Genomic DNA, 72,089 nt, shown 5'->3' with positions numbered 1-72,089 from the left:
ATTGACCACTGCTTTATTCTATGCCGTGATGCTGTGTTTTTCTGGTATAGATTGTAGCGGACGCTAAAGAATGACATCGAAATCCCACCATACATTAGTCGTTTCCTGCAAGAAATATGATGTGCCTTATGATTTGTTTATGTTGACTGGGCTATTTAGCTTATGGAAAAGCCGAATGATGAACTGTCATCCTTAACCACCACGATAAACAAAGTCTATTTCTTTTGTTTTGTTTTTTTTTTTTTCTTCGAGAGTAGTGCGCTTTGGTGCGGGGAGTGTATACGCTGCCCTGGAAGAGCCGTCTTGTTGGCTACCGCATCTCGATGCTTCTGTGTGCCTCACTGAATTTTGACATCTGTCATAATGGGGAATTAATGGATTTTGGCGGGCTTGCATTATTCAGCTCAGTCATTTAAGGCATGAGGGGTTTTAGTTTCAGCTCCACGGAAGTTTTTCCATGCAATAAAGAGAGAAAAAAAAAGGAAAGCCACGGTGGCTCAGCAGCTGAGCAGCTCGGCTACTGAACATGAGTACTTGGCTTCAAAACCAAGTGGATTGAATCTGCTCCGATTATTATTATTATTATTATTATTATTATTATTATTATTATTATTATTATTATTATTATTATTATTATTATTATTATTATTATTATTATTATTATTATTATTATTGTTGTTGTTGTTGTTGTTGTTGTTATTATTAGTATATATATTTTTTTGCAGTGTGAAAGCCTTGCACGCTAAATAGCTAAATCACCATCAAAACGACAAAGTCCTCATTTGACCTTCTGATGCTTTGGATGTCATTCGTCGATACTCGGAAAACTTGGTAGCTACGTGTCGTGCGTGTCGAAGAGTAGACCTCTCGCTTAAAGAGAAGGCGGCGAGATGGAGCTTCGTGAAGAGCTCAAGGTCATCTACCTTGTGGGTATGCGCCACTTTTATGAGGACAACAACAACAACAACAACAACGACAATTCGCCAACTTCCGGTGAACTCGGAAGTTACAGCCCGGAGGATAGGGCTTCCGCTCTAATAATTGACTTTGCTACACAATCCCCTTACAAAAGAAACAAAATATAAGTGCTGGCATAAGATGAAGTTTTGATTGGCTACATGTCTTCAGAAATTGTCTCGCTTCCTGTTTATGGCATGTGGAGTTGACAGAATGCTAATGAAACCACGAACAAGTCCACTGATAATCGTTTTGCTCTGCCATTCATGCGTTTGCTGTTTAACACTTTTCTGCTTACCAGTTCTACTGGGGAAACGCCGCCGCCACGTCTAGGTATACGCTGCTGTGAGCGCCTGGATAATTATATCGATATACTAGATCATTCACAGACACATGGTAAGTATGCTCGAGCAGCAGTAGCGGCGGCATTGTCAAGAATACGCAGGAAGTGCGCTCCAAATTTTCACAGGGTTAGGCGTTCGGAGTCTGATTGTTGAAGCGTGCTCCATTTTATTACGGCCGCGATTGTAAATGTCGTTATCTCTGCTTACACGAACGGGCGTGGTTCACGCGTAGATCCCAGTAAGATAAGCGACTTAGTTAACGCACCACAAGTGTTGCGAAAAAAAAAAAAAAAGAAAAACTGGCGCCGTTCTTTGTACTTTTGCTTAGTGAAAGGGTGCTTACAGTGTTCGTAAATAACTGAAGTTTTATCGCCTTCCGGTTGTGAGAGAAAAAGATTTAAGGTTTTCGAGAATTCAATACCTTAATAAGCGACAAAAAACTGGAGCAGGTTCGCTGTCTTAGGTACTTAACCATTTATTACGATATACCGGGCAAGTGGCGAGCCCACATCTCTTGGATACTAGACGAAGGCTGCTTTTGTTTCTGGGCCGTAGTTTTATTCTGGAGACGGCAGCATGAATTGGGCGTGGGTAGCTCTTGTGCATCAAGACGTTTCTGACTTGCGATGGTTACCGTTCCCGTGTTCTATGTTTTTGCTTGCGGTGTACCTTGAAGGCAAGGTTGAACAACGCCGAACCGACCGAGTGTTAGCGTCTGTCTGGGCGAGTAGGAGAAGTTGAAATATTTTCTGGCGTGCTTGTCGAAATATTTTCTCTTTTGCTTTCTAGATACTTACCTGGTGCTGAGGCATCCTTGGTCAGGATGGAGGAGCCTCCAGGGCGAGGCGCGGGCATTGCACTGCGCCCGTGCTGACCTCTGCCACTTCCTCAATCGAGGCAGATGGGGCATGTAATTTTACGATAGACATTTAATTGTGCATAAGGGGAGATGTGTCAAACTTATTTGCTCATTACAGCATATCCCTCGTGCCCTTTAGAGTGAAGGCGCTGTGGGTTTCTTCGGGGGTGCGCTCGCTGCGCACACGCACGCACACAGACGCACACGCACGCACACGCACAGACTATAGTGGCTCCTTTGTCGCCTGGAATACTTTTTTCACTGCGCGAGTTATGGACGGCCGGTAAAAAAATACTTACGTAAACGCTGGCTTTGTGAAAAATGATCGAACTAGACGTTATTTAGACGATCTACAACTTTTGCTTTTGCAAAATGTTAGGTATTTAGTCGATATTGATTAATTAATTTCGGCGAAGGAAAAATGTTGCAGGCTATACCTGGCGATTCTAAACAACACTCGGGTGGTTTCTCATAGGCCAGGACAAAATATTTGATTCTGTTTAGCTCAGGCAGCTATATATATATGATAAGATCACTTTGGTTTCTGGGGTTTAACATCCTAAAGCAACTGAAGCTATGAGAGACACCGTAGTGGAGGGCTCTGGAAATTTCGACCACCTGGGGTTCTTTAACGTGCGCTGACATCGCACAGCACACGGGCGCCTTGCTTTTCGCCTCCATCGAAAAGTGGCCACCGCGGCTGGGATTAGATTCCGAATTCTTGGGAAAAGCAGTCTAGTGCCACAACTCCTGCCTGCATCAACGCAGCGGGGCTCATATTTAGGAGCTCACGCAATGAATTGCATCTGCCTCTTGGATGTGACTGTACAGTTGTTCAAGCTCAATGGTCCTTCTTTTGGGCCTCATTGTTCCGTAACTCGATCAATCCGGCACAACTGGCTAATAGCAGCTACATATTCCTAGGTTAACGCATTTTCATTTTCATATATTATGGTTGATACGCTCATGCGTCCTCCCTGCAAAAACTTTCGGTGAGATTGGCCCAATATGTAACAAGCCAAGAAAAAAAAAAAAAAGCTAGAAGTAATAGCAGTGCAATTCCTGTGCTCCAATGTTTGAAAAAGAAATGCCGGAAACGATCTCGAGCCACTTAAAAAGACGTCCTTATGAAGTGCTTCGAAGAATAATTTAGCCGAACCGATGAGCAGTAGCAGAGTAGAGCTAAAAATAGAGCTGCCCCGTATCAATATTTTCAACAAAAAGAAAATGAAAGAGAGTCAATACTCCCTAAAACAATAGTTTAGGCCAGCCAACTGATTCAGGCGTATCTCAGAACAGCGTATAAAACTTATTGAACGAATGCATCATCCATGCGTGAAGATATCGAAAACAAGCTAAGCAAAAAAAAAAAAAAAAAAAAGAAAGCGAGACTAAAAAGGCCGAGTTTGTTGCATCAGTATGATCATGCTAGCACGAATAAAAGCGTTTGTCAATGTTCCCTGAAAAGGAGGGGCCTGTCCCACATGCCTCCTTTCCGCATACGCCGCCGATCCTTGAGAGAGCCATTTTCGGATGTCCACGCGCTTGCGAATTCTGCTGGGCTCTAATTGGGGCATTCCGATACAGCGTCACGTTCTCGTTCGGTTCGACCTGCTGGACGTAGCACTATCCACGTGAAGCTGACGGAAATAAGCCTGCCTGCGAAACGGCTGTCTGACGGGCGGTTCGTTTCCCTGGACGCGCCGGAAGCATGAAAGTTGAATGGAAGCGTTGCGTCCCTCTAATGAACTCCATGTTCTGACACGTCATACATAAAGGACGAGAAATTCGATCCTTGGTTGAAATTAGCCACGCCCATTCTGCTATAGATGGTGCTCAATATCAGGTTTTAGAATTTTCGTGAAGAAACGACCAGCAACTCGGGTGACCAGAAGCGCGCGCGAAGAGCGCAATGGTTTTCGCCCCTACACAAACTATTAAAGTTGGATACAACTTGAAAAACAACAGTTGCTAACTATGGGCAGTGGTACGCGGCGCGTGCATTGCTCCGCTAACAGTAAACCGAATCAGATTTTGATATTTTAATAAACAAAACAAACCAGATGCACAGGAATGTTTGCTCTGTAGTGAACTACACGAGGATATACGAAGACGAGGATTAAGTAGGTGAGAATATCACGAAGACGAGGATAAGGACGACGAAGTGCCGCTGCGCTGCTCGTGCTCGCTTGTGGAGACTGAGACTGGCTGTGTTCTTGCGTGGTTCGCCGTGAAACTTCGACAGGGCTATTATCCCTGTTAAAGCACAGTAAAAACCCCCTTTCAGCTCTATTAATTTTCTCTGACGGTAAACATATTATTTAGGTAACCAGAAAAACCTTAACAATTCTGTCGCGGATGAATTGTATGTCTCTGTTACTGCAGGCTTAAATTGTACCCGACTATAAAAGCTAAGATCAATTTTAAACATTCGGTCAGTGCTTTTGGTTTATTTGATTACTTAGTAAGCTTCGAGGAGTGCGCATCTGATGGCGTATTCTTTCTTGTGTTGTGGTTTTTGCGCCGTAGTATTTTCATTAGAAGAGTTCGTATGTTGCCAGACTGTTTAATTTTTGTGGAGTTCAAAATACGCGCCTGTTATGAAAATAATCAGACACCTGCTTCCAATGCCACCGCCGTAATCACGCGCTGAACACGGAAACTGGGCGCTAAATATCGGTTAGGGAGCTGCGCGCGGAGTTTCGTCGACTTTGATAGCCGAAAATAAAAGGAGACCAGTTTTCAGCTTCACGAGCAGCAGTGAGACGTTCAGTCGAGGTTTCTTGGGCAACACTTTTGACTGTGATGTAGTTGTAGAATGTTTAGTACACAGTTATGGAAATACTGAAGGAATGGTTCAATCTTTCAAAGGGCAGACTTCAAAAAATGAGAAGGGTTCAACGCTGCTGAACCGAATGTGGAGCGAAAGCATTAGCTATGGATGACCGAGCGTTCTTCTTCTTCTTCTTCTTGTGTGTGTGTGTGTGTGTGTGTGCGTGCGTGCGTGTGTGTGTGTGTGTGTGCGTGTGTGTGTGTGTGTGTGTGTGTGTGTGCGCGCGCGTGTGTGTGTGTGTGTGTGTGTGTGTGTGTGTGTGTGTGTGTGTGTGTGTGTGTGTGTGTGTGTGTGTGTGTGTGTGTGTGTGTGTGTGTGTGTGTGTGTGTGTGTGTGTGTCGTGCTTTTCTGTGTTCGCCTCCTGCAGCGTCACGTCTGAGTTTTTTTTTTTTTTTTGTCCTAGCCTGTCCCACGGGGAGGACTTCCATAAATTCTAAAGGAGCGCCACTAGTGTACACTGCTTAGAAACACACCCCTGGGCTCTAACCTTTTGGCAAATATAGTACATTCAGCTTTAAGATATAAGCGCCTATTGGAGCTGGGTGAAAAGCATCCCGAATTGGCTGCTTTGCCTGACATCATCATCATCATCATCATCATCATCATCATCATCATCATCATCATCATCATCATCATCATCATCATCATCATCATCATCAGCCTGACTGTACCCACTGCAGGGCGAAGGCCTCTCCTATATTTCTCCAATTAACCCGGTGACAGGCAGCCAAGTAACTTCCAAATTGGTCGTGGTTGATTTCAATCTCGAACTTATTTTAAATTTGGATTTCACTTGTGTCTTGCCGTGTACATATTCCAATAATTAGACGAAATAAGATGTCCTTGCAAGCTTCCGAAACCATAGGTATCCATAAGAGAGAGAAAGGCCATAGAGCTCAAAATGTTTTTCCTACGGCTGCACGCTATTGTGTCTCGGCCTTCGTGAGAGCAGCAATTCCTGTATGTATGTTTTGATTATACTTACCGTATATCGAAAACATGGCTCTTAATTGCACAGGCCGCCGACCTGCCCCCTCATCCTAGCAGGATCAGGCGGGAAAGCCTCGATTCATTCACACGGCCATGTCAGGCCACATTTATCGCTTACGCCCCCTATAGCATATGAGGACAACACTCATATCGGCAAATTTTCAGCGTAGCAGCATTGTTAGTTACGACAGACTGCAGTATAGTGTCCTATAGTTCTCGAAAAGTCTCAAATACTGATGTCATTGTGACGGCATGATATATGCATATGCATACACCAAAAACGTGGTTTTCAAGCTATCACAAACGCGGCCACAGAAAAATGTTCAAGGCTTGTGCATGGTTACAGCTGTGCAATCACTCCCCAAGGGTAGGGCGCATCATATATGCGCCGATATCCCCCCTCGTAAATATTAGCTGTGGCTTAGCTTAAGGTTAAACCTGGAGTTACGCGAAAGCAATGTGTATGGCTACGCTTAGATTTGGCTTCAAAGTAAAGACATGGTTTTTGCGCATTGTAGTTTACTCTATGGTTTCAGCTTTATTAATGCCATATCATCACTTCACATATATGAGCACCCCTTGCGTGTCGTCATTGACCATTCTCATTCGTGTGTAGATGACTTTAGTGTTATGACATCGCTGTTGTTGTTGTTGTCCAAATAACACATGGCACATACCCACAGAATGGGATCGGCCAAGAATTGGATAGAAAAGAAATTTTTTGAAGTATACTTTCATGTAATAAGAACAAAAAAAAAAAAAATGTGATTGAATGGATAGATGAAAGAAAAAAAAAAAGGGAAATAAAAGAAATATAAAATGAAAAGAGGTAACACACACGGGAGATTGACACTAAAATTGTAGAACAAGTGATGTTGAAATATTTAGCAAGGACGATGATTTGATTCCAGTAAAACAATTTGCATGGCGGTAAAAGCAGACCTGTGACTGTGTCCAAGGATGGTGGCGCCAAATGACAACAACATCGGGCTGCTTAAACTGAGGTCAAGCTGTTGAATGTTGTTATTCGCCTCTACCAACTACCGAGTAATATTCTTTTTCTACTCAAGGTTAGTGTGACCACGGCCAAAGTGCAACCAGGACGAAAGTGCGATCACGGTGAAGAGGTGAAGTGGCTGGCGCAGTGTAGCCTACGCTACAAAAAAAAAAAAAAAAAAAAAAAAAAAAAGGAAACGCAAACCTGCGCCATGGACTGAAGAAGAAATAATTTGCACAATCCGAGCGCCTACTGCCAAGTGTGAATGTTCAGCGTCACAGTCAGGATCCGGAGCAGCCGTTTGACTCGATGACTGTGAGCATTATAGATGTTTAGCATACCGAATGCGTAAACGTATACCGGGTTACCGGACCCTTCCTACGCACGCGCAGTGGCAACACCCTTCACTTCCCCTGCCACTGCGCATGCATAGCGGGCGTCCGGTGTATCGGTATACGTCTATGTTCCGCAAAGCTGAACCTCTCTATTGTAACTTCATTTTACTACCCATTTATCTAGAGAGACGATGGACTTGATAAAGGCCGCAGATGAAAACACATATTGATCGTTCTACTCTGTCCATATATGTAGTATACCATCTATACCGTAAGCAACGCGTGCCTCACCAAACTAGCCGGCGTTTTCTTCCTCTAAGCTCCAGTCGTACCGCTACCGCCGACTGGTACGTGGCGTAGCGTGACTCACTGCTAAGAACATAGGAGCTGTAGGGGGCTAACAGAGCAAGACTCGCATTCCTGTCTAACGCCACAAGCGTAGGCGACGCTACAGCCGCATGGCGTGCACGCGGGGCCACCTACTCTTAACGATTGTAGCGAGGACGACTGCCGCCCGTACACGACACAGCGCTAGCACTGCCCTTCCTTTTTTTAGCCGAACGGTCGTGACCTGTTACGTGTAAGCGGCGGCTGCCAGCACGGCCGATGGCACAATCGGCCCACTCGTAAGAGTGGTTCGAGACAGGCAGAAGGTAAAGCAAAAATACAAAGAGCCTGCTCGAGGAAAGTCTGCGACGGGCGTCCTCACCGAGGGGGCCAGGCCTGACGGGATGAACGTTGTGCTACGTTATTAAGGTCAGAGCCCCTGTAATAGCCACCCCATCGCTGTGTGTGTGTGCCGATGCCTACCAGAGCGGGGCAGCACTGCGCGCTTTGTAGAAAAGCGAAGGGCGAAGGGAGGTAGGCTCGTGGCACTAATTTCTTCCGTCGAGGGTAGCCGCTTTCACTTGAGGAAGTAGCCGCAGCCTTCCGCTTGCGTAAAGCCGTAGTGATTTGGGGTAAAACAACGCGGTCTTTCTTGTAGATCTAACATCCTATGGTGAGTGCACTTCATAGCCGTTCGGCGATTTCATTTATTAATCGCTTTGCGAATTACCAGCAATACGTTTTCACCGATGTATTCTCGTCGGAGCACATTTGAACGGCCTTGACAAAGGTTCCTAGTGGGAAACTATCTGTTTGCTATGATGGCTGCTATGGGACTGGTGGCCCTTCGAGGCACTCCAGGGTGTGATAAAGGTCCGGCCACCATGTTGGCTTGCCACCACAGTGCTGAACAAGGCTGTTTCTGTGACAGGTGCAACCGTCTCAAGCGTGTACCGCATGACAGCGCCGGTGCCCTGGTGGAGCCTTCACTGCGAACACAAAAAGCCCATGGCACATATAAAAACGTACTAGCATGTAATGAAATAGTGAGAAAAACAAACAAACAAACAAATACGCAGATCATGGTCATACATAAACATCAGTACATTACAGCATATACGTAAAACACTTTTGTGCTAGGCATCATTGCGCAACATTGGACACAGATAACTGGAACAATGGTAACCGCTCAAAAAAAAAAAAAAAGCCCATATTGGTCAGGGGGCTTAGAGGAAGAAAAGGAAGGAGAGGGTGGGGGGGGGTGGGGGGGATGTACCAGAGGTATTGTACGGATGATGATAGGTTGATAGGTCGATGAGTTATGCGTGATTCCGGGGCAAGACGCTTTTGGACTAAGTCTCCTTCCCATATGACAATGGTTAACAACACAGATTGCTCCTTTCGTATTCCCGTCGGTGTCGAATGTTCGCGATATCGATCGTAAACAGATTGCCACCTATTTATGTAACAACAACGATGACGTATAAATAACTACAGCAACGACAAAAAAAAAAAAACAAAGAAAAAAAACAGGCCAGTATTCCAGTTCAGTAAGCCCGCATAGTGTATACCCCAGTGTGAAGCACTATTTTCAGCCCCCTGCACTCTTTGACCGAAACTCAGGCAAAAGATATCCTCTTGTATGGCCGATGCTCCAGCGGTCGATAACCAATTCGCTCATCACGAATTATTAAGTCGAATATTCTACCGTGTGAATAAAGAAGACTATATTTTTTTCCTGCAAAGAGAAAAATAAGCTGTTCTTAGCATACACGTTATAACGGAGAATACTTTTCCGGTATTTTACCGCGTAGTTGACGCTATCTAATATTCGTATGGTCCCCGGAAACCATGTTTTCTGTTTGTAAAGGTCCAGTAGCGCAGAGAGACGCGGACAATGAAAGAGACGAACGTCTCGTTTTTTGTCCGTCTGTCTGCGCTAGTGTACATTTCTAAATGGATTTACAACCAGCCCAACAAAAGACCATTCTAAACCATGTGTTCCCGTGGTAGCCTTAACGAACACTACCACAGTGGGGTAATAGGCCGTAAGGCCGTGCTGGCTAGAGATTGATTCCGTTCGAAAATGCCTGATATGGCGACGGGAAGCCGGTGTAAGGTGCAATAAGTTTTTATCAGAAGATCAGATTTCGCCACCTGAATTCCTTATTGATATTTATTTATTTTATTTTATTGGTACCCTCAAGGTAAAACATTACAGAGGGGAGTGGGGATTACAACAAAACATTTGGCACATATAAAAACGTACTAGCATGTAATGAAATAGTGAGAAAAACAAACAAACAAACAAATAAGCAGATCATGGTCATACATAAACATCAGTACATTATAGCATATACGTAAAACACTTTTGTGCTAGGCATCATTGCGCAACATTGGACACAGATAACTGGAACAATGGTAACCGCTCAATTGTGGGCACTGACGAAGGAAGGTGGTTCCGGTCCACAGATGTGCGAGGTATAAACGAGTCAGAAAATGCTTTGTTGTTACATGAAATTAGGCCGACTTTGTGTGCATGATCAAGGCGTGAAGATATGTATGTGGGTGGTACGAGCAATTCATCATGTAGTATGTCGTGATAAAATATTTTGTGAAAGAGGTACAGTCGCGCAAGTCTGCGGCGCGTTGCTAGAAGTGGTAAACCTAGGTTTGATTTCATGGCGCTCACGCTAGCGGTGCGATGAAAGTTCGATAAAATGAAACGTGCTGATTTGTTTTGAACTGATTCTATCTGATTTGTAAGAACTTCAACGCCTGGGTCCCATATAGCCGATGCATATTCTACTTGCGAGCGAATTATGGTTTTGTAAAGCACTAGCTTCGTGTTAGTAGGGGCTGAATGGAAGTTACGCTTGAGATACCCGAGCATGCGATTAGCTTTGTTGACGATGTATTCTATGTGCGTTTTCCTAGAAAGGGTGGAAGTGATGTGAATGCCGACGTACTTGTATGACAGGACAGATTCTAATTGGTTACCGCCTAGATGGTACGGAGATAAGTTAGTGGGTGAACGGGACACGCGCATGAATTTACATTTTTTTACGTTTAATGTCATATGCCATTTTCTGCACCATAGGTTAATATTGTCAATGTCAGCCTGTAAAGCGCGTGTGTCAGTATCAGATGTTATTTCACGGAAAAGAACGCAATCATCAGCAAATAGATGGATGGATGAGGAAACACAGTCTGGAAGGTCATTAATATAGATTAGAAAAAGTAAAGGCCCAAGTACGGTACCTTGAGGAACACCGGAGATAACTGGATGTAGGGGAGAGTTAACATCGTTTGTGGTGTGTGTGTGTGTGTGTGTAAAAGGAGACGAACTGTTGGCGAGAGGTTAGAAAGCACTCGAGCCATTTTAGAACATTAGTATCGAGTCCTATGATGCGTAATTTTAAGAGTAGTAGCTGGTGACATACTTTATCAAATGCTTTAGCAAAATCTAAAAATATACAATCGGCAATGGAACGGTGGTCGAGGATGACATGTAACTTGTGGGCGAACGAAAGAAGCTGCGCTTCGCATGAGTAGGTCTTGCGAAAGCCATGTTGAGCCTGGTGAAAAAATGAGTTAGATTCCAGAAATGTGATAATTTGAGAGAAGAGAATGTGTTCTAATATTTTACTAGGTACACTGGTGATCGATATAGGCCTGTAGTTATGAGGAGAATGCTTGGATCCAGATTTGTGCACTGGGACCCCCTTCCCTATCTTCCAGTCTGACGGTAATTCGCAACTTCCCAATGACTGCTGGAATATTTTAGCTAAAATAATTGATGAATACATTTTGGTACTTTTCAAAAACTTTGTGTTAATGTTATCGATGCCGGCCGCTGAAAATACTTTAAGGTTGTCAATAATTTTAGCAACACCGTCAGAGTGGACCACCACGGGATACATTGACAAATATTTGTAACCGCGAAAGATAGGAAGCTCAACGACAGAAGAAGTAGAAAAGCATTTTGAAAACACATCATTTAGGACACTCACGCATTTATTATCAGGTACTGGTTCATCATCAATGTCTGTTAATGTAATACGCGCAGTTTCCTTGGGGTTAATAATCTTCCAATTTTTTTTTTGGATTCTGCAGTAATGTAGTAGGTAGTGTGTTCTCTGCAAAATATTTTTTAGCTCTCCTTACAGCGGAAATATATTCATCGTTTGCTTTATGATACAATTCCCAGCGGGTTTGATTATGAGATGATTTAGCCATACGATAAAAGCGTTTTTTTTCTGTTTGAAAGTCGTCTTATGTGCGAGTTATACCATGGCGCATCCGGGTTATATGATATGGTTCGAGTCGGAATAAAGCGATTAGTAAGCTCTTTAACCTTTGATTTGAATAAATCCCAGTTTGCCTCAACAGAGCGCTCTTGAAAAGTATCTAAGAATGATGTTAAGAAAGAATGCAAGTGCATATTAATTTGGTCGAAATCAGCCCGCTTATAGTTGCGCAATAGTTTTGTTGTCTTGTGTTTTTTTTTTTTTTTTTTTTTTGCACTGGGATAGTGATGATAGAGTTTAATACAACGTGATCACTTAAGTTTGGCAAGTAGGTGAGCTGAGAGCACAGTTCGGGACATGTGCACAAAATCAGGTGTAATATGTTAGCTGTCATTTGTGTGATCCGGGTGGGTTTAGTAACAATCTGGGTAAAGCTGAATGATGAACACAAATCAAGAAATTCGCGACACGTTCGGGAGGAAGAACGTGCAGTTGAGGTCCAGTCGATGCCAGGGTAATTGAAATCACCCAGTAAGAACACGGGGGCAGAGGGATATCGTGATATAATGGTGTTAATATTGTCGTGAAGTTCATTGATAAATGCCGGTGACGCATTGGGGGAGCGGCAGCAAACGCCTATTATAATCTGACGGTGAGCCAGGTTCACAGACACCCAAACGACTTCTATGTTTGTCGTAATATTGAGCGCGAACGATTCCAAATGTTTTTTGATAGCTATGAGAACACCTCCGCCCTGCCTTTCCTCTCTATCAAATCTGTAAAAATGAAATTGCTTAGCTGAGTCGAGGATTTCGCTGTCTCTGATGTTCCCACGCAGCCATGTTTCAGTCAACACAACAATATCAGCGGAGCATGAATCGATAATAGAGGAAAGTTCTGTGCGCTTTTTGACAATGCTTCTAATTTTAGTGAATACGACCGACGCATGCGTCGATTGTTGCGTGTGGCCACATCCCCTCTGGATTCCCTAATCAGATGATACTTCGGTAGTTAGTGCAGGGCCTGGCGGTGTGGAATTATTAATCTGAGGTTGCGGACTGGTAGAGACGACTGCGTAAATGTTGTCAGCAACAGGATCATACATGTAGCATTTATTGGAAATGAAAAGCTTGTTGTACCTGAGTCGGTAACGCGGGGATGCTGGCTGTAGTTTAGCGAAGCCGGTTAGTTTCTTCCGAGCAAGACGAGTGGCTGGTGAAAAGTCTTCTGTCGCACTAATATTCTTTTCTTTTAGTTTTGAGGCGGACTGAAAAATGTTTTCTTTAGTTTTATAACTAGCGAATTTAACTATGACAGGACGACAGCGCGAGAGTAAATACTGACCTAATCTGTGAGCTCGGTCGATATCAGTCGATGACAAATGGGGATCAACACAGGTCGCCAGCAACTTTGAAACTTTGTCTTCAGTTTCCGCCCACGTTTCTATGCCGTCTGGTATTCCATGCAAGATTATGTTATCGCGCCGGCTCCTGTCTTCAAGCTCATCGATACGGGCCTGCAACAACTGGTTTTGTTTGCGAAGTTCGTCGATAGAACGGGTCGAGTCCTGTTTATGGCTTTCAAGCGTTTGCAACCTGGTTTCCACAGCTTCTAGCCTGCTTCCTATATTTGCAAGTGAGGCTTCAATGTTGTGTTGCCCAAGCCGCATTTCACCCATGCCCTTCTTTATTACCTCGTTACTAGCCTGAACTGTGGTAGTCTGAAATTGCAGATCACGAAGTAGGCGTAGAATTTCGAGGTTGTGATCCGTTTGCGTTAATGGTGTTTCAGTGGCGGCTCTGTCGACTGTCTCGTCTTGCTCAGTCGAACGTGTGGGGTTCGACTGTTTATTTTGAGCGGTATGAGAGCGGGTTTCGGGACCGGGAGGACCAGGATTTTCTTCCACATCTCCCGCCCGCAACAAAAGTACACCATTGTGAAAACACTCGTTTACAATGCATACTAAAACCCGTGGGCACGGGAACAGCAGTAAAAAACGATTATCGCTCCTTTTTGCGTACAAGGAAATGCAATTACACACCTGAAGCACGAAGAAAGGGGGCTTGTCAACCGATGCGTACGCCATGCTGCAGCCGTGCCCACTGGAGCGGCTCCGATGCTGCCGGACATTTATAGCTGGCGCTACTGTTGATGTCGATGACCATGGTGATGGCATGAAGACGGGATGCATTTCAGCGATTGGCGGCTCTCCGACGGCATCCGCTCCTTGTGTAGCGTTTGCACGCTGCCAAAGTTGACAGGCCTCTGTACGAAGGTCCCCAATGACGGTGCCGCGCTGGACAACACCGTACGACAGGAACGAAAGCAGGACCTGAAGCACGAAGAAAGGTGGCTTGTCAGCCGATGCGTACGCCATGCTGCACCCGTGCCCACTCAACACTGAGTCCAATTTTCATCTTTATGTACGATGTTTATATGTATGATTTATGTATGATTTATGTATGATGATATTTCAAGGAATATCGGGGTGCCATAATGAATTGCGATACCCACTAATTTATCCCACACCGCCTAAGTAGCAGGGGTGACAAACCGCATCCCACCGGCATTAGGATACGATTTCTAATGGGAACCGAAAGGATCCGACATGCTCCCTCTATAATAGTTTCCGGCATCCCGCAATAGTATCCGCGATTCAAATACATAGGTCAGGTGCGTAATGCTATTAATATTTCACTTGTGTAGTTTGGTTGGGTTTATAGGAGGCAACGCCCCAAAGCGACTCAAGGTATGAGGGGCACCGTAGTGGGGGCTCCGGAAGTTTCGACCACCTGGTGTTCTTTAACGTGCACCCTCGTCTCACATTACACGGGAACCTTGCTTTTTGCCTCCGTCGAAAAGAGGTTGCCACGGCTGGGATTGAACCCATCTCCTTGGGATCAGCTGCTGAGACCCGCAACCACCAAGGCAGCCCGGTGGGTTTCACTTATGCAATACAGGGCTGAACAATTCTGTGGTACTTACTTTGTCAAGTCATTTCCACAAGAGTTCCACAAGTGTTGGGTGCAAAGTAAAAATAGGGCGGACGGGTGTGAGGTTCGCTACTTACTGAATGAAACACTATGCTTCCTTGCGTGCGGTATACATGCTTTTAACAGCTTACATAGTGGTTGTTGAGTGTCATTTCAAATATTTTTGGGCGCGTATCGAAGCACTTATAAATTATTAGGCGAGATTTTACCGAAAGCGAAGCGTCGGGCCGACCTTTGTGCCAAAGGTGCTAATGTTGCGACGGTTATCCGGTAGGCCTTCGCGGACCGAAAGAAAATCGCGTGAATTGGGTCGATTAAGTGATACATAAGTTATAACAGAACGGTGCTCGCAAGGTGCAGTGGCGGGTGGCGCTGACGGTCGCACTGGATCGAGGATCCGCAGTTTGCGCACAGAGACTACGTCTTGCGATATAGTTAAATAAAAATGGCAATTATAAGTAAGATTGGGTACCTCTGTCGAAGCAACTGACCAGCCAGTGAATGATACCTGCAGTGAAGCTGGGCTCCACATTGCAGCTGGCAATTAAGCCCTCGTTTGCAGGTGGCACCTGAAGTGTGACTTCATCAAGTTCTTCCCGGAAACATGAATGTTTTCACTTCTGCACAAGGTAGTCTTTTTACGGCTAGAGTTGCAGGCCACAATAGAAGAAATCAAAAAGATAAAAAAAAAAAATACTGAGAGAAACATCGTTAATCGCTCCCGTCTGCGCTTACCATGTGGACTACCGTTTGTGTACATTCAATTTAATACATGTTTAATCACTAACCCTTAAATTTTTTGCTTTATTATCTCACACTCACTCATGAGCATAGAGTCCTCAGCACTATTTGTGTGTGCGTGTGCGTTTTTGTGCGTGTGTATGTGAAAGATAAAGCTCAAACGAAAAGCAGAGAATTTAGCCGACGCTTAGAATTTGCCGACATGCTATTCTGCGTAGGAAAGTAAATTGGGGAGAGGATAAGTGAGGTGTTGAAAATAAAAGAAATAAAAGTAAGGACCAGGAGGTATATTGTGGCCATTAAATGCGCACTAAGTTGAATAGCCGAGTCAGGTTAAATCATGAAGTGACGAGATTGATATAGTTCGACAAATGGGCTTACAAGGTGAAAAACGCGTGAAGGTGACATGCAACGTGAAACTACAACTTGTCAAGATGTCCAGCGCCTTTTAAATATGCTAACAGAAAATTGATTACATGTCTCTGTTTCCTAGGGCAGGCTAAGGGATCTAAAATGTTGTCCAGTGTTAGAGGCACTGGAGGGGGCTTCTCCATGCAATGTTCATATGTAAGCACTCTCGTCAGTATCGCAGGGCGCTCAATCAAGATGTCTTCGACAGCTTCGACTGGGCCGCAAATGTCACAATGCGGATTGTTCGTTTGAACGAAATGGTGTCGCAAGCCGTTTGTAAACGCAGAGTTTTAGCGAAGTCTCTAATATAGAATTTCCAGATGGCGAGAAAATCTGGAGGGAGTCTTGATCTTAGATGTGGACGGCCTGAGCGAAAAAATTGGTAGTGATGTGTTGGTAAGCTACATAGCCGATACTTTCCCTCAAAATCAATTCCTTTAGGAAGTTAGGATGCATCATATTTGGTGAAAAAAAGTCCGGATGTATCTCTGATTTTATGTGCTAGACCATTTGACATAGATCTAAATCCCCCACTTTGAAAAAGGCCGTACGAGTTTTCCTGCGTGACCTATAGGGTTAGCGTGTCTGGTTCAGGATCCAAGGTTCCCTGGTTCACTTCCCCTCTCATGTGACCTACTCGATGTTTGAGCGCTTACCAACTCGGCCATGCCATGCGGTTTCGTGACGTCACACAGTCCGACCACCAATCATCGCCCTGATATGTCACCTGCCATCTACAACATGCTCACAACATGCATACAACATGCTCACAACTTCGCTCTACGGGTAGCCTTAGTGCTACCGAATTAAGGAAAAAATCAGTTCCACGAAGGCAGGTTATACTTGCAATGACTGATGAGTACCAGGGACCAATCTTCCGAGCGCAATTTTGGAAATCACCGTTAGGCGGCCTTCAGTGTGGCCGCTATGGGGCACGGTGATTTATGTCCCAAAGCGACATCCCTAAGCGACATCGCCTATGAAGGATGCCGCAGTGGAGTACTAGCTGTTGTAATTTTGACCCCCTATGGGTCTTTAAAGTGCACTGACTTCGGTCAGTACACAAGGGCCCATTGTTTCACCTCGACCGAAATGTGGTTGCCGCGGCCGGTATCGATCCCGCGTTCCAGGTTGAGCAGTTGCTCTTCTCAAATACTGATCCACTGCGGCGGTGCGGGATACACTACATTACTGAGGTTAAATAATAAGTGCTGCACCATTTTTTTTATAGGGGGGGGGGGGGGGGGGGGGGAGAAGGGGGGCTATTCCACACAATATACACGCGTATATACGTCAGTCATTTTATTGCGTTCTTAATATCATAAAAAAATTCCTTTTGTCTTACGATTTTCGATAGGAAGTGGAAGCACGAAGTCTATGCCGCTTGTAGTGGCATGATTGTTATTTAGAGGATGAGGTTTTTTTGTTCTTTTTCAGGGCTTTTTGGGGATGGAAAGATGCGGCCTATAACGCAAGTAATTGGCATTTAGCCAGAATAAGCAACTCGATATCTCACGTAGAGCCGCAGCCGTTTGTCTGGCGTTGTAGGAGAAACGTCGCATATCAGAGCAGTGGCCAATCATTTGACTGTGTACTCCAGAACTCCCTGGTGGTCGAGTCGGGATCCCTAGCATCCCCATTCGGCGGCCGGGATGTTCCTGCAGCATGAAAAATATATTCTCACCCTTTGGAGCGTGTTGTTAGTGTAAACTATTATCTAAACAAAGATACAATGTGTGGGTTAGTTTCAAGCGTTATTGTGTATGCTCCTTATTTATATTATTATTTATTATGCCTTTATTATGGACTGCAACACCTGCAAGGCATATTGATAAGATCAAATGAATTTAAAGTTAGGGCTTCACAGTCCAAGCAATAGGCGCGATATCTTTACCTCAGCTCTGAATAAATGTTTTTGGTGGGTTGTGAACTATTTTTATCCAGTTTACATTGGTAAACTTTGCAACTGCATCTGCTAACACATAAAGCCCAGGTGAGCCCCCGCACTGTAAATGACACATTCTGGCAAGAAAGTGCCAATTAAATCGCGAACTGGAAAGCCTTCTTTTGTGAGCACAGCATGCAAGGGTGCCTTGAAGCCTAGTCCTACCTCAGCATTATGAAATTCGCGCCTAAGAGGCCGCTCAGCTCTCCAACGCGCTTAATGCTCGCTGCAGAAGCGTCACCTGGCCGAGAATGAGAAAAACACATCACGCCAAATAATGGCCTCCGAGATCACCGCCCCGCGCGAGTTTTTTCGCGGTCAAACACTGCTTTAAAGGGGCGTCTTCTACACCAAAGCCATCATCATCATCATAGAAGTAATGTAGCATTAGTGCGGAGTCCTACTCAGAGAGGGCGATACAATCCTTTAGCAGGAAAATGATGGATTTGTAGGGTGTGATCATCTAGGAATCAATGTAGTGGCAAGAACGGTCATGCTTCCGTGGGGGGCGCCGAATTCCTTTCGCTACGGGCTGAAGCCCTGAAAAAAAAAAAAAAAAAAAAAAAATAACATAAAAAATTAAGCGGCTGTTTTTGCGAATATACCAATTCACGCGGAACAAGGAGGCGAAGGTAAGCAACAAACTACGGATGCGCAAGTAGCAAACGCCCCTCGCTAGACCAATGGAAACCCGTTGGCACAGCGCTGATTATAAGCCACTAAAAAGAAGAAAAAAATATGATTCACCACAGTTTGGCGGGGCGTGTGAGCGCAGTGGCGTATCGTTTCATAAACTGCCTTCGTGCTCTAGTAATCGGCGCCGGATAATTCGATGCGTTGCCAATCTCCGTACAAAGGGATGGAAACGACGCAGGCAATCATATCCATTTTCCCCACTTTTTGCTGTACAATTTCCTCCTAGGTTTTATACTATGTAAGAAAACTCATATGTGCCGACAATGCGGACGATGTCGTTACGAATATTGATGAGATATAACCGAAGTAGCCAAAGAATCTTACACTGATCAATACAGTAGCCTAAGTTATCAGGATTGCATTGGGAATGGCAATAGTGAAGAGCAACCAGACGTTCAGCAGGTAAAGAACGAAGTAAAGCAAGCTTTAGAAGATATGAAAAGGATAGCAGCTGCATGAAGAGGATTAGGTAAATGCAGATTTGTTGAAGAACGGCACAGAGGTCGTGTTGGGAAAGCTGGTCACTCTGCACAGGTTGGCTGGAGAAGGATTTGTTTCTGAACTAGACAGTAGTTCATTATTCAAGGAAACCACACCCAACAAATGAATTCCACCCAATGAAGAAGACACATACACAAGGCTGGCTAACAACTAAGCTTTACTGGAGCAAAACCACGCGCATTATTGTCCAATGAAGAAAAATGGGTAACAAAAGGGGAAGGTATGCTGAGCAAGAACTAGTGATCAGAAGCAGTCATGTCACGGGGTACACAATCACAAAAAAATAAAAATAAAGAACTAAACCCCCTAAAGTTTGGGAGTTGTAATGAGCACTCTAGAAAAATCAAGATCAAGAAAGCTAAAAATAAGAGATAAGCCAGAAAAATAAAAACAGACGAACGTTGATAGAAAGCTAAAACTCGCCACTGTATGTCAGGCAGATGTCACAGTTAAGGATGGTTAATGATGGCAAAGACCTAAAAATGATAAAAACATACCAAGGTATACCTCAATTACTTATCAGCAAGCGCGATGGACGGGATGCTAATGCAAGCTTTCTTATGATCAGCAATCGCTACTCTCTCCCTGACTTCGCCTGCCAAAACAGTATCTTTCCTGGCTAGGAAAATGTTACCCTGTGGCGTGATTACTCATTACGCCATTACACATCATACCTTCCCCTTTTATGAAGAAAGACTAACCAGCCGAGAAGACGCACACAGGAAAAACCGACACAGAAAGAAAGAGGCTGGGCTACCAACTGATTTATTTGCAAGATCAGGGCTCAAATATATAGAGGAGCTCAGTCACATGACCTTCTCACAATCGCCATCACAACATTCCATCGTGGAAACACAATTCACATTCATCGTAACTCCTTTATCGTACCTTCGTTTACCCAGTAATCGCTACCTACATGTAAAACAACACTATCTATGCAAAGCTGCGGCAGAAAGAACCAAAGTAATACACAATACAAACATTAACAATATCCTTTGCGCATGGGTATTAAACCATAAATCAACGCCATGAGAACGGGCACACGCATTATCTAACAAGGCCTGGTGATTACAAAACAGATTCAATGAACATGATTTCCTTACTTCGTAAGGCAACAGAGCACTACAGCATGTATCTCCTTTCTGTGTTATCATAAAAGCTTCAAGAACTTCACGCGCTATTTTATCGCGACTTCTGCCAAGAATCTTAATGCCGTCAAGCACCGGCTCACATATGCACTCTTTACAATGAAGGGGACAAATTAGACCCGGTTCCATTCTTTAGCGAATTCGAGTACTCCAGTGCTCTGTCGTTAATACAACGACCCGTTTGGCCTATATAGACCTTACCGCAGGTCAGTGGTACTTCGTACACCACACCGACCGCACATTCCACAAAGGGTTGGTCATGCCTCTTTTCGCGCCCCGCTGGGGTGGTACAGTGGTAAGACGTCCGACTACTGTGCCGGAGTTCCCGGGTTCGAACCCGACCACGGCGGCTGCGTTTCGATGGAGGCGAAACGAAGTGGCGTCCGTGTGCTGTGCGATGTCAGCGCACGTTAAAGATCCCCAGGTGGTCGCAATTACTCCGTAGCCCTCCCCTACGGCTCCCCTTTCTCTCTATCCACTTTCACTCCCACCTTCATCCCTTCCCTTACGGTGCGGTTCAGGTGTCCACAGAGTAAGTGTGACAGATACTGCGCCTATCCCTTCCTATGAACCAACCAACCAACCAACCTCTTTTCCCACTGGGGCTTCTTTTTCCGCCCGATGCGTGCGCACAAACCGCTCAGCTTTCTCGGGGCTGAGAAGGCGACAGGCACATCATACCTGGCTGCAACCTTTTTCAGGCTGTGGGCGACACGGTGCGTATAAGGGACCACTTGTGGTCTCCCTTGTCGAGGCTTAGCTGTGGAGCTTTTCTTCCCTTTCATTTTTTGTAACAGGGTCTCTGCTACTGCAGACACAACAGAGCAATGGAAGCCTGCCTTTTGAAGTCTGTTAATCTGATTATTAAAACTAACTTCCATCATGTGAGCGCAGGACTTGATCAGCGCCGATTCCAAGCAACGAGTAGTGATGGCCCTTTTTACTGTCTTAGAATGTGATGAAGCGTAAGGCAGCAATTCTTTCTTAGCTCTGGGGAAATACATCCAACAGGCATGTCCTTCTGAAAAGCTGATGCAGTGTAGCTCATGCAGCACCCACTGCTCTCAGAATCTGGGCCTATGGTCACAGGACAACATCCTGGCGTCGGTGGGTAATTTTCTCAAAGGTAACAATGCAAAGAGCACGTTTGCTGCACCATGTGTTAATTCCCGACAACGGTTGTTTTTGTTGTCCTCCTCTAAATTGATGGCACATACCCACACAGGGGGATCGGCCAAGAATTGGGGTGCCGAGATATTTGTTTTTGAGATGTATAATTACATCGCCAAAATAAAATGATTGCTGGGGAAAAGAGAAGGAAAGTAAAGTATGGAACACCGAAATAAAAAGGAGAAATCATTACGCACGCAGGAGGTGAACACTGTGTGATTAATAGGTACTGATTAAAAAAATAGAACTCATATTAGCAAAGGCAGACGTTTAGATTCTATAAAAGAGTTTTGAATGTCGTCATTATGTTTCACTTAAATGTAGTATATTCCCTAGATTGGTTATTTAAGACATATTTTTAACACAACTGTCAAATTTAAGGCCTAAAAATTAAAGGGAAAGCCTGTTTTTTTATTGTACAACGAATGTGCAACGCAGGCCTTGTTTTACGAAGCTTCCATACATGATACCAACTACGGCAGCGAAAGAACGAAGCCAGCGTGGAAAAAACTAACGCAACATGCGGCTAGCCACACCGCTTCGTTTGGCCGGGCGATTACACTGAAGCCTGAATGACACAGCTGCAGGCACTCCAGCCCTGTAGCTTATCTTTAAATGCGAAGAAAAGCTTTTGGCAAATGTAACAAACATGTTAATAACCGGAATTTTTTTTTCTTTAAATGTTCTTTTCAGCTGTCTTAGTAGAGGTCACGTGGTCGAGGTGCAAAATCGGGAAAAGTGGAATATCAATTTTGCAATGATCTTTTTCTGCCTCTAGGCCTATTTTTGTGAAGCGTGACTTGACATGTTTCGATCGTTACCGCGATCGACACGCAGGTTGATTGCACTGCAGGTAGCATGGCACTGCCACCTGAGAAGAGGAAAATCTAAGAGCACTGGAGAACCTGCACTGGAGAAATGCAAAAGCGTTGTTGCCGTTGTTGCTGCCACACTAGATGCGTTGTTATTTTATATTTTTATTTTGTAAGATTTTTTATTTTTTGAATTTTTATTGATGCATTTTTCAATTTGATTTTTTTTTTCAATTTCATTATTACTTTTTTGTTTTTATTTCCCTCAACACCCTCAGTCGCCCGTATACTCTAGACAAGGCTAAGTATTCATTATGGACAAGTTCGCAGTAACTTTTATTGAGCTAGCTAACCTAAAACTTCTTTGAAACAGTGCAACATTACTTTTCGCTGTTCTTGATAACGTACTTTCAGACTTTTTACCCCGCAGTGCTCCTCATTCTCAACAGGAAATAAAGGAAAAAAATGTCGACGTAGAGTTATAGGACGCGGAAGGATAGTGCTTGGTTCGATTCCTGGCGTGGATATGATTTTTTCTTACCTAAGGGTCAGTTCATGAAGGCACGCTTTGGTGACACGCTCTGATGACGCCATATATGAGACAAGAAAGGATTTCGCATTAAAATCGCTGAGTTGCAACTCCGGTCTTGACTTAGCTCGATGCGTAACTACTGTTCCTTGTTCACATTGTGTACAATATCGAGATTAAGACTCACGTCCACCTAGCTTTGGCTTCCGGCGAAGAACAATATGAATGCAGAAGAGAAGCAAGATATATGAAAGAAATTAGATAGATTTTTTTTTTTAGGCTCTCAAGGACAATCAGAATACAGTCCCTGTCATGCGATGTCAGTGAATCGGGTGGCGCCAACTTCATTTGCTGTGGCCCCATTTGGTCTCGGAGTTATAATTTTCCTCTTGGCCTCCTTCTTTGCGATCGATCGCTGTAGCCTCGACCAGAAGTTTGGCTCTCCCCAGCGGAGGTGGTTCACTGCTCGTGTGTAGAGGCGCAGGTCTCCTTCTAGAGCATCAGAATCCACCTCGTCCACCAGCACGATGACCAGCCTGTTCATGTTGTCCTCCAGCGCCCGTCGATGCGCCAGCCGAAACTCCCAGCGGCACCACTCGCTCTCCACGAAGTTCCTGCAGTGCCGAGAGTGTGCCATTAGCGGTCGTAACCATTTCCTTTCTCGGTACGAAGTGGTCATTATCATCAGTCTACTGCCCTCACTGGCGTGCAAAATCCCCCCCCCCCCCCTTCCCCCCATATTTATCCTGGTCCTGTGCTAGCTGCATCCATTTGATCCGGGCGAACTTCCTAATTTCGTTCGCCCATCTTACTTTCTGTCGTCTTTTGCTACGCTATCTTGACTTTGCATTAGATGATCTGTCCATGCCATTTCTCTTTCGTGATTTTTACTAGAATGTTTTTAACTCCCGTTTGTTCCTTGACCTATCTGGCACATTTCCTTTCACTTAAGGCCGCACCTACCATTTTTCTTTGCAAAACTCTCTCCGCGGTTCTCAACCTCCACTTTCCTTCCGTATAGATGAGTACCGGTAAGATACAGTTGCTACATGTTTTCCTCTTGAAAGATGCTAGCGACCTATCGTTCATGGTATGAAAAAAGAACTTTCCGAACGGGCTTCTTCCGCCTAATTACCCCAAGTTATTTCCTTTTCTTGACCGGATATACCGCTATTACCTTGTTCTAAGTACGCGTACCCCCCTTACCAGTTCCAGCGTCTCGCGGCCCATCGCACACTGCTGTTCTTTCCGAAGCTCTTAACATTACTTTACTTTTCTGCATTAGAGGGGTGCACGGGCTGAAGTTCTGAGCGCAAGCTCGACCCTGGCCCTATGCTGGAGGCCTTATGCTACGGAAAGTTCCCGATGTCTCCCGTGTGGGTGGTGACATGCAAGTCAACGTTGGCCAAAGCTGGTTTGGCTCCCATTTGTAAGATGTATACATCCGTGACGCCTTTCGTGCTTGTGGGAAAGCTACATCCGTCACTGTGTAGCATTGGACAGTTAAGGAAAATGGAGGAGATGCGCACGTTAAATGGAAACATTGCCCCGACTCTTACTGATGGCGTCACTATCAACGATGTGTCCCATTTTTTTATAGTTTGTGGCCTGCAGTGCCTGGTTTTAGTGTCGGGTAAGCCTCCCTTCTGTCATCATTGCCACAAAGTTGGCTATATACGCCGTCACTGCCGTACTCCTTGGTGCTATTGTAGGAGATTCGGCCATACTACAGAAGAGTGCTCAGTGTATTGCGCTGAGAAGTTCCACCAAGGCGGGCATGTCGTGGACAACTCTTTTCAATTACATTTATTAAATGCGAGAAAGGTTTTAGATGATGCTGGTGGCATATTAGCCGTTAAACCTATCGAATCTGCGGCAACCAGCCCATCGCCACGTGAGGAAACTCCAGTGTGTGGTGAAGTTACTGAAGTAGCTTTCACAGTCTGATCCCAGCTTTCACAGTCTGATCAGCTGCCAGCAGAAATAGAGTGTGAGAGCCTAAAGGACCAGACGCCTGTATTTCACTGCATTACTGATGATAATTCTGCGTGTGCTTGTTTTGTGCGCGGGCCGGAAGAAGACAAAGATGGTGTGCCTGCGGTGTCGAGTGACTCATATCTTTTTTTTTTTTGCAATGTAATAATACATCTAAAAAAAATATCTCTGCCCCCCGGCCGATCCCCCGGTGTGGGTATGTGTCATAAATTTAGAGAACAACAACAACAACAACAACGACTGCACTACTGAAATCCTTAATGCCACTGTCAGCTGTTCCATGCAGGCAGCTAGCTGCCAGCCTGGCAGTTCAGTCCATGATAGAGATGGCGGCTTGGATGCTTTGTCCAAGCGCGGTCTCGAAGCGCGGCATGTCAAAGCGTTCTGCTCCTCTTATCAGGACACAGTTTCTGGAAAGCACAAGTCCCGGGGCCGGAAATCAAAGGTCAAGAAATCTACTCGCAGCTACAGACAGAGGAGATAGGTTGTCAGCTTCAGGGAGGTATCGCCTTCCAGTTTGGCGAGAGACATTGCGGAAGCTTGACATGATAGCATGTTGGCCCCATGGGCACCCCTCAACGTGTGTGGGTTGCGCTACAGGCAGGAACAAGTACAGGTGCGCCGGTTGTTTTCGGGTAGTCGGTTAGACTTAGAAGCTGTTCAAGATACTAAGAAAGTATGTTTTACACAGAGGTAACCTTGCGTTCCCTTTTAGCTGATTACAACATTTGTGTGTGCCATTCGGTGGGGCTTTCGGCGGGTTGCTCTCCGTTCTTTAAAAAGAGTCTCCCTATTTCTAACTTTAGGCCAGGTTGACGCAGAAGGCTGTTGACAGGTGCAAAGCGATAATCTCCTCTTTAATCTTATCTAAGCTGGAAGATGCAATTGATCATTTCATTATCAGCACCAGCCAGACTATACCCACTGCAGGGAGGAGGCCTCTCCCGCATTATTTCTATTAACTCAATACCGTGCTAGCTACCCCCCCCCCCCCCCCCCCCCCAAATATGACCTCATCCGCCCACCTAACTTTCTGCCGCGCTTTCCTTCCCTTGGAATATAATTTGTTACCCTCAGATACCATCGGTTATCCTCTCTTCGCACTACATATCATGAAGAGGAAATGGGCATGGGCAATTCTCTGCCCATTTTCTCTTCTTGATTTCCCCTATAATGGCATTAACTCGAGTTATTTCTCTGGCCCCATCAGCACGCTTCCAATCTCCTAACATTACATCTACCAATTTCAGTTCCATAGCTCTTTGAATTGTCCTCAACTTAAGTAGAACCCTTTTCGTTAGCCTCCACGTTTCAGCGCCATAGGTGAGTACAGGTAAGATGCAACTGTTATATACTTTCCTCTTTAGCGATACCGGTAAGCTGCTGCTCATAATCTGCGAGTACTTGCCAAATACGCGCCATTCCAATCTTATTTTCCCAGTTAGTTTAACTTTCATGGCCCGGATCTGCGGTTGTTACCGGTCTTAGGAAGACATATTCGCCTACCACTTCCAGTGCTTCGCTACCTAATGTAAACTACTGTTCATTCCCGAGGCTGTTGAATATAGTTTTCTGCATATTAATGTTTAGGCCTACCTACTGCTTTTCCTTTTTAGGTCATCAATCATTCCTTACAATTCATTCCCTGAGTTACATATTAAGGCAATGTCATCAGCGAATCGCAGATTACTGATGTGTTCTCAATCAGCACTTAACTGCTCTCACTCCAAGTCACTGAATACCTCCTTTAAGCAAGCTGTGAATAATACTGGGTAGATCGTGTCTCCTTGCCTAAACTTTCCCTTATGGGAATATTATTACTTTCTTTACGAAGAACTATGGTTGCTGTGCAGCCACTATAGATATCTTCTAGTACTTTCACATACAGCTCATATACACCTTGATTTCGCATTGCCTGCACGACTGCCGAGGTTTTGACTCAGTGAAATTCTTTTACGTAATCAAAGAATTCTATGTATAAATGCTCGATATATTCCGAGCATTTTTCAATCAACTGGTTGATAGTATAGATATGATCAATAGTAGAGTACCCTTTCCGAAAACCTGCTCGATCTTTTGGTTGATTAAAGACTAAGGTTGACCTTTGCGATTACCCTAGTAGGTACATTCTACGGAGCGGATAGTAAGGTGATTGGTGTGTAACATTTCAAGCCATTTGCGTCCTGTTTCTTATCAACTAAGTTAATGTATGCGTTCTTCCATGATTCCAGTACCATGATTGATCGTTTGCCGCTTCCAGAACACCGGGACCTGATAGTCCTTGAGGCAATTTTTACGAGAAATTTAAACTGTTTTTCCTCTCTCCTACTCCAAGGTATTGAGACTATTTTTGATATGAGGTTTGAGCCACATTCCTTGGAGAAAAAGCCATATTTTAGCAATACCAAAAACTAATGTCACGAAAAAACTGCGATCTGTAAACGGCTACAGGCCTAGCACGCTTTGAATTGTTGACTACATATAAGATTTTTGCTAAAGTCTTCACAAATCGGCTGCAGTTTGCAATGTCTACATTGATTTGAACTCATAAGACTTGTGCCTTGAGGGGCCGGTCAATACAATCTAACCTACACGTGGCGCGTACTGTTCTTCAGTATTGCAGTGATGCTCGCGAGCAGTACGTTAGAGCTGCTGCAAATCGTCCTGGCAAAGTCATTTGATAGGGCGTCTCAATCTATCCTTTTTTCTCTCTTAGATGGTGCAACTCTTGGTTCAGTTGCTTCTTCTTGAATTCGCTTTGCTGCAAAGAATTTTCAGCACGTTTGATTATAAATGGATGCCTCTCACAACCAGTCCCCATCCAGTCCTCTATGAAACGTCTTAAACAAGGGTGTCCACTGTCCCCGCTTTTGTTGCTCTATACTTGGAGCTACGTTGTTCAGCTATTGCTAAACAGTACAGCAGTTGTTTTTTTTTTTTCGTATAATAGGTCAGGAATTGAAGGTATTGCCTTACACAGATGACTGCGTTTTTCTGCGCTGACATGCCAACTATCGATGAGATTATTTGTTTAACGGATGATAGTTTAGCGTCAGTTGCTCATACATTAATCGTTCCAAGTGTAGTGGTCTCTGGTTTGGTACGTGGGGGTCGACACCTGCTGAATGTACTGGTGTGGCATGTACTGTCGGGGACAAACGTTTCCATGACGCATCATCAGGAATCGCAGCCAGTAGCTCTGTTGTTAGCTGGTGTTAACGACCAGACTTAACGATCCGAAAGTCGGACTTTCATGTTGCAACAATAACTAGTGAAATCAAGCGACCGCCAAAGAATGTGGCCCTCAATAGACCTCAAATTTGCTTTTCTCGTGTCGTAGAAACTTTCGTCCTCATCTAAGCCGCCCAAGTATCTTAGAGTCCCTCTGAGCGCCTATAAGCATAGTGCTCTTACTTTTCGTGTACAAACTCTTCAGCGCTCCGCTCACACTTTTGTCCCCCATGGTTTCTGTTTTTGGTGGGGGCGACTGCCTGTAGTCTGCTTTTAACCGCTGAAATTTATTACGTTCTCCGAATAATTGACTGCGCAAGACTTTAGGTCCAGCGCTTTCATAGAGTGTTCGCTACTTTCGTGTGGGACTAGTCTTTTGAACCCTACGAGGTGTGATAACCTTTTCCGGACTGAGAGCACAGCTGGCCCATGGTCTAGTCCATCTATATGTCCGTAAGTTAGTTGCGTGTTTCATGATTTTTGTGTACGCATAATTTTGCAAGCATATTTAATACGTGTTTTTGCAAACCTCATTGTGTTTCTAACGTTTTTGACCTTCCGCGTTTATAGGGTGCAGTGCAAGAGGTGTATTTGGCTGTTCGATTCCTACTTGCTCGTTCCCCCCCCCCCCCCCCCCCCTCCCCCCAAGTTCAAGTTATCGGTGTCGAGGAAAGTTTTTACAGGGTTGTAATTTCCATGCTCTTCCCTCGGCCCATATACAGGTCTCTATACTTGGTTCATATCGGGACGCGACGCACTCCAAATAGCGCGAAAAATGCCTCTCTCGCTGTGTACCGAGAATTTTGTTTGTAATCCACATACTGAGACTCTGAGGGCATTTTTTGTGGCTACAGTAAACTGCCGTCCTATGATTCTCCAGAAACCATGGGCATTGTTTCACTGATTTCAAGGATGCAATACTGTTCTGGGACGTTATGAAAAGAACAGGGAAAAAAAGAATATTGAATTTGACTCCGCGCTCTGTACGGTACCTTACTGTACTACATTGTTTCAATAAGTGTAATAAATGCATGTAATACATGTATCACATGTAAATATGTGATAAATATCATATTGAGAAAACAAAAATCCCGGAGTGAAATAATGGTTTGCGCACTCTGCTGGGGTATCGGAGGGATAGTGGTTTGATTGCCGGCGGAGACAGATTTTTTGTTCATTAAGTCGATTCGCGCGAACATTTGCTGAGAAAATTTTTGCCTACGTCACCCATGAACAAAGAAAGGCTCTCACTTTAAAATTGCACGATTACAGAGCAGGCCCTTTAATATAAGAAGAAATTCTTAACCAACATTTACTTGTATATTATCCCCCTGCGCGTCTGGAACAGGTCTATACAACGATAATCAATGCTGGAGTTTCCGGCGACACGAGCGAATTTAAGCCTACGCTGAGTATGCCAGTGTTAATAAAAGCGGCACTTTTTACGCCCAGAATATTAGATTTTGAAGGATACATTTTTGGGTTGTATGTTGCGAGAATCGGCGGCGGAAAACGGGGAGCTTACTGCGTCAAGAGAAGAAGCGTCCTCCGAGAGCAGGTGATAGCATCTCGAATGATGTCCTGCAGAAGGAAGCCGCCTTTGAAGTTCCGCTCATAGGTGCAGTACGAAACACCCATGGCCTCTAGTCTTGGAAGCAAGTGCTCGTGTACCCAGCCGCCATCTTTGCTGCTGAAGGAGAGAAACACGTCGAAGAGCTTTTCAGCGTCATCATCCTCTTCCGCCATGCAATGCACCCAACTGCGTCCTCCCCACGTAAGCAGCCATATCTTCAGCCGCGCCTTGAAATGCAGATAAGTAGCCGCGAATGCCAGAAAGGCAGCCAGTACCACTGCGGTAGAGATCCACAGTTTTGTTACTAGAGGGATTGCGTGGAATATCTTCGATGAGTTGTCTTCAAAGGGCAGTGCTCAATACTCACGCATAGAGTACACCAGGTAGGTCGCGTATAGCGGAGGAGCTGGAGGGCAGAGGTGCTGTTGCTGTAGGGCAAGGAAATTCTTCCCTGAGACCAGTGGGTTGGAACCTTTTGCACATATTATGCTTCCAGCATCTCGAACCTTTAGCCGATGAATGTGTATGCCGAAAGATAGAAAATAATATCACTAAAGGGAACTTGGGCCAGGAATTTTCACATAAGAACACAACAAAAAGACATTGGCCCGATGCTGGGCCAACGTCGAGAGACACCTTGGCCGGCCTTGGCCTAAGCTAGATCAACAATGTTGGGATTGGTCTTACGCCTGACGACCTTCATCCGCCGGAATAGAGGAAATGGCGGAGGCCAACCTAGCAGACACTGCCCACCCAAGCAACGCAAAACGTTGCCTGAATAGTTTCAAATGTCAGCCTATAACATTGCCCTTAAATGTCACTTTTTAGACCTTCGGGCAAAGGTAACGTAGGTAAACGTTAGTACGATGTTTGGGTAACACGCGACATTATCCCAATGTTGAATTGACAAGAATTCGACAAAATAACGATGCTGCATAATTTGTGTCAGCATTTGGGCAATGCACACAGGCGTTCTACGTGTAAACAATTTGTGACCCTGAAAGTATTCTGAAAATATATTGGTACTTTAATACAGCATATATCAGATCGGTGGTGACATAATTAACAAAACATTTCTAAACGACCTGGTCCAACATGTCCATTGTAGAAGAAAACTACGCTGTAGAAGACACCAACGCCCTGCGCACTCACAGTAACCTTCAGCGAGTTTCTATATCCCAAATGAAACCATTATTCTAGAACAAGGGACCTTCGCAAGTCGAGAGAAGTTACTTCAATATTTTTAGGTTTGCGACGGCAAAAAATAAAGTCAATATAAGGAGGCGCGATTCGTTGCTAACATGTTTTATTCAAAATGTCCGCCCTCCACCTTTGTATGAAAATTATGCAAATGCATTTACTAAAAGCACACACGCTAATTTTCAAGAAGGCGCCCTTCCGAGGCCTATTCTTATGTTGCTTTAATACAGCATGCACCGGTTTCACACAAATCAGCAGGATTGCCTAGATGAAACTTTACCAGTCCAACATACGTATATTAGATTCGTCGCCTTTATGCTCTAAATATGAGTTCGCCTATTGCGCACGGCTTGTGGCTAGCTAAACGTACTTGGCCAACCTCGTGGGCACCCAGCCACGGCCCTACTTTGGGCCATGTTTGGCTACCGAGCGTTGGGCACCGACTAATTCCCTACCATTTACCGATCGTTTGCCGAGCCTCCGGCCAAATGTGGGATTGGCACCCAACCAGGGCTCATTTGAGGGACAGCACTGGCAGGCTGAGAATGCCGTCCGACAATTGTGGGGAAATGTCAGCATGTTGCACCAGACAAGAGAAAATGTTTTGAGAATTTTAGTCTTTCGACAAAAACGATCGATCGAAAGAGACTTACCACATAACGGTGCGTTTCAACCCATTGCCTGAACGGGTAATCCGTGCAGTCACAAAGGAAAGGGTTACCAAAGAGCCAAAGGGAAGTCAAGTTGCGTTCTTCCACAAGGAGGCGCGGGAAATTTGTCAACCGATTGTCACGAAGATCGAGAGATTGTACGTTCTCGGGAAGAGATGAGAGGTTTAACTTGGAAATTCTGTTATTTCTGAGGGAAAGAAATTGAAGCTCAGGGGCGCCTCTCCTGAGAGAGTGGTCGAGCTGCTCGAGCAGATTGTCGCTTAGATCGATCTCAGTCGTGTCTTCAGGAAATACTTTGGGCAGCCTGCTCAGTGACGCTAACGAACAGTTCACGGCAATGTCTCTTTTACCCAAGGACAGATCTCGGCATTGGCATCGACAGCCCGGCGCACACCCGTTCTTCCAAGAAATCAAGTCCTGCTCGGTCAAGTCGTACAGCATGCGTCCTTTCAACCAAGACGGACCCTCACACGTCACTCTCCTTGTTAACCTGACATCGATGTCTCGACGAAGAAGCCACGCTGCTCTACAGTCGCAGGTCAAAGGATTGTCTAAAAAAGAGAAACAGAAAATAAGGTAATTACTCTTTATGGAATGCGATGTCATAAGTTTTTTCATGCTACTTGAGTGGCGCTGGACTTTTGAATAATATGTCGCCTTCATTCTTGTCCGCAGCAATAGAGCAGAATACCCGTGATACGTTTTCACAAGACCGGAGAAAAAAGAAAATTAAAGCTGGTAAATACGATGAAGTGAAAATTGGCAGTTTTGGCAAAATGAACTTATCCTCTTCTATATAGCGCATTAAAAAAAAAAAAAGTGACGTTGCTCTACAGTCGCAGGTCAAAGGATTGTCTAAAAAAAGAAGAGAAAATAAGATAATTACTCTTAATGGAAGGCGATTCTATAAGTTTTTCCATGCTACTTGAGTGGCGCTGGACTTTTGAATAATATGTCGCCTTCATTCTTGTCTGCAGTAATAGAGCAGAATCCCCGTGATACGTTTTCACAAGACCGGAGAAAAAAGAAAATTAAAGCGGGTAAATACGATGAAGTTAAAATTGGCAGTTTTGGCAAAACGAACTTATCCGAAACGAAAAAAAAAACAAACAAACAAAAAAAAAAAGAAAGCAGAGAGCGATTTCTGCCGTATTTTCTCGCGCCCGGTGAGCACAAAGCGCTTCTCCAGAACTTGCAGTTGTAGTTCTTGCAATCGTCACTTGTGGAACATATACCTTCGAGCAGGTTCAATGCCACCAGAACCGACGTAAAGGTTGGTTTCGGCAGCACGTCAGTTTGCACTCTATCGCCACAGTTGTGGACATCGATACACTCTGCCGCGATCTCGTCGACGGTCACAAACGCGCGTTCGCAGTTTGCACGAACCGGATCGCGGGCCGCGCCAACCACGAATGGAGGCGACGCGACGAAGCACGAACAGTATGGCCAGGGTGGCCAGGTCCAAACACCAAAGGCATGAGAAATCGAAAAGTAGTCAAACATTAGCCATGGTTTAGATGTAAACAACAACAACAAAAGCGTTGTTCGGTTAAAACTCGTTTTATTACACTGCGTGTGTGCTCAAAAGGGGCCCTGATACGTATTATAACCGGGAAGACAGCCGGTAAAGTTTCTTGAAATACGTGACTTTTTAGCGCTGCGACACCTATGCAACTTGAATATATAGATGCGAATCTGAAAATGTGCCTAATGACTAGAATAAAACACGGCTATTTAGGACTGCGATGCCTGTAGAACTATCGAAAAGAGATCAACTTAAAAAAAATGTGCAATGTGGCAGGAAATAAAACACAGTTATTTGGACCTGCGATACCTATACAACTGAAGAAAATAGTCTTGTTTTATCGAATTTAACGTGCACAAAGCGACTTAGGATATGAGATACGCCATAATGGAGGGCTTCGGAAATTTCGACCACCTGGAGCTCTTTAACGTGCACTGACAATGCACAGCACACAAAACGGCTTGCTTTTCGCCTCGATCGAAAAGCGGCCGCCGCGGCCGGGATTCGATCCTGCGTCCTGGGGTACAGTAATCGAGCGTCGTAACCACTGCTCCACAACGACGAGGCTCAAGTAAATAGATCCACGTGTAAAAATTCCATCCATTAAGTATATTCACGAATGACCATGGATGATGAATGATCGTGGAGATGACGATGTTTTCTAAAGAGCTCGTCAATACTCCCAGTTGCGAAACTCCCCATGTATCAGAAAACGGCGGTTTTGATTGGTCAAAATTCGGGAATGACTTTAATAAAGTTGTTTCCTGGTAAACTCCCATTTGTTTTGATCATAATGAGGGAATTTTCATAGTGATTTCTGATGTAAACACTCAGTAGAAAAAAAAATATTGTGTAATTTTAAGGTTTAGCAACCGATGTGTTTCGCTCAGCTTCTCTGTTCATATTCTTGAAGGACAGTTTCACAAATCTTGTGCGCGGGGAAGATAGGGCCTCGCTTTTGTATGAAATTATAGAGCAAAAAACCACATGTCGAAAAGCTGACAAAGACACAGAACATGCGCGGGCCCTGTGTCTTATCAGATTTTATACTCCTGTTCTTGTATGTCGTTAAACGGTTTCAAAAACAGGAAGGTGTACAAAAATACGAATGAGTCCTGGTCCCTTATTGAGTCATGGTAGGCTGCACTGAATAATATTTACACCATGAATGCAATCAGCTTGTGAGGAAGGGAGCGAAATTTCACATGTAGAATAACGGAGTCATCGCATCTCGCGTTCTTGCATTTGAAGGTCCGAGATGTTTAAAAAAAGGTAGCTGGCATAAGTTTTATTTTAGCTCTGGGGAAATATAGTGGGCTAAACGTGACACCAGGTAAGGGGTGGAATGAATCAGTTAGCTCGATAATTACGCAAATATTTTAATTAACTTTTGAAATGTTTACTTTAGAGGATAAATAATTGGTCTATCCAAGAAAAGAATCTGAAAAATAAAGTTGTAGACGCGTTACAAGGACCACAAATGTCAGCCTGATAGGCGGATACACCGCAGGACCGCGTCAAGCGAGTTCGGCCGGCGTATATCACTCCGCCTCGGCTTTTCGAGGCAAGATTGAAAGCGAAATGACTGCGCGTCATGGGTACTGACGCGGCGGTTATGAATGAGTCTTCGTGCCACGTGCCACTTTAATCTTCGAGTAATGCCTAAAGCTATCTAACCCTTTTTAAACAATTACAAGCTTTCTTGCACATGGCTGAAATGAAGACTTACGTTGAAAGTAAACAAGCATCGTCGCCTTCATGTAGTCAGGGAAGTCGCTTCGGCGCAGGAGTTCAATCCGGTTTCCAGAGAGGCCGAGAGTACGAAGGTACACTGCTCTTTTAAAGGCTCCTTTCACGTCGCTGATGTTGTTTTCAGTTAGGACAAGGTATCTCAGGAATTTGTTCTTTTGGAATTCCCCGCTTTCCAAGGCTTGAATTGAATTCAGGGACGCATTGAGGCGCTGTAAGTTTGGAAGGTTTCTTGTGGTTCCGTTGAGAGAGAGCAACTGGTTTCTTTTCAAATCTAGGTCGGTTAGAGTAAGCAGTCCTCTGAAGGCGTCTCTCCCGACCCATTTAATGCTGTTTCTACTCATGTCAATCTTCTGTAGCTCTACATTGCCCGAAAATATGTTGTCAGGAACATGGGTGAGGACGTTGCCTCTTAGCGACAGTCTTTTCAAGGTTTTCAGACTGTCAAAAACACCAGTGATTGTACTGATAAAATTTGAAGAGAGGTCTAATTGAATGATTTGCTTCGTGCTTTTGAAAATCGCTTCTACAGTACCAAGCCTGTTCCCCGACAAGCTCAAATATTTTAATTTTGAGTTCCCAGAGAACACCGACTCGTTTAAGGCATGTAAATTGTTCCTGGATATGTCGAGACGAATTAGTTCTTTCAGTGCATGGAAAGCTTCAGGCTCTACGAAGGTAATGTTGTTATCGTTTAAAAGGAGCTCTTTTATCTGAGAATGGAACGGTGCAAACTTCTGAATGAAATTTATGTGGTTTCTTCCGAGATCTATGTGCCTGAGATTTGGCATTCGAGATTTCAAAAGCTCCTCAATGTTTGTTATCAGGTTCCGCTCCAGAACAAGAATCTGGAAAAGAAAGGTGAAGTATAATAGGTAAAGTTCACTAGAAGTGAATCATTCTATAAATATTTGAAATGAACCTGCATAATGCAGATGTCAGTACTTAAAAGGGCTCTGAAACATGCTTCTGAAACGAAATTAAGCGTAAAACTTCGCGAAAGGCGTCTCGATGCTAGAACATTCAGTTTAAGCCCGATAATACATATGGAAGACTATATGTATACAGTCGAACGCCTCTACAATGAACGCCTCTACAGCGAAATGACCTGTTTAACGAAGGATTTTGTAGGTCCCGGCAGCATTCCTATCTTTCATGTGCAAACGCCTCTACAACGAAGACCAGTACAATGATTGATTGATTTATAGGAAGGGAAAGGCAAGGTAACTGTCTCACTTGTTTCCTGTGGACACCTCAACCGCGCCGTAGGGGAAGGGAGGAAAGTGGGAGTGAAAGTCGAAAGAGAGAAAGAGGAGCCGTAGTGGAGGGCCACGGAGTAATTTCGACCACCTGGGGATCTTTAACGTGGGCTGACATCGCACAGCACACGGACGCCTCTTCGTTTCGCCTCCATCGAAACGCAGCCGCCGAGGTCGGGTTCGAACCCGGGTACTCCGGCACAGTAGTCGGGCGTCTTACCACTGCACCACCCCGGCTGGGCACCAGTACAATGAATTTGCCTATACAATGAAGAAATTTGGGCGTTCCCGATGGCTAATTCGTTCCTTTACAAAAGCATATGTAGCGGCGCTGTCGTTGTCCTCCGCAGCCACTACTGAGTTACGGGAGCGAGTAGGGGAACCCCGCTGCAAAGGCCGCGCCGGAAATTCCGAACTCCACAGTAGCCATGGTACCCGCACACCAACGAAAAAAAAAAAAAAAAAAAAAAAAAAGGAGCTACCGAAATGTTTGACGAACGGCGCCAGTGTAGTCTGCCGGCAAAAAGCAAATCTAAAGGCACAACGGTCCTCGCACTCTGGGTGAGCTGCAATGAGCAGTAATAAATTGTGGTTAGCTGTAGACATGGAAGGCAACAGTTGCGATCTCAGTGAACAATAAGCGCAAACACGACGAAGGAGCCGGTGTCTGCAGCAGCGAATTTTGCCCCGTTCCAGTTAGGAGCCTACGAAATGACGTAATCTTCGAACTGTAACACTTGAATAAATGTTAATGTTTTTGTTGTTCTGAACATGCCTAATTTTCTCTGTTGCGTGTTATACCATCCGTGACTTTACCACGAAGTGACGTGTATATTATTATTATTATTATTATTATTATTATTATTATTATTATTATTATTATTATTATTATTATTATTATTATTATTGCTATTATTATTATTATTATCATCATCATTGGTTCACAGGAAGGGGAACGCTCAGTATCTGTCGCACTTACTTCTGTGGACACCTCAACCGCGCCGTAAGGGAAGGGAGGAAGTGGGAGTGAAAGTGGAAAGAGAGAAAGAGGAGCCATAGTGGAGGGCTACGGAGTAGTTTCGACCACCTGGGGATTTTTAACGTGCGCTGACGTCGCACAGCACTCGGAAGAAAAGATTTTACACGTCCCAAGCTCTTCGTTATAAAAACTTTCGACTGTAGAAAAAAATTGCGCATACTTGAGCTCTCGAAGATTTCCTGTTGCTGTAATGCGCGGACGGTATGGGACATGTTTCAGTAGCAACTAGAGAAAACGGGGGCTCGGTAGTTAGTTGCAGCACCCGACACTCGAGCGCTACGGAGGCGGAAGAGGTGGCCATTGCGCTAGCTCTAACCCAACAACAGGTCAAAATTATAGTTACAGACTCCAAATCAGCGATTAGAAACTTTGACGCGGGCCGCATTTCGGCCATAGCAGCAAGAGTGTTGGCCAGTGGTCCACCACCGGCAGAGCAAGTTGCGCTCATTTGGACCCCGGCGCACCACGGGTTGAGCGGGAACGAGAAAGCGCACTTACTGGCCCGAGGATTAGCTACATTACGGGATCCCAGTGACGTCTTATGCGCAACCCCGTACCCCTTGCGCGATGTGGAGCCCCTACAGTTCGATGATGACCTTAATTATACCTGCCAAGATATTCTAAATCATTACAAATTAGGCAGATCAGTATTTCCAAAAGCGTGTAAGTAACTCACCAAAAGTGAGGAGGTTATGTGGCGCAAGCTACAAACTGGAGTATTCCCGAAACCCCAACTTGACAGCAAGTGGCACCCGGAAATGTTTAGCCCCAGGTGCAAACGCTGCGATGACATAGCGGACATGACCCATATGGTATGGAAGTGTCCTAGATTTGGAGAACCTGACAGAACAGATGAGTCCCGGGAGGCACTACTTCTCCAACAGGACGAGAAAGGGCAACGTGCAGTCATCCGTCTCGCCCTGGCCGCTGCTCAGATCCAAGAGATCCAGGTCGACGGCTGAGGGGGAGGACAAGGCTGGGACAGAGCTGCGCCTCGGATCCTGTACAACCTTTTGCCGGGTGCCAATAAAGGTTATTTCTCTCAAGAATGAAGAATGGAATGGTGTTACCCTTTGCCCCGCCGGGGTGGTGCAGTGGTAAGACGCCCGACTACTGTGCCGGAGTACCCGGGCTCGAACCCGACCTCGGCGACTGCATTTCGATGGAGGCGAAACGAAGAGGCGTCCGTGCGCTGTGCGATGTCGGCGAACTTTCATTCCCACCCTCCTACCTTGCTTTACGGCGCGGTTCGGGTGTCCACAGAGCAAGTGTGACAGTTACTGCGCCTTTCCCTTCCTGTGAACCAATTATTATTATTGTTATTATGAAAATAATTATGAAAAACCGTTGATTGAAAAGCAGATGTTAAAGAGGCTATCGCTGCGCCACTCACAGCTTTTTCTCTTTCACTAGGTTGAAGCCATGCTTAGGCCCCCCTCCCCTTCCCCAATTTTTTATTTAAAGATGAGAAGCTTTCCCATCCGTGCTCCTGCTCTCCCCGAGTGGTGTAACTGGGGCAACTGCACACGCAGTCCACCTTAGGCGCTCACTGATACATGCACTGTTAGGAACTTAGGACACCAGAGAATTGGTAGTGATAAGCTTAGCGGCCCTAACACATCAGTCAGCATGAGCTAAGTCACATTTGCCGACGAAACGTGTGGAGTTCCGGATCTAGGCTGAAAGCACAAGCAGCAGGCCTTGCTCTCTATCCTTGCTCTTTCCCGCAGGAAACACGCAGAGAAGTGCCTGAGCACTACACGGCTGCCCAAGTGGATTAGGTTATGGGCTCGACCGGCGGGAGACTCGGTGAGACCAACTGCCACGTCTCTCTGGCCTACAAGGCAAGTGGAATATGGGCCACTAATCAACCGATCACAGTATGGCTACTATTGAAGGCTATGCAGCTTTATCAGAAATTTAATAGTTAAAAGTTGCATAGATGCTTCCATCGGGTGTATGAAAAATGACTGATTACTTCTTTATGACAAATCTCTCCACCCTTGGGGTATTCGTCTAAACATAGCACAAGTTAGAGTCGCACATGCGCAGAACACATCGTGCTTCAGCGAATGCCATGTGCTGCAGGCGTCCGTGCCTCTGGTTTCCCCAGGAGTGCCCAATTATTCTTTAAGAGATAGAGCTTATGCCTCAAAAACATGCAGATACCTTCCCAGCGCTGCCATTGAAGAAAACACGACATTCAAATTAGAGGCGCTCTTTCACAGTGAAAGTGCAATTACTCCATCTTGTAGCATCTATACAACCATTTGTATACATGTCATGACATGAGACTCGTTGCTCCCTTCACATTTCCCAAATGTTATTGCTTTCGTCTTCCGTGTCTCTGAGAACTATCGCTATTCACACACTAAATCATTCAACTGCCGCTACTACCCCTCCCCACGAAATGTTTGTGATTATTAATATAGACTCATTATCGAGAAGCCATCCCACTGGTACAGTGAAAAAAAAAAAATAACCATTTGAATGTGCATTACCCTCGCGTGATTTCTATGAGTAAACAAGCCAAAAAAGTTTTGTGTCAAAAATGTAACGTTGTAGGGATTGTAGGTACAATTAGTACTTTCTAAATAATTGACTGTTGAGGAAAACGTATATGGTATTGCCTTCTTCCTCAAGCCTTGCATGTCATCGAACTAGGATGAGCTGTCTCATCCATGGAACATATCGATGACCACCGTCTCACACCTTGAACCTCCCTCCAACTCAAATGTTCGAGGTTAGTCCCATAGTCAGCGAAAATAAAAAAAGTATTTACATATTTTCTTCTCTTATATTACTGCGGGGTGTTTACTGCCAGTAAGCGAGCCATACCGTTTTTGTATGAAGGATGCAACGTTAAAGTAATGTATACCTCGTTTCTACTTTTTAGATAATTAAATATTGAGAAGATGTCGGCTTACCTTTAACGCCCGCATGTCATCGAACAAGGTGTTAATTGCAGTGATGCGATTGCTACCAAGGTGGACTACTGCCAGTCTCTTCGTTCGGTTAAACAGGTAAGGGGAAAGCTGTCGAATCTTGTTCTTTGACAGCAGCAAATACCTAAGCCTTTGAGAGTGCAGTAGCAATTGTTCGTCCACTTCTTCAATGTTGTTCAAACGCAGATCAAGTTTAACCAGCTGTGGCAAAGGTACTGCTCCTCTCAAAACTTTGATATCGTTCTTGTTGATGTGGATGGTCATCAAGTTCGCAGCGGCGCTGAGTCCGCTGGGCAGAGCCTGTAGGTTGGTATTCGTAAACAAAGCATGCTTCAGTCGCCTTATGCGAGCGATGGTTGCTGCAGGGACATCGCGCAAAGGGCAGTTTCTGAACGATAAACCGTATACGGTTTGGTTAGAAAACCATGACGCAGGCAGTTCCGTGATCTGGATGTCCCGAAGTGAGAGCGATGATACGATGGATCTTCCCACTCTGGCCATGTCTGCTTCGATCTCGGCGCTTGAGACGTTGAAGCACACCGCCATTACTCCTCGTCTCGTGTTGGTGCAGGAGCAATGTTCGAATTTCGGGCAAGTAGTCTTGATGTTTGGAAAAGCGTGGCGGACGGAAAAGGTGACGCAGCCTAAGGCGCCGAGAACGCACACGAATAGGGTTACATTAATTGCAAACATAGTTGTAGACAAACGCGCTGCGTAGATGTTGGCTGCAATTTTTCGAGTTTTGCTTCTTCTGGTGCTGGCTGCCCCAATGTAAATATCTCGTGCTACAAGCACCTATTAGAAAAAGAGCAAACGGAAAGTTAACGCTACAAAATAGTAATTCATAGAAAGTAAACACAGGGACATGGTGCAGCACACGTGCAATTTAGCAGCAGTGCAATTTAGATGCCGATGACACAGGAGAAAAAAAGTGATGGACTGTTTTCTGACCGAATCGGCTGTGGTCAAACTCCTAATTCCGAATCATGGACACACTATAGAAGCTTTCGCCTTGACCATGAGCTTGCTGACGCACGGCTTGGTATCTCGCCACGTGAACGTGTGGCTGCATTCCAAGTGCCCCTGAAAAACAAATAAAAGGAAAGAACACCAGCGAAGATAGTGATGTATATTGTTTTGTGTTAAGGTTGCCATTGGTCTTTCATAAAGATCAATTGCTGTCATCGTTACGGCATGAACCTTTTTTAGGGGCCGTAGTAAAAGCGTTTTCATCCCCACGTCTCATGGCGTGCCATGATTACTGAACTTGGTCTATCTTTCTGGCAATATCTTTTGCGTGGAGTAGCTTGTTTTTACCCTTGATACAAGGGCCCCTGCTTTTGTGGTCCTTATATATCAAAGAAGCTGGTTTTGCAGCTACAGCCAACTGGATCTATTTTTTGGCGGTTTCGGCTCGTCACGCAACACGCCAATTAATCAGGTTACCCTGCGAGCGTGTTTAATCGGACTAGTTTGTGATCATAGGTTTTTTTTTTTTTTTTAGCAGAAAAGCTATGAGCGAAGCAAATATACAACAAGGGCGAAAGTAGGCGATACACCACAGCGACACTTCGTTCTCGTGTGTTTGTTGCACTTTTTGTTTCTTCTGGCCAGTAACTGCCCGGTCATGTGACCTGTACTACTTGACAGAGACATATGCTCGCGAATTTTTGGAGAACGAAGCACCCAGCGGTGCAATGCACCCAGCGGTGCATTGCACCGCTGGGTGCAATGCACAATAAAATTGCTTTGCTCGTTGGGCAAACGCGATAGCAGTACCTCTGTGGTGAGCAACTCCTTATGGCACCAACCACATGACCAATATGCGTTGCTCTGCGCCGCCGTTCAAATTGCGAGTTTACAGCTCGTATGTTCTTTAGTTCGTAGCTCGGCACTGCTTTCTTTTTCATTTCGCGGTTTACAAACAGAGAAGTGCATGCATCTACACTGCGTGTCGACCAGAATGATAAGTAGGGTTTTGATCAAACCATACAGACACCACATAAAAAGGACTCCAACTCTTTAGAGGAACCAAAGAAACCGTTGAGGAATGTTTATGCATTTTTTAATCTATGGAGGTAATAATTATAAGGTATGTTATAGGGTAGTGATTCTTATCTTTCAAGCACAAATTGGCACAGTAATAGCTCCCATCGACGCCATAAATTATTATTGAGTCAGAAAAATTTCCTCGTGTTTTTTTTTTGTCTGGTTTTTCTGACATCCTGTTTACTTCATGTTTAAATCAACATGAGCCCATGATATCCTACACGTCAGGAGATGGAACAGTTTTGCTGGAGGCACTCACGTTTTTATGGCCCCCTCCGGAGACTGGCAAGTGTGGAGTGTCGTGCCACAGCACCTCTTTCGCATGCGCCCTTCAGAAAACTTTCTGTCAGGCGCTCCAGAACAAAGCTCGTATTTTTAAAGAAGAATTCCGGATGCGCCTGCTAGCTCTACAAGAAGGGGATATCGCGCAACTCGTGAGGACCCTCGATAAAACGCCTTCCGTCGCGGGAGACACGTTACGCAAAGTTCCCCTATCGAAGCGAACGCTTCTCACACCGAGATGATGTGTTCCGCTTATAAAGGAACTTCTCCCATAACTCTTTCTTCTAAGCAGCATGCACGCTGCTTCATGAGGTTCGGTTTATTTCCAGTCACAAAATCTGTACTGCCTTGCTCGCTGGATCGAAAATATATTGGAGATGCATGAGTTCGCGGGGAACCAAAACATGCACGAGTTATCATTGCACTTCAGTGTTTAACAGGTACGTGACGGAGGAAAGCTGTACTAAAATCTCAATATTACGAGTGAAAATAAATTAGAATTTTGTAGGCATTGCGTGATTTCATGTTTAGTTATTAACAGAATATCACAACCATAGTGCACACGTGCAGACCTCTGTTAGACAAACAACACAGTCTTGTGCATGAATTTTTTTCGAAATAAAATTGATGCAAATGCGCTATTTTTGTGAAAGTATGACAGCTCTCATTGAACCGAGAGCCGCCCGATTCAGACCTAATATGCAATAATGGGTGACAAGAAAGGCTCGCACTTAAATTGCCTTTTCCTTGTTTAAAGGTTCAACGGCTTTAAGGCGCTCACATCCGTGCCGGAATATTTACGAAGCCCAGAGGCGTGATATACAGGAAGAGGAGATAATTTATTTTAGCGGGCATGGGGCGAAAGATTAGAAAAACCGTGGGGATGGTTCGATAACGTTTTCACGCAGTCTGTCGGAACCTAAGGAGCTGCGGTGGACCCGAAGGAAATCCTGTATATGCGGATGTGAGAAAGACGGCATTGCGCTTTCTTGACAGAGATACGTCCAACGCGGACAAAATATAGAACAAACCAAAACAAGCCACACGTTTCACCCTAAGAACTTTGAGGAAGCCGGCGCCTATTAGTTGCCAGAGGAAAGCAGTAAGTTTTTGTAGCATAGTTGTCATAAATATATCGAAAACAAAATTAGCGCGCTTCCTTCTGCATAGCTGCACTAATGAAGGAAATTTTCTCAGCCATAAAATTACATACGACCGCGTGCTTCTGATGCAAATATACTTTCCGAGTCTTTCTCTCAGCAAGCCCTACCAGGCTTACTTGTATTTGCTTTGTTTAACTCTTAGAGGCGATCGCCTAGGCGACAACCGTACTGCCACTTAAGCAGTCTACCATGCGAGAGTGTCCGCCTGATGTTCGGGTGGTTGCTTTGATAACATAGGTCAAAGACACGATTAGGTGCGAAAATTTTAACGCACAAGCGTTAAGGTTTCTGTTCTGTGAAAAGCCTAGCGTTGGCGCAATAGTGGTTCTTGGTGTAGAGAGCGAAAAATCACGGACATGCCACCAGCAAGTGGTAGTTGAAAGATGACATTGTCTGGCACTGACTGGCCTCGTATGTATGTATGTATGTATGTATGTATGTATGTATGTATGTATGTATGTATGTATGTATGTATGTATGTATGTATGTATGTATGTATGTATGTATGTATGTATGTATGTATGTATGTATGTATGTATGTATGTATGTATGTATGTATGTATGTATGTATGTATGTATGTATGTATGTATGTATGTATGTATGTATGTATGTATGTATGTGTGTGTGAGAGAGAGAGAGATAGAGAGAGAGAGAGAGAGAGAGAGAGAGAGAGAGAGAGAGAGAGAGAGAGAGAGAGAGAGAGAGAGAGAGAGAGAGAGAGAGAGAGATCATGAAGCCCAGAAAAGTTGGCCGCCATCCATACGAGGTCTGTCCACCGGCGATGTGCTGACAAGGAGGAACCTCGATCGATATCACGCCGCTCAGGGGCCAGACATCGGACGTCTAAGACGCGAGGCCATCGTGCCGGGCACAGGCCACTACTGCGCATGCGCCCCGTCTTCTTCTTCTTCCCTTAATCTGTCTTCTTTTTCTTGCTGCCCTTCGAATCTTCTTATTTCGCTTACACAGTAGGATTAATCAAGCTAAACCATCAGACATTTTTTCGCTTCTGAGAATTGCCAGTCTCCAATCCTGACTATTCTGCTGATATCGCCACAGCTTTATGAGAGAGGAATGTAGACGCTGACTCTTCCTGACAGGGTACGGATGACATCTTATCAAGGCCGATTCGCTCTCCTAAACCCTCGCACGAAAGAAAACTAAAAAAAAGAAAGAAAAAAAAACCTTTATCCCTAGCTTGTAACTGTGGGAGAAAAATGTTTAATATCTGATCACATGGCATATTCTAACCCGACAAAATAGCGAAACCGTGCGATCGTGCGCCATGTTGTTGCTCATACTGCGCTTGCCGGAAACAGACTGCGACATCTTCGTTCCTTCCATATCAAATGAAGCGTCAGTGATTGTGTAAGCAACACATGTGTTGCGATTTATAAGACAATTTATATTTAGATAGCATGTGGTGAGAGACGTGTGTGGTTATCTTATCTGTTTTGTGGTACCCTCGCTCGCATGCACGGATTCATCGAGTCCCTATTTTGCAATATGTGCAGTGCTGCGTAAAAGTGGAGACCGCGCGATTCGCTACTTGCTTACTTTGTATAAAGGAAATGCGCGCCTGACAAAAGTACTCGGGCAAGCAGGAAAGCATATCATGGAGGCTAACACATGCAAATCATGAAAACAGCCTTTGCGCCGCCAGGAAAGGCTAGCATGTAGTTTTATCAAAACGCGTGACCTCTCCGCTTTTGAGCAGCAAGTACACTCGCATAAACTGTGAATGAACAGCTGCAAGTTGCGATTGTCTCGCTTAAGCCCTTTAACGAAAATATGCGCCTCCTAGACCGACAGCAAGTATTTAATTCGGACTATGGCAACATGTGTCCAAAATAAACAGTCACTGGTGTTAGCTGCTCAAATATGAACGCGGACTCATGCGGCATTCGTGGGTGTCCCAAATTTTTCAGCCTGGCCGATGAGATCTGTTATTATCTTTTATATGAGATCAGTTATTATCATTAGCCATGCGTAGTAAGGTGCGATGCGTAACCATGCTCAATCGTTTTGCGCACATTACTTTCGACGCCTTTTAAGCTCCAATTATCATTTTCGCGCAAAGGTATACAATAAATGAGTCCTTCAAAGGTATACAATAAATGAGTCCTTCCTAACCCGTATCCCGGCCTCGGCGGCTGCGTTTCGACGGAGGCGAAACGAAGTGGCGTCCGTGTGCTGTGCGATGTCAGCGCACGTTAAAGATCCCCAGGTGGTCGAAATTACTCCGTAGCCCTCCACTACGACCCCCCTTTCTCTCTATCCACTTTCACTCCCACCTTCATCCCTTCCCTTACGGCGCGGTTCAGGTGTCCACAGAGCAAGTGTGACAGATACTGCGCCTTTCCCTTCCTATGAACCAACCAACCAACCAACCAACCTAACCCGTACAGCATCTTCGTGACCACTTGCTGTACAGTTGTCATCATCATCACAACCATCATCATCATCACTAGACTAACTATACCCAATGTAGGGCGAAGGCCTCTCCCATATTCCTCCAATTCATATTCTTGTGCTAGCTGCATCAACTTGACCCCTGCGAACTTCTTAACCTCATCCGCCCATCTAACTTTCTGTCACCCCCTGCTACGCTTTCCTTCCTTTGAAATCCAGTTTGTTACCCTAAGCGAACATTGGTTATCCTTTCTTCGCACTACATGCCCTCAAAGCGCTTTAAAAATATTGAAGTTGTTAGGGTTATTGTGTCATACGACACAGTACAGGTGTTAGGCAAGGAGACACGATCTCCCGATACTATTCACAGCTTGCTTAGAGGAAGTATTCAGAGACTTGGAATGGGAGCAGTTAGGGATAAGGGTGGATGAAAATACCTCAGTAATCTGCGATTTGCTGATGAAATTGCCTTGCTAAGTAACTCAGGGGATGAACTGCAAAGAATGATTGATGACCTTGAGAGGAATAGCAGAAAGATAGACTTGAAAATCAATTTGCAGAAGACTAAGGTATTGTTCAACAGCCTCGAGAAGGAACAGCAGTTTACATTAGGTAGCGAAGTACTGGAAGTAATAGGCGAATATGTCTACTTAGGACAGGTAGTAACCGCAGATCCGGACAATGAAAGGGAAATAACAAAGAGAATATGATTGGGACGGAGAGCATTTGGCAAGCACTCGCAGATTATGACTAGCAGCTTACCGGTATCTCTCGAGAAGAAAGTATACAATAGTTGCATCTTACCTGTGCTCACCTATGTATGGACTGAAACGAGGAGTCTAACAAAAAGGGTTCTACTTAAGTTGAGGACAACGCAAAGGGATATTGAACGAAAAATGGTAAGGGTAACGTTAGGAGATAGGAAGCGCGCAGAGTGGGTCAGAAGAATAACTCAAGTTACTGACATTCTAGTGGAAATCAAGGAGAAGAAGTGGGAATGAGCAGGACATGTAGTGCGAATTAAGAGAGGATAAGTGATGGTCGCTTAGAGTAACAAACCATATTCCAAGGGAACAAAGAGCAGGCGGCGGCAGAAAGTTAGGTGAGCGGATGAGGTTAAGAAGTTCGCAGGGGTCAACTGGATGCAGCTAGCACAGGACCGGGTGAATTAGAGGAATATGGGAGAGCTAGGCCTTTGCCCTGCAGTGGGTATAGTTAGGCTGATGATGATGATGATGTCACATGACTCATTAACGCTGAGCGTTAATTGTGCATGTACTTAACCAGTTAAACTAATCGCCTAAAAAAAGCCAATTAGACGATGTGCGAACGACGACTCGTTCCGGGAAGGACAGTTTCCTTTTCAGTGATGCAGAAGGATGCAAACATGCTGTACCTGTAGTAGTCAACCAAATTCGCTGAATTAGTTCGGCCCACAGTTTCGTAATCAAGCTAATATTTCGTAATGGTTCGTCGCGTATCACGGCGCGAAAAGTATTTTTCGTGGAAAGCCACAGGCATGGTTCCCTCAAACGTTTAGCGCGTAAACTGTGGTCAGTCTTGATTTCGGTTAGATTCTGGTCCCGCCAAAATGTTTGTCAAAAAGCACACAGCTGGTTGAACTCCTACGTTAGCGGACGCCAAAAACGAACGGATACAGGATTTCCTTCGAGTTCGACGTATCTCCTTCCGATGCGGTGGAGCTTGAGAAAACGATCTCCAACTCTTCCCGCCCTCTCCCGCTCTTCGCCTAATATTTCGCTTCATGTCCGCCACTAGCTATTTGTTCTTGTCGTGAAAGACATGAAAGACGTGTCTCCTCGTCGTCTCTAAGAGCTAGAGCGTTGGGTATGTGCAATTATCTGAGGGCACAACAACAACAACAACAACTGCTAGAGCGTAGGTCCCAGAAGAGTTTCCTCAAGCCCCTGTTCCCCATCACACCTAGAAGCTACAGAACTACTGAGACAACAACCAAGCTGTGAGTCTTTATTGCAGTCACTGTGTAATATGCTCGCTTAGTATGTATGGAGTGCTACCCGAGAAGTCTGATCATCGCGTGCATGCTATGTAGGCAGAAAAACAACGTCAATGTCAGCGCATGCCTTCAGGAAATTAATCCTATTTCAGCAGACGTCTGCCTGTGGCGAAACTGGATGTCCACGCTTTTATGTTCGATGGGCCACACCTACTGGCATCGCCTTATACGCAAGCAATATGAGTAGAGGCAGGGGCGATATTGGACAGCACTGCTCCAGTGCCCTCAAGAGGATCCAGTCGCTTCTTGGATTCACAGAAGGTATACGGCTTCAAAAGGGATGACGACTGATCCAATCTGCAGTGAGGTTCCTTCCCTCTTCGTTACAAGCATACCTTCCTTGAGCTTCAGGTTCGGTGTGTAGCACGTATACAAGGACAGACAGCGAGAAACGCAAGGCTACCAAACGTGTAATATCACTTGTGAACTTCAATATTTCGGAATGCGTTATTTCCGTTTGTATACACTTGCTTGGATGCTAGCGGCTTCGTGCGCTGTCGGGTTGGCCTGGAATGGGAAGAGGTGGAGAACGAACATATCATGTCCGGTGCTGCAGCGCTGCTCCTGTGTCGATACAAAGGGGGGAGCCGCAGTCGCGTGCCGCAACATTTCCAGCGCTGAAGACATCTACACAGATATGACAACATTAAAAGGTGTTGGGCTCAAGAGACTCACACTGTGGAACAGCCCACTGACCGAGCTGGGAGCGGAATTTGCCAATCTTACAATAACTGAGATTGTTATCCGTTTTTCCCCCTTGCACGACATCGGAGAAACGGCCTTGGACTCCATGAATAAGCTCAGAAGCATTAATTTAGAGAAAACAATGCTGAAATCTCTTCCGTTCGGTTTGAGCGCTGCGAAGAGTTTGCGTTATATCTCTGCGACGAAGAACATATTCAAAGTTCTAAATGGTACGCTGTTATTTCCGGAACTGCGAAAGCTCGAGCTAACAAACAACAACATTGAAGAGGTGGACGAGGCATATCTAGTGGGAATGCCCAAACTGGAGGAGCTGTCTTTGACGTACAACAAGATCAAGCACCTGTCGCCCATTCTCTTCAAGAGAACAAGAAACCTCCTAGAAGTCCGCCTATCGTATAACCGACTCACCGTTATAAACAGCATGTTTAACGACTTGCGTGTGTTACAGGTAAGCCTAACTTTGTCAGCTTTCCTCTAGCATATCAGCTGTTGCAAAGTAGCCGGCCATTAATTAAAGAAAATTTGCCTTGGTATGAAGGTGGCAGATGGCTAAAATCTATCGGAAAGGAATGGAATTAAAATTAAGCTTTTTCAAACTTTTTCTGTTTTATTAAACGCACGTTTTGAGAATGCTGATCGTCACGCTCCTCTTGGGCGATAAAACTGAAGAACATCGTCACGGTTCCCTCGTGACACAAAATTGGGACCAGCTCTTCACGTAGTCGTCGTCAGTAAGGCCGCCGAACAGAACAGGCTGGCTTTTGTCGGCTTGAGCTCACCTCTTTTCTCAGCAAGGGCCGATTGCGCAGATAACTTTTAACATCGCGAGAAACGGTTGAAAACGACATCCCCGGCTGTAGGTGCTCTTGCATCTGAATGCAGCACAGTGCCTTTAGTCGGATCGGATGCACAAAAGTTAGTTGGCGTCGATTGCACATCCGCAAAGGACGCAGTACGAGAAACAACGCAAGCTGGAGGCTCTCTCGGGTGGCTACCATTGCCATCAGATCTTTGCACTGACGTCGTATTGGCCGGCATAAGTGATATTTCCTGTCCGCTATCCTCCTATTAGGCGGTCGCGCAAAACGCGGGAGATTTGTCTGGCGCGCTTTCAATCGACGATAGCGCAGGTGTTTTAAGCATAATCAAAATAATTTCACGTACGGGAATAACAAAGACTATGTTTGAACTTAGAAGGTTAGGACACCGCCTCAGTGTTTTTTTAAAGGCGGCGATAAAATGATCCGCAAATATTGTTTTGTGTAAATACACCTCTTCCCCACGCACCACTTCGCCAACTAGCTTTTAGGTCTTCTCTTTAGTGTTATTTTCAATAAATCAATCAGTGTTATTTTGCAGAATGTACGAAACTAAATCTAGTGTATAATATATATATATATATATATATATATATATATATATATATATATATATATATATATATATATATATATATATATATATATATATATACATATATCAGGCTGCGGGTTCTGAGCTCTTGAAACGTTTGTCATGACGTGTTCTTTTTCAGGCAATCAACCTGAAGTTCAACGCTATAATAGACATCAAGGAACTTGCGCAGTCAAGAATGCCATACCTGAAAGAAATCTATCTCGAACACAACAATATACAATCTGTACCTGAATTTGCGTCATCGATGATTGAGGTGCTCCACTTCGGCGCCAACCAAATAACTGATGTAGCACCGGGATCTTTCAAAGCGCTTCAAAGATTGCGGAGTCTCAATCTTAGCAAAAACAAGATACGTTACTTAAACGAGTCTGTTTTTGGTTCCAAATCAAGCTTAGAAGTTCTTAACATGATGGGAAACAAGATGACCAATATCGCTGAGACGTTCAAAAACGCAGCAAGAATCATAGAACTAAAACTCTCCTCGAATGGTATCACCAGCATTACGGAAGTATTTCAAAATCTGCGAAGTCTAAGAAAGCTGTCTCTCAGAGACAATCGTATCAGTATGATTCCGGATGATAACTTCAAAGACAACACGCAGTTGCTGTAGTTAAATCTGAACGACAACAACATCCTCTGGATAGGGAAGAACGCCTTTCGAGGGCTTGTGACTCTCACTGGACTGCGTCTTCGAAGCAACCGATTAGCATCACTTAACGGTTCCATTAGGCACCTACCTAGCCTAAAATATTTTGATGCCGCTTTCAATCAGATACAGCATTTGGAAAACGGCGAATTTGGGCGGAACACATTACTCAACTTCGTCTCACTCATGGAAAACAACATCAGCAACGTGGAAGGAGCCTTCAGAGGAGCCGTGCATCTCCAGAGCCTCAGTCTAGCAGGGAATCGGATTGAGCTGCTCCGCCGAAGTGATTTCACACAGAACATGGCAGCCACGCCAAACGTGACCCTGCACCGTAAGTTGACTTTTCATCTTTTCATCTTTTCTATATGTCCTTCACAGTACTGAAGGAAATCCGGCCTTCCGCTTATCACTGGCACAAAACTACATGTTGCGCTTGCAAAGTCTCGAAAAATTGAAATCAGCTGTTCGAGAATCATTATGGCGCCACATATACGTGTCATAGCTGAGGATAGACGAAGCATGCGTGCGTAAAATACTAAAATAAAACAGCAGAAAAGTCAGGACACGGCGAAAGATGCACGAACATTGTGCTCGCGGGGCTTCCCTCCATCAGAAGGGAAGCTCACTTTCAAAAATGCAACATACTGCAAGAATAGCTCGAGAGAATTGGTAAGCTGGGCTACTTGGTTCGACTTTGTTGAGTGTTGTGAACGGCCCGCGAAATAATTGAGGGTGGACACTTAAGCGCCATCTTTAAAGGTATGATTTGGTTTGGTTTGTGGGGTTTAACGTCCCAAAGCAACTTAGGCTATGAGACGCCGTAGTGGAGGACTCCGGAAATTTCGACCACCTAGTTCTTTAACGTGCAGTGACATCGTACAGCACACGGGCGCCTTGCTTTTCGCCTCCAACGAAAAGCTGCCGCCGAGGCCGGGATTCGATCCCGCGTCGTTGGGAACAGTAGTCGAGTGCCGTAACCACTGCGCCACCCCAGTTTTTTTTCTTTATTGCCTGACTTCGGCACAATACACAAAACCACTTACAGGGCACAATGAGCATTCATTAATACAACAATCATCCAGGTGGGTTGTGGCGTCGTCATGCTAAAATTCTCTTAGGGTCACTAATGGCTCCAATCTTCCGAGCCACTCGGGAGCTTCAGGAGCAAGTTTCTGAATTTCAATATATCTATTCATGCCTTCCCGAAAATAGATCCGTGCTGGCCGTGCGTCAGGATCGCAATGGTATCCTGCCATTCTCGAGCGCCAAATACAGTGGAGGGCTATTAGCATAATAAGGTCAAAAGGCACCCCATCCTCATTATCTACTGGCAAGTACCTAATACTATGCGAGTCTAATGGAAATTCCTTTTTTAAAGTCCTTTGTAAAATATCCCAAAAGTATACCCCTTCCCAACAATGTAGGAAAACGTAATCTATAGTTTCTGGCTGTTTACAAATTAAGCAATGCGAACCCCAAGGTAAAAATAAATTCTTCCTTTCCAAGAACTTCTTCACTGGCAGTGTTTCCGTGTGTAACTTAAAGAAAAAAGTTTTTGCATTTGACGGCACCTGCATGGGGTCTTTAAAGGTATGACTCGGCAGCATTAATGTTGTCATTCATCGGCTTCCTATGGGGATTCATTCATCGGCTTCCTATGGGGATTCCCGTTCATGTAGATGAACTTCACTACTCACTTAGTTGTGCATCGATTATCCCACACGTACTATTTGGCATAGTTCTAAGGTATTACCCTATATGAACCGCCACAAACACAAATATAAATGTTTGCCTTAACCGAGCAGTGCGAACTTGGCTGTATTGGTATGGGGGCAGAGTTTAACTCGAAATTCAAGTGTCTTGGAAGTCCATATTTCCATCTTACCTGCCCATCTCAAAGGCGAAGCTCTAGGTGGCAAGGCCAGCCAATCAGCCACGTCACACGGCCTCTTGACGTCAGCCAATTCGAGGAAACTCAACGCAGAGCCACTTCACCAGCCAGCTACTACCTGCCAGGGCCATCCATGTCCGTGATTTCTGGCGAAAGCCTTATAATATATATAATAATTTGTTCACAAGAAGGGAAAGGCGCAGTATCTGTCACGCTTGCTATGTGGACACCTGAACCGCGCCGTAAGGGAAGGGATGAAGGTGGGAGTGAAAGTGGAAAGAGAGAAAGGGGAGCCGTAGTGGAGGGCTACGGAGTAATTTCGACCACCTGGGGATCTTTAACGTACGCTGACATCGCACAGCACACGGACGCCACTTCGTTTCGCCTCCATCGAAACGCAGCCGCCGAGGTCGGGTTCGAACCCGGGATCTCCGGACAGTAGTCGGGCGTCTCACCACAGCTCATGGTGAAAATCTCTCATCGGCGGGATTTGTCCTCGGGATGTGTTAACGAGATTCCGCGAGTGACAGATACTGCGCCTTCCTTTCCTATAAACCAATTATAGAACGCCGGTGAACTGGGTTCAGCGGAACACAATCGAATAAAATGACTAAAATGCTTAGTAATGAGCAGTAATGACTAAAATGACCTACTAATGACTTCTAATGAGCAGTACGTCAGCCGACGACCTGTAACGATACGACTAATTGCAAGTGACTAAAAATACTTAGTAATGAGCAGTAATGACTAAAATAACTACTAATGGCATGTGATGACCAATATGTCTAACACCGACTTGTAACTACTTCAGTTTATTAGTAATGAGTAAAAAATAAAATTACAAGGGTTCAAAGCTGCTGAACCAAATATTGAGCGAAAGCATTAGCTGCGGGTGACCGAGCGTTCTTCCTCCTCAGCCCGCGTATAAAGCCCCGCTTTAACCATATGAAAGAAAGACATTGATATTAGGAAGGAAAAGGCGCGGTAAATGTCTCACTTGTTTTCTGTGGACACCTCAACCGCGCCGTAAGGAAGGGAGGAAGGTGGGAGTGAAAGTGGAAAGAGAGAAAGTGGAGCCGTAGTGGAGGACTACGGAGTAATTTAGACCACCTGGGGATCTTTAACGTGTGCTGACATCGCACAGCACACGGACGCCTCTTCGTTTCGCCTCCACCGAAACGCAGCCGCCGAGGTCGTTAACCATACGAACGTGCCTTAGTGGCCTGTAGGGTAACGTGAATTCCAGGGTCCTAGCAGACTGATTCTGTCTGCTAGGACCCTAACCGTCCCATGTGAAACGAGAGACCCAAATTTGCAGCTCCTGCCAGCCCGTGTGTCACGTGAGGTGTGACTTCACAGTGTCACGTGGGTAAGACGTAACTGCGGCCGGGTCACGCGAAGGCTTGAAAGTGCTAGTACTGCGTTCGCAATAAAATGCTTAGTAATAAGTAGTAATGAAAAAATGACTACTAATGACAACTATTTGTACTACTACTGGGATTTCGCCATTGACCTCTTAAAGATGTCATAAGAGACCCTGTAATTTTTCTCACAACGCCGATGCCGGATTTTAAGGGGAACGGGACATTTAGCACCAAAGCGTTAAAGCGGAGACGAAGGACAACACATGGTAAACGCTGACTCGTAATGACTGTTTATTAGAAGTAAATGCATTGGAGAATTAAAAGAAAAATTTTAGGGGGCACTTCGTATCACTAAACTGCGATGAGGCGAAAGCCTATGTCGCGCGGTGGTCCGAAGCCCTCCACTACAGCACCTTTCTATTCGTTTTCACTCCCACATTCGCGATGACGCGGTAGCGTAAGCTACCATGCAAAATGTAAAGCCCCGCTTTAACCGAGCCGTATGAACGTGCTTGCGTGGTCTAGGGATAACGTGAATACAAAGGTCTTGGCAGGCTGATTCTAATATCACCCTCTCATATGAAAGCAGAAGCCCCAGTTGACAGCTCCTGCCAAACGTAATGTCAGGACGCTCTACGCCCAGTTTGTGCTCTGCCATGTCAGCTGCCAGCTACCGCCTCCCACGTAACGAAAGTATTACAAACGGATAGACACAATCCGTGAGCATGAGCCATTAAGGGCTATCGCCTTAATACTTTACCTCGGATATCAGAGTAAAGGTCACGCTTATTATCACGTCCCTTTGGAATGGCTGCCACCTCTCAAGAAACACCTACCAGCATCCAACGCGCTTTAGATGCTGACTCATCATCTCTTTCGCACTGTAGTCTTCCCTGTTGCTGCGGATTTTCACATTTTCTTTCAAGGCGAAAGCCCTTCTAGGCTCATGGTGAAAATCTCGCGGAAGCGAGATTTGGTCGCGAGAAGTGTTCAGGAGATCCCGCGCGATTGCGGGAGTTGTGTCCGCCAGACGTCACAATAGGTTTTGACATCGACGTAATTTCTGTGGTCAGAACGTCGCAATAGATTTTGACTTCGACATAACTACCCCATTCGGCTAGCTGGCCTAGTTCCTTTAAAAAGTCCGTAGGGCCAAATGTCAGTTCATTTTCACATGTCGAGGAGAAAAGTCGTGAGGTGCCGATGTCGCCAATTGCGAAACTAAAAAGACAATAAAAATGTGAAGTTATAACAAGTACACAAACACGCAATATAGAGGTAGGTAGCAGAAAAGAAGAACGAAAGGCTTTCCCTATTAAGATCTTAAGCGAAACTGTTTGTAATCCTGTAATTCTTTTAGGTGACGACCACCAGTCCCAGTTTCATAAACATTCACTATTTGCCCTGTTCCTGTCTCCCACTCCTTCCTTCCTCCCTCCTCTGCTTTTCTTCTTTGGAAGTCAAAGTATGCATAGACCAGAACATATAGACCAAATTGAATGCTGCCATTTTGAGAGCGCTGTAATGCCATCTATAGGCGCCGCAGCGAAACGACGGCTGTGGACTGACAAAGGAGGCGACTACGCATATGCGTAGCGCTGGGGCGTTGTTTCCTTCAAGTTTTCGCAACTGGCTGTTCGTAAAAGCTTAGAAAGGGAATTTCAGCCTGACAGGAAGGCTGGTGTTAACTTCTCGAGATGTCAGAGGCAGGCACAGAGTCCACGAAGTGGAGCGAATGGTTTTGGTAGGTTTATATGGTACCTTCGTACTCAAATACTATGACTCTGACGTTTCCAATTTTGTTGTGCACTTTCAATCGTACTTTATGTCATTGAAAAACCTTTGCAGTACGCATATTTTACGCCGCGTGGCGTTTGCGAAAATCTGTGCGAAATTCGCCAGCATATCACTGCACCCTTGTGTGAATTTTACGTATCTTTCCCTTGATTTTTCACCTCTGGATCGATGAAAATTTTCAGTTGGGAGTCAGCATTTCTTGTGGGCTGTTTCCCTTTGTACCTAGCTGTTTCTTTACGCTCTTCACCACACCAGATGCACCATTCACCACACTGCTCCACGCCGACCGCTAATATGCTTGGCATTTAATATGATCTTGCCTAACGTACTGCGTTTTTGTTCCACATATTTTGTTTTCCAACGTTGAAGTTTGGATCGCCGTTAAACGATTTTCCCCTAGCGTATTGCATCTTTGGCCTACTCTTGGATGGTATTATTGATGTCCCGCGCATTTAAGGCCGTTATATTTTGAGGATTTAGCTCAGGATATGTTTTCTCAATGTTCACTGTTCTATCGCCGTCGCAGTACACACGCACAAGGCTATTTTGCGCATGAGTTCGGGGCGTAACGCGAGCTTCAGCTTCACATGCACCCGCGTTGCAGCGACGCCGGCAATTTTGGAAATAGCACCTCTGTTCTTCCGTTTTATTTTATTATTTTCAGGCACAATGCATGATTCACCCTTTACTAATAGTTAAAAATTACATTACGCTGCATTTTTTACTCGTTAGTCGTAACGGCGGCTCGGCGATGTCAGCGGCTGCACCCGTAGCTTCGCCTAATTGCTGCCGACACCGCCTTCTGGTAAGCTAAGGTGGCAGTTTGGGCTTTTTAGTAACACATGCAAAAAAAAAAAAAAAAAAAAAAATGCAAAAATAGCACAGGTACAGCACAGGGATGAGAAAGGACACACAGGTCAGCGCTGGGGCACTCTTGATATATCCCGCAAAACGAGAAGTTTCAGCTCTAAAAAGCGTTGCATGCTCTGTGGGTACCGAACTGTTGAAGTGCTATAACTTCGTTGTTGAGCGCGGGAACGAGATCTATGTTGATGCAAATGAAGCGACGGCTCCGACCAGTGGGAGCTTCGCTGCTGCTAGAGCGCACCGCTCGGCCTCGTCAACAATCACGGAGTCAGTGTTTACGTCATTGTTTGTCTCATTTTCCCCTACTGCGAAATAAAAAAAAATACAGTTTTGAATCAGAGCTTCGGGAAAAATAAATCCTCTTCAACTTCGAATGGAAATATATTTCAGCGATGGATGCTTATTTTGAGGGCAAGACAAGCGAAAAATAATCTACGAAGTACCGTAATGCTGGAGTTTGCTAACATAAAATTAGTGGTATAGTTGCTGTCAGTGTCCATTTACATATATCTATACTAATGTTGTAGAACTAACATGACAGTGCCGACATACTTCGCATGATCGGTTCACTTCAACTTCTCTTCTAGGCAACCCTCTGCTATGTGACTGCAGACTGGCTTGGCTCGTTCGGAAAGACAGCGATGTGTCCTTATCACGAAATCCGACGTGTGAAAGCCCACCCTGGCTCAAAGAAACCCCGCTTCAAAACTTGAGAGAGGAGGACTTGATCACATGGGAGGAAGACTGTCAACACGGTTGCAGATGCACATGCCGTGAAGGTGAATTTGGAACTCGAGAATTCGTCGTGAACTGCTCTTCGGCGGCACTGAACCGAGTGCCCCAAATTTTTCCTGAAGGTACGATAGAGCTAGATCTCCGTGACAACAACCTCGAAGAGGTGGATGGGACACTCCGAAAAGGGGCTCCTGATATCGAAGTTCTCAACCTCAGAAATAATCGGATTTCAAGCCTCACCGCGACGGCTGTACCCAAAAAAGTGTGCTCGCTCGACCTCAGAAACAACCGACTGAAGAAGCTCCCGTACGGCCTGGTGGCAGAGATCAAATTGACTTCATTGTGGCTTTCAAGCAACCCATTCCAATGCGACTGCGACGATTACTTGTTCAGACAATGGGTAGAAGCTCACGGCGATGTGGTAAGCCTCACCTTTATTATTTAGGATTAAACAACAGCCAATTTACGCTCAATATGTTATATTATTTTGTTCTAAATTGCCCCCTTTTCCCGATATAGTTCTGCCCTTTATACTTCTCATTAGACTTCAAATATTTGAGATGACTGTTTCTACGTATTTTTTTCGACAGATTCGAGATGCCGAACACATCATGTGTGCAGAAAGCTTGAATGCGCTAGTATCGAAGAGGAAGTTCATGACCTTAGGACAAAAGCGACTTTGCCCTGTATCTTCCGCAACGCAAGAGTACATGGTGTACCTGCTGTGTGTGTTTGGTGCGTAGTGAAGGCTCAGTTTTGACTTTGATTAAGAGCGCTCAGTCCAAATGTCGGTGCTGCCCCTAACCTGCTTTTCTGACCACCCAATTAACTTTGTCACCAACAGTGGTACTGGCGGTCATCCTTGCCCTCTCGGCAGCCTACATTCATTACGAGCGGCAACTGAAGGCATTGCTGTTCTCGAGAGGCGTCTGCACCTGGGCTCAGTGCATCGAAGAAGAGGACATTGATGCAGAAAAGCTCTTCGATGTGTTCCTCTCATTCAGCAGCAGGGATGCAGGTTTCGTTCATGACCAAATTCTTCCAGGTTTGGAAGCCTTCGGCTTGTCTTATTGCACCTACGAGCGGAACTTCAAAGGCGGATTTCTGCTGCAGGACGTCATCCGCGACGCCGTCGCCTGCTCCAGGCGGACACTGCTTATCCTAACACAGTAAGAATATTACCCCTCATACGAGTAGGTGACAGCAGCACTCTTCGTACTGAATCCTGTATCGCTGGTCGTCGTGGAAGCAGAGACATGGACAAGGATAATTACTAAATGCCTTTACACGCATGACTGACAGGGCATCAATTTCATGCTTTTTTTTATGTTCTGTTTGCGTATTCTGAGTGAACGGACGCACTAGTAGTGGTAAACAATCTTTCTGACCGAATGCACTTGCGTTGAATGACAACAGAGTAAACCGCGGACAGATGAGGAGACGCAAGACAGCACATTCGCCGCTCACTTCTTATCTCATATACGTGTCCTACTGCACTAGTGGTCGCTCACAATAAACCTTGCCTCGCGCGAATTTCTTCACTAACTGAAGAATTTTCATGATTGTTGCGTGATCATGCCCCCACATAGCAAATGCACTATGAAAACCGATTCAGCCACCGACACACAATTTGACTACTTTTATCTAGCACCCAAAAGACTTTTGATGGCTGAGCCCAGATCGAGCGCACGTAGGTTAGCCAAATCTTACGCTACTATATGACTGAGCTCCAAATCTTGACATTTTCGTTAAGAGGCCATAATGTGTTTCAGGAATCCGTCCATAGCCTACTGTCGTATGCCGGAATAGGACGTGTCCTTTGAAAATTGACGTATATAGCCTGGGATGATCTCATTGTCTCTGCCAGCCAAGACCACAATAACTCCAATCAAATTAATTAAAATGAAATGTTCATTTCATATATGTGCATGTAGTCGTACAGAACATATTCCCACGGGGTGCCGCAAAAAGCGTCACCTAAGGTTACATATCGCAGACGGCAAAGCACAAGTACGTAGAAAAAAAAAATGTTTTAGCAAGGGAAGGAGAAACAAACTTTAAAAATAATCAGGTGCAAGCACAGTATTTAGAAATTAAAATATGATACAGCTTAAAAGGTGAGAACAGGAAATAGTAAATGCACATCGAAGTATTGTTTGTGAAAAGGAAAAAGTGATACTGTTCTCTGTGAAACGATCAAAATACATTAGGTATATTTCGCTTTGAAAGGAATGAAGTGACAAAGAAATTTAGGACTATTTACATCACTAAGAATTGTGAAAAACACTTTGATTTTTTAAATAGATAGGCAGTCTTACAGTTTTATTTTAACCGCGAGCTTATCAGTGAGTTGGGTGCCGTATTGTTCGTCTGGTCCCGATGAGACGATGCAGGTTAAACTTAAATTGTGAGCAACATTTAAGTATGTACTAGAAAATCGGCTGATTATATGTTTAATTTCGAGATTAATTATGCACTACAACTGTGAAACTATGGAACTGTGGCCACTTTCCAAACGACATGAATTTCCCAATATAAATGAGTATTCAGAGATGATCTTTTTGAAGTGAAAATAGTTAAGGTAAATCACTTTTGTTACAACTGCTCGAATTAGTTTGCAATAGGCAAGGTGTTAGTGGCAAGCACAACTTTTTTACCGCTATAACTTTTTTTTTCCTACGTTTGAAAGAGCTAACTAGTATACAAAGAATCACGTCAATAGAACTTGCTGCTTTTACATGAACATGATTTATTTGATCCCAAGTCTGAGGTTTGCAAATAAGCACATCAATAAGCTTGCAGGCATTTACACATTTCTATACCTTTTCGACCACAGTTTCATGATGTGATCTAGGGGCTTATTTTCGGAGGCAAAGGTGTAAATATATTAATGCGTGAATTCATATTACGGCTGCACTTTCAACTGCCGCTGCCCGTCACGGTTGCGTCTACCAAGGCTCCAGGATATTCACAGGTGCCGTCATGAGGCTCTGAGGAGTTGAAAAAATCTCATGCGCTCTTGTTGTAAATATGTGTTTTCAGGTAAAGAAGTACTAATTGCAAACACGTTTTTTAATTACTACCTACAATAACGACATGGCGAAGGCACAATGTTGTTAGTCGAGGAGAGTTTCTAGCCTCCAAACGAGACTGTTACCGCTTGCACTCTCGAATTCGAGGGATGCCCGAGCAGAGGGTGACCAAGGCTAGAAACGAACTAGTTAGTGTCATCTGCATATATACAATATTAAAGTGGGTATGGGAAAGCCTACAGCGTCGCTTGCGTCGTAGAAAGTGAACAGAACGCCAGGCATAAAGACTCATCCTTGAGTAATTCCATGGTTGATTTTTAATGCATCGGATACTGCATCATTAAATCATGTGTAATGGTTTTACCGGGCCTAGTAAAGTAGCTTTGTGGTATTGTGCGCGCGTTATTCCATGAATACTATAGTGTTTAAATTCTGAAGATATATGTCGCAATAATCAAGAAAATTCTTACAGTGAAAAGCCTGTACTCGATATTGCGAAGTAGGGCAGTTTTTATGTCAAGCAAAACTGGTTGTTGGCGTTCCAGGCTACAATCTATACTGCTGTCTACATATATGATACTTCCGGTAGGCAGAAATTCATGTAGAGTTCTGAAAACCAAGCTTTCAGCGCGATTGTTTTAAATAGAGACTGTACTCTGCATATAGGTTAAATAGGCTGCATACTATCGCCCTGCCTATTTAACCTATATGCAGAGTGCATCATGAGGAAGGCCGGTCTGGACGAGTCTTCAACTGGAGTGAAGATTGCTGGAAAACGTATCAACAACCTTAGATATGCGGATGATACCACTTTAATGGCAGAAAGTGAAGCGGAACTCAAGAGACTTCTGATGCGCGTACAAGAAGAGAGTGAGAAGTTTGGGCTTAAACTGAACATTAAAAAGACAAAGATCATGGCGTCTTGCCCTATCAAGTCCTGGAGCATCAAGGGACAAGAAGTGGAAGCTGTGACAGATTTTCTCTTCTTGGGCTCCAAGATTACCTCGGAAGGAGACTGCAGCCATGAAATTAGGAGACGCCTGCTTCTGGGAAAGAGAGCAATGGTTAGCCTTGACCGCCTAGTAAAGAGCAGAGACATTAGTCTGCCAACCAAGATCCGTATAACTCGTGCTATGGTCTTTCCAGTTGTGATGTATGGATGCGAGAGTTGGACTGTGAAAAAGGCTGACCGCCGAAGAATTGACGCGTTTGAATTGTGGTGCTGGCGAAGACTCTTGAGAGTTCCTTGGACTGCCAGAAGATCAAATCAGTCAATATTGTCGACCATAAACCCTGACTGCTCATTGGAGGGTCAAATTCTAAAGTTAAAGCTCAGCTACTTTGGTCATCTGATGAGAAGAGGAGTCGCTGGAGAAAGATTTGATGTTGGGAAAGGTTGAGGGTTGCCAGAGAAGGGGTTGGCAGCGAACGCGATGGTTAGATGGCGTCCTCGAGGCACTGCAGATGAAGTTATGTGATGTTAGGAAGATAGTGAGAGACCGGAAAGCGCGGCGTGGCATGGTCAATAGGGTCACGAAGAGTCGGACACGACTGAACGACTGAACTGAACTGAACTGTATAGAATTAGGACTGTAGTTATTAGAGTGTTGCCAGCTTTATAACCTATACACAGAAACACGAGCGAATATTAGTTTGTCTGGAAACTCTCCTGTCAGAAGTGTTTGACTGGAAATATTCCTTTGTGCACAAGTTATAAACACAACAGGCACATAACAGTTATAAACATAACAGGCCCAAGAGAGAATTTGTTTCTGATGGAGATCATTGTAGGTATAATTTCTTGGTCCCATTCTGAGGACAAAAATACTGAACCTTGACATGGTGGTCCCGCATAAGATTCAGCTGATTCCACGTCTAAAGGCAAGTTGCCTGCTTCATAGGCCCCTAAATTTAATATACGGTATTTCAATTGGTTAGGAAGAGGTGGTATTTTAATCACAGGGTCATGCAACGCGAACCGATCCAGATTCCCGCTCGACCTTTTTCAATTTCCCTTTAAAGGTCGTGACCTATTGTGCTACTGTGACGAATATTAACCCTGCTTTTCGTGTGACGAAAAAAAATTGTACCAACCGTGGCCGCATAACTTTGGAAGTGGTAACAATTCCTAGTGACAAAAAAATAAACTTTCTGAGGCATAACTATAAAAGTGTTTTTCGTACAAATATACCACAATCTGCTATCATGTCCAGTAGATTGATTAAATATAAATCACAAAAAGCTATGCAAAGATGAAAATTGCAAATCTTTTATGAAACTATGTTCTCACTTTACTCACAGAAGTCAAGCAGGGAGATCGATCGAGATTATTCGCAAGGTCACTCAATCTAATCAGCGGGTCTCCTTTTTTTTGGTTAAGGCGACCTTTAAATTTACATGTTTATTGTATGGCTGTATTGTTGTACTTCACTTCTTTAATGTCTCAGCTTGTTAATTTTATCTGCGTCATGTTTCTTTTCGATATCGTCGCCTCAATAGCGATTGTTTTTAATTTCATTGCCATGCCTGTATGGCATTGGAGGCAAATATAAACGTAATACATAAGGCACGCATTGTACGGAAATATGTATGCTCCTTAACGTCTTTTAATGATGGCAACTACTTCACTTTTGACATGAGCGTTACCAGATCTTTGCTAATCTCGGTAAGTGGCGCGTCAAGACAGGAAAGGAATAGCTTGTCTGTTGAGCTTTACTAGTACGGGATGCCGAAACTGGCATGTAGGACATCTCCTAGCTTTTCTCGAATCCGAAATTGTTTGCGCCCTTCCCAAGTTGATAATGCTGACAGTATTCATCGCAACATGATATCTTCATTTGTTTTTAGAAAAGCGACTGATTGGTGACCCATTCTCTGACACAGTCGCCGGAGCGAGCACTTACCAGTAAACACAACAGAGTTGTTGTATAAGCAGGGGTAGCAGAAGCAACCGTACTGAAATTATGTCGCACAGAGCGAATCAACCTGCGACAATAAATGCAAACTTGCAGGCGCTGTTGAATAGCTGTTGCTGTTGCCGTTACCGCTGCAGCCAGGCGTGTGAAAGGGCTATCGCTCTTCTGTCGGCAACGTACTACAGCGGCCAGACATGGCAGTAATTGAATTACAGTAATGAAATTACTGTAATTGAATTTTCTCAGTAATTTGTAATGAAATGAATTACTTTTTCAGTTTGGTAATTTAGTAATGTAGTGAATTACTTTTTGGTAGTAATTTCACAGCAAAGTAATTAATTCCTCTCGAAATTACTTTTACTAAAGTCGCCATCACTCCTTCAATAGACAACAAAGTAGAGTGCGCGAAATCAGGAACGACGTGCTGCAATCCGAAGCCAGCGTAACGGATCGGCAAAAGGAGACAGAATTGAGCAGAACTAGAATACTCTGGAGAACAAGTTGTTTTGTTTAATAGCTTTACTTAGTTTTTGCTTTTATGGAAACTAGGAAGTAATTCCAAAGTAATTGAATTACTCAGTAGAAGTAATTGTAATGCAATTTTGTTACTTTTGGGGGAGCAGTAATGAGTAATGTAATTTAATTACTTTTCTGCGATCTTCAGCAAAGTAATTAGTAATGTAATTTAATTCCTTTTCAAAAGTAATTTTGCCATGTATGACAGCGGCGTAGTCTACTTGATATCACCTAAAGTTCATCGTCAGTATATAGCTAGTGACGTACGCAGCCCTCCGACAGGCCGGTAATTCGTTGGCACAACGATAATAAATGCAGACATTGAAGTGCTGTATGATAGCTAATGCCACCGCAGTTACTTCGAAGTCTGCTCAGGGCTGACTTCAGTGTGGCGATGAAATGTATTACAGTATACATGCCTTGAACGCTTCTGCATATGTTATTTGCATGCAGGTATTTGCATGACAACATAATAAAGAAATGTTTTCTCCGCATTGGTTTGTATATTCTTAATCCGCATTGAAGGAAATGTACGGTAACATGAACGCGCAAGTTTGTAAGCTTAGTGCCTCTGAAATCGTGAGCTGCTTTGTATTTTTATTGCAAAATAAAAAAAAAAATCGTGCACGAGATGCGATGAGATGTTGACTGAACGCCTGTAATTTTGTTTGGGTGACAGACAAAGACGGTTTGATAGCAAATAATAATAATCATGCATTTTTCTCACTTCAGGAATTTCGTGGCAAGCGAGTGGTGTCGTAGGGAGTTCCGCTTGGCACACCAGCAAGCGCTGGAGGACAATATCAACCGGCTGATCATCGTGCTTGTCGAAGAGGTGGAACCTGGTTCTCTGGACGAAGACCTGCGCCTTTACATACGAGCCGCGAATTACCTCCGTTGTAACGAGCCTAACTTCTGGGAAAGGCTTTACTGCTCATTGCGCAGCAAGGGCTCCAAGAAGAAGCTCATCACTAACAAACAATCGCAGTGCACTTTTTCCGAAGTAGACGTCGCAGAGACAATAGAGACCCCGCTTTAAAGTCGAGAGTTGAATTGCAGCTAACGACCCCAGCGGGACAGCAACGTTGGCAGGACTTCATCGCTTTTGTAGTGAATATAGAGTGTGTTTTTATTTCACAATATCACAATTTCACAATATTGCACATTCAATGCCAGTACAATGCGATCCCGTCGACACGCTTTTGAGTAACCTTCCTTTCTTATCAGCATACTGAATACCACATATGCGAAACACTTTCTGCCCAGGAAATTGTTGTACAATATGCTAACTCACCTAGGAGCCCACGACTTTTTAGCTGAATCTATCAAATGCTTGCGAGAAATTGTTTATCTGATATTTTTTTTCTTGTTGTTTTTGGAAAGGGAAGGGGGAACGCCCCCATCAGCGAGAGGCGCGAAACAGAGCAGTGCGTTCAAGATTGCAGCTACTAGTTTTCAAATGAATACCTCATGTTAAACACAAAAAAATATGTGGCAATACATATTGTTAATTATGAATAAATAATTGGACTCCTGTAAAAACCTCGGGAACTGAGAATGTGCAACAGTTTCCTAAGAACGTTGGAAGAAGACACCGTCGGTTCTGTCGTCGACACACTGCGAGTACTTCTGTTTAACGCGAAGAATTTTGGCATTTTCACTCGTTAAGTGAAACATCAGGAAAGTTCGGAGATAGCTGAGCTCTCAGCGTGCAGGAAAATTGTTCGCTTCGTGCTAAAAGGCTAAAAATGTATTGGTCCATCAGAAAAATATATTACTTCTACAGATATGCGAATGTACATCTGGCAACGGCCAAGTTCATATATACACATCAGCGTCGGGTCTCCCCCCCCCCTCTCTCGAAAAACATTCCAGCAGAACATTTATTTTGAGCTGGTTTCTCGTTTCTTAGGCTTATTCTTCCGCTACTGTATAGCACTATCATAATGGACTGAAGTAAATATACTCATTTCACTTGCACACTCGAAATACTTGAACAAAACAATATTAATAATGTATTTGAATACACATTTTATATAATGGCTCTCACTATTCTTAAAAGCTATTTCTGACTGGAGCTGTTTATTTACCATGTTATCAATAATTCGTGTGTTAACCTATACTAACTGCCATTTCACATCGATTGCTGCGACATAGGTTACATGCCCAGTAAACATACGGACTAGGTGGTCGCTCAGGTCTGGAAAACAAGGCTTACCGCGAGAAAAAGTTTTACAGCCAGCACTCATCCTGTGTCCTATCCGTCGATGTTATTATCTCGCCTAGAATTCAGGATACCTACATTCCCCATTTTGGTAATGAGAGTATTTTTCATTTTTGCATTTGCTGATATCTACAATTTTTGTTATAAAAAAAAAAATAGAAGTTTTATTATTACCTTACTCTTTCATTAGTGGATCTTGCATATTTCTTCCGAAGTGCAAATTATCGTATTTGCAATGGTATAGCTCAACTTTTCTGAACAATGATGGCGTCCTCACATAGTTGCATGGGAACGTCATAAACGAGGCTTCTGCAGAATGTCGCCCATTCTCGCCGCTTTCCAGCCTTTCGAATGCACAGCAGCGGCTACCAGCTTTAAATCACTAAAAATTGACATGTCGCTCCTTTGCCAAAACTGCCTAGGCAAATAGTATGAAGTAAGGCTTAGACGCAAAGGTAAGTTCTGTGGGCGATTCCTCTGCCCGAGGGATGCGCACGACAAATACACAGCGGGCCGTGTAACAAACATCTTTAATCTCACAGGGGTCGTCGAAGGCGGTGCTAGGTCGTCGTCCGGGGGGCTGCAGCCGGCGGGTCGTCTTCCGTGGAGAAGCGCCAGGCGCGAAGCAGGAGCGAAGAGCAGGAGCGAAGAGAGGGCGAGACGGTGGCGCGTGCCTTCTTTTACAGCCCCCTCGCGCGGGACCGGTTATCCCCGAACGAGCGGGGAGAGGGAAACAGGCAGCGCGCAGGGAGCATTGGAAAGTGGCGCGGCCTTCGAATGCGCGGCGCTCCACGGGCCCTACAGTTCTCACCTACTGCACCAACATACTTTAATGGCTTTACCATGGAAAAAAAAGAAAAAAAAAACATTTCCGATATCCTATGTGCCTACTGAGAGTTGGTGGCTGTGTCGGTAGAATTCCAGTGGTCCGCTGTCTTACGCCTACCCCGTCGATACACGGAAATAATTAAATCAGACGTGTACATCTGAACCGCGGCGTGAGGGAAAGGAGGAAAGTGGGTGTGAAAGTAAAAAGTGAAAAAGAGGTGTCGCAGTGGAGAGCTTCGGAGTGATTTCGACCGTCTGGGGATCTTCAACGTGCACCGACATCGCACAGCACACGGGAGCCTCTCCACATCGCCTCCATCGAGACACAGCCGACGGTGGTGAGGTTCTAACCCGGGTACTGCGGTACACTAGTTGGGCATCTTAATCACATCGAATGTCCACATGCCGGGTTAGGTGTCGCCAGCTCTCTGTCAGAAAATGTAGAAAGCAGCGACAGTATCCTTCCACTGCTATAACAATGCCAAGTTGTTCCTTTTTCTCGTGGACAAAAATTACCACCCGTAAAATACTTTATTCAGGCACACTTTACGTGTAAGAGGTGAAAAGAGGTGAAGAGCGTAAGAGGTGAAAAGTTTAAAAAACAATGCGCGACGAGCAACGCAAAAAAAAAAAAAAAAAAGGCGCGCCAAGTTTAGTAACTGTCATGCGTACGTGCGCCATGCACGCCAAGGTGCTTGAGCGACTATAAATATATCGCATGCATTGACTGACAGAATCGAAAGACAAATTGATTAGAGCTGTATTACTAGAGCAATACATTTTTTTTTTCAATTCATTGCTTTTCAATGTCTATGGCACGAATGATCACTACACTATGAAAATCTCCTTGTCATTATCCGTTTTAAAGGTAATAATTGGGTTTTATAACAAAGCCGATAGAGGTCCTTCGAAGTGAAGCGGGTTTCACTTATTTTAATTTGTTTCAGTACATTTATCAGTAGTTCCAGTGGATTGCAAAAACAAAAAATAAACAACCCAGTTCCGAGCTGGACTGTTTGAAGTACTAAACCCCTTTTTCTAAGTTCATTTATGATTTCATTGACTTAGCCTGCATTAATTATGGCTGCCAAGTGTGCGATTCCCTTACTGCCACCATGGAAAATAGCATGCGCCCTGTGTTTCGTATGTCCATAAGTTTGCTCTTTGTAAGCTTCCATCATTCTTGACATCGCAGCGATCGCTTCTTCAGCGGCTGTGAAGGTGCGTACTAACGCGATTGTTTGTTTTTTAAACAAGGCATGATCTTATGATGTCTTTAAGGACTCTTTTTTTCTGCGCAAGCTTACGCAAGAGGTCTCCTGTAGGCTTACGAACCGTTATAGGTAAGGTATCGACATTTTTCCTACAAAAAACAAAAACAAAAAAAAAACGCAACAATCAAATCATTACATTGATCTTTTTTTGGCAATGGCAGAGCACGGTACATTTGTATACCTGCATCGCTGAATTGCACTGCTCGGTGTAGCCTAAAGAACTAAAACAGCCGTTTTTTTTTTCTGTAACATACCCTAGCACACCCTTCAGGTGGCAAACATATTAGCCCCGAGTCAAGTGGCATGATAACGGTTTGCTAAACTCAACGCTTGTCCTTGTATACTCGTCTCCGTCCTTCGCCTTTCTTACGCTCTAGCCCTTTTCAAACATGACGTACCAGCACGCCAGATTCTCACCATTAATCAGCCTAATTTCTGGTAGAGAGCAATTTTTCTTCACGCTAACTGTAAAATCCACGCGATACTAAATTGCGCATCTTCATCTCAGTGCGCCTTGGTCCGGAACTTTCTATATTCGTACCAAGCTCTTCCGTGAAGACGTTAGTGTGCTTTTCGGTCGGCGGGATGATAGAATACGGCTTGCAAAAATTTTGAGGTGCAAATGGAGTTCAGGTACACCTATACAAAGATCAAAGTACAATGCTTTGTACATCCGGGTAGATGCTTTCGGACTATGGCTTTTTACTTATCCTAAAAAAAAAAAAACACAAAAATCAATCAGGGCCGGCAGAAAGCATCCGTCTTGAAGCATCTCTGTATGCAGTTCAAGCGGTAATTTTCGATTAAGGACATTTGCGTTGAAACAGTTTGCCCACTTTCTTATTCGCCAGGCTTAAGCAGCGGTGAATAAGCGACCTGCCATTCCTTTGTTTTAATTCGTGCGCATTAGAAGTCTCATTGGTTCGAAATCTGTCTGTCATCTGAGGGCCCGAAGAAGCGATGAAGGAAAAAGAGACAAAACAAATAATCATGTAGACAGGAAGACTTCAACTAGGAATCTTCGGGATCAAAAACGAGTATGTGTGTCAGTAACAACTTTTAAGTCAACTTCACTCTTCTTCGTTATTGCGTGGAAACACGGCATTCGCAGAATTTAAGCCTTCCGTAACCAGGCAGCATCCCGCGAATTCATCACACATAATCACACCAGGATCATGCTATTACTCGGCCCGCACATCGGAATACCGAGAGACATTCATGTGTATCGACTAAGTCACTCTTGAGCACGTAATGGGTGCCTTTAGGTGGACACGAAGACACGCTGGCCCTGTGAACGGCCACGCGCTGCGTCGGGACGCCTGTAAAGTGGGGTGAACAGAGATATTCCACAGCTGTCACGTTTGCGCGTGTCGAGGGCAACTCGCCTAAACGAAAGCGAGAAGCAACAAAGAGCAAAAAAATTTACGCTGTGTTAGAAAGGTTATGTGGTGACCTATTGTGTGACAGCGAGCCATGCTCATACATTACTTACGGATCGGCCCATTTCTTGCGAGCGAATGTTTTTAGTGGTTATCTTCCTAAATACAGGGTTTACCAAAACTATGCAATACATCATATCTGCTTCTGTGCCGTGGATTCCGGTTCGTTTTACATATCAAGCTCTGCGAACGTCGAGAAATTGTGAGAAACTGGTTATCTTTTTCCTGTGGACCAGACTTGGAATGTAAACAATTTACTAAGGCATTATGAGGCCACCGTTAGGTCAAAATATGCCCCTTATTTATCGCGATTTCAATACTTTCTCCAAGGCACTCTCGTCGGCCTGGTGAGTAAAGGACACCTAAGTGTGGTGTTAAAATTTGGAATGCTATCCCATGCTCAGTCATATCCTCACGTAATACATTTAGAGCACTTAAAAAGGTTTTCCTTTACACAGAAGTGTCTCAGTAAAGTGACTATTGCATACTCTACCCGTGGCATAGTATTCTGAATATGAAATCACTTTTTTTTCTCGTTTCGTTATTTTTGTCATGCAATAGATTTTTAGTTTGTATCATGTTGTTTTGTATTATAGTTGTTTCATTTCGCATTGGTAAATATGTATTTCGTTTTGTATTTTGTTTTCTTCCCGAGTCGTCAGTAGACATACTTGTATCCATTTTGGGATCCACGACTAGCCTCTGGCTAAGGATCCTTAAGTGTCTGATGTAATCCCTTGTCTACATGAAATAAAGAAAGAAAGAAAGAAAGTGCTGAGGATGACCATGCTGTTTTTATTTCAGTGCTTTGCGTATGAAGCAGACCTCCAGTTTTGAAGTTTCGGGACAGGGCGCCGCACTGGTCTTGCACTGGTAAATCATGCTCCTCACAGGAACCACCCCACTGGCACAGAAGAGACCGTACTGTAATGTCCTGATTGAACAGAGAACAGCAATTCAAGACAATGCTGCGACGAACTTGGGATGCGTCCTTGACCTTGAATAGCCGGAAGGCTGGTGGTAACCACGCTTAGAACGTGTAGAAGGCGGGTAGCAAGCGTGCTTGCAACTCTTCCCAGTTGATGTCGTCGTGCGGCCCGGCCATGTGCTTGCATTTCCTCGTGCCTTTGCCCGGTCTGCCAAACGCGTATAGGCTTTCGTCCTGCGCCGAGATCCCCTTGTCCTCGATGTTGACGACGACCGACGCGAGGTTGGCGTATCTGGAGCCGTCGAAGCCAGCGCCGGAAGACTCGCCGGCCACTGCGCCACCCGCTATGCCTTCGCCGCCCAGGGCCAACGCCGACACGGCTCGGTCGACCATGATGGCGGTCGGACCGGTGAATACACCGCGTCGCTTGCGCAATGCGCCCATCTGTTGCAGCGTTGCAGCGTGTTCCTGCTTAAGCTCGGACAGGTGCCACTGTAACTGTCGGTTGTTCACGGTCAGGAGCGCGTTCTCGTACATCAGCCTGAGAGCGTGCATTTCGGGTAGAGCCTTTATTCCTTCCATGCCCTTATCTTCGCCCAGCATCATGTCCTTGCCGTCCCCTTGTTGCAGCTGGCTGCCTTCCCGCTGGCTTCCTGCCGTGCCGCCGCTCTTCTCACGGCTCTTCTCCTGGCTCTTCTCTTGAGACTTGTCCTGGGACTTGTCGCCTTCCTTCTGGCTGGTCTTGCTCTTTTCTTGGCTCTCCTTGCTCTTTTCCTGACTCTGGCTGGTCTTGCCGGTCTTCTCGGCGCTTCTGTCGGCGCTCTTGCTACCACTCTTGCTTCCGCTTTTCTCTCCGGATTTGCTCCCGCTTTTATCTTCAGTCTTACTGCCGCTTTTTTCTCCGCTTTTACTGCCACTCTTCTCCCCGCTTTTACTGCCACTCTTGCTTCCGCTTTTCTCCCCACTCTTGCTTCCGCTTTTTTCCCCACTCTTGCTTGCACTTTTCTCCCCACTCCTGCTACCGCTCTTGCTACCAGTTTTCTCAGTTTTGCTTCCGCTCTTCTCCCCACTTTTGCTTCCACTCTTCTCTCCACTTTTGCTCCCGCTCTTCTCGCCACTTTTGCTTCCGCTTTTTTCGTCACTCTTGCTTCCGCTCTTCTCGGACTTTTCGGTCTTCTCGGACTTTTCGGTCTTCTCGGCACTTTTGTCGGCGCTTTTCTCTGCAGAGCGGTCGGCGCTCTTTTCCGTCTTGCTGCCCGATTTTTCATGGCTCCTCTCTCCAGATTTGTCTGGCGTTTTTTCGCTGCCTTTGCTGCCCTTACTGCCCTTGCTGCCTTTGCTGCGGTCCTTGCTCTTGTGGCTCTTTGTCGAGCTCTTTTCGCCGCTCTTATCCCCGCTTTTTTCCTGACTTCCAGAACCCGTCTTCTCGCTTCCAGACTTTTCGGTGGCGGACTTCTCGGTAGCCGACTTTTCGGTGATCGACTTGCCCTTGTCCTTTTTGCTGCCGCTGTCTTGCGACTTGGAGCTCCTGCGGGACTG

The 72,089-nt window shown here is 44.7% G+C and overlaps 2 protein-coding genes and 2 pseudogenes across 6 annotated transcripts in view; 2 read left to right on the top strand and 2 right to left on the bottom strand.

Annotated features, from left to right (window-relative positions):
- Positions 1–2,090: 2,090 nt before the first annotated feature.
- On the top strand, positions 2,091–2,221 carry LOC146175633 (U1 spliceosomal RNA; annotated as a pseudogene).
- Positions 2,222–20,903: 18,682 nt separating this feature from the next.
- Positions 20,904–42,476, bottom strand: LOC146175632 (protein toll-like). Of its 4 annotated transcripts, XM_084582018.1 has the most exons (8): positions 42,334–42,476; positions 40,977–41,108; positions 40,008–40,820; positions 34,763–35,630; positions 31,491–32,059; positions 30,005–30,143; positions 29,590–29,914; positions 20,904–23,452 (listed from the first exon to the last, which is right to left on the bottom strand). In XM_084582018.1, the coding sequence occupies exons 3-8, from the start codon at positions 40,716–40,718 to the stop codon at positions 23,149–23,151; spliced, it is 2,916 nt and encodes a 971-aa protein (XP_084438144.1). In that variant the 5' UTR covers positions 40,719–40,820; positions 40,977–41,108; positions 42,334–42,476; the 3' UTR covers positions 20,904–23,148. The 4 variants fall into 4 exon arrangements, with proteins under 4 accessions (XP_084438144.1, XP_084438143.1, XP_084438145.1 ...); XM_084582017.1 differs by having other exon boundaries at positions 40,008–41,108; XM_084582019.1 differs by having other exon boundaries at positions 30,005–30,065; positions 40,008–41,108.
- A 5,233-nt stretch (positions 42,477–47,709) lies between these two features.
- LOC146175631 (uncharacterized) lies at positions 47,710–66,230 on the top strand (annotated as a pseudogene). The gene is made up of 6 exons (XR_014701447.1): positions 47,710–49,123; positions 50,210–51,071; positions 57,247–57,815; positions 57,985–58,129; positions 58,239–58,563; positions 64,590–66,230. The product of XR_014701447.1 is annotated as an uncharacterized LOC146175631 (transcript).
- A 4,210-nt stretch (positions 66,231–70,440) lies between these two features.
- Positions 70,441–72,089, bottom strand: part of LOC146175630 (uncharacterized) — a 1,691-nt gene continuing 42 nt past the window's right edge. The window contains exon 1 of the mRNA XM_084582021.1: positions 70,441–72,089. This exon is cut by the window's right edge and continues 42 nt beyond it. Within this exon, the coding sequence (XP_084438147.1) occupies positions 70,653–72,089 (1,437 nt within the window). The 3' untranslated portion in view covers positions 70,441–70,652.

This window comes from Amblyomma maculatum, chromosome 10, assembly GCF_055883805.1.
Source record: "Amblyomma maculatum isolate TAMU_Amacu chromosome 10, ASM5588380v1, whole genome shotgun sequence".
NCBI classification, from domain to species: Eukaryota; Metazoa; Arthropoda; class Arachnida; order Ixodida; family Ixodidae; genus Amblyomma; species Amblyomma maculatum.
This window is presented reverse-complemented; position numbering and strand designations above follow the sequence as displayed.

Coding starts and splice junctions, on each gene's coding strand:
- LOC146175632 (XM_084582017.1), bottom strand. CDS start 40,718: ATGTTTGCAATTAATGTAACCCTATTCGTGTGCGTTCTCGGCGCCTTA. Junction 32,060..34,762: donor GATGCTTGTTTACTTTCAAC/GTAAGTCTTCAT, acceptor TCTCTTTTTTAG/ACAATCCTTTGACCTGCGAC. Junction 29,915..30,004: donor CTACCTGGTGTACTCTATGC/GTGAGTATTGAG, acceptor TCTCTACCGCAG/TGGTACTGGCTGCCTTTCTG.